The 71,271-nt window shown below is 45.3% G+C and overlaps 6 protein-coding genes across 6 annotated transcripts in view; 3 read left to right on the top strand and 3 right to left on the bottom strand.

Annotated features, from left to right (window-relative positions):
- Positions 1-8,267, bottom strand: part of smim10l3 (small integral membrane protein 10 like 3) — a 14,866-nt gene extending 6,599 nt beyond the window's left edge. The window contains exon 1 of the mRNA XM_080522592.1: positions 8,074-8,267. Coding sequence (XP_080378718.1) covers positions 8,074-8,253 — 180 coding nt within the window. The 5' untranslated portion in view covers positions 8,254-8,267. The remainder of the gene's footprint in view (positions 1-8,073) is intronic.
- A 1,312-nt stretch (positions 8,268-9,579) lies between these two features.
- On the top strand, positions 9,580-24,593 carry LOC308151271 (ras-related C3 botulinum toxin substrate 1-like). The gene is made up of 6 exons (XM_080524109.1): positions 9,580-9,890; positions 14,710-14,781; positions 16,917-17,034; positions 20,033-20,095; positions 23,193-23,352; positions 23,843-24,593. The coding sequence occupies exons 1-6, from the start codon at positions 9,856-9,858 to the stop codon at positions 23,971-23,973; spliced, it is 579 nt and encodes a 192-aa protein (XP_080380235.1). The 5' UTR covers positions 9,580-9,855; the 3' UTR covers positions 23,974-24,593.
- A 3,247-nt stretch (positions 24,594-27,840) lies between these two features.
- LOC308151181 (inactive serine/threonine-protein kinase 19-like) lies at positions 27,841-32,223 on the bottom strand. The gene is made up of 7 exons (XM_080524006.1): positions 32,114-32,223; positions 31,683-31,781; positions 31,297-31,442; positions 30,055-30,290; positions 29,512-29,609; positions 28,806-28,953; positions 27,841-28,607 (listed from the first exon to the last, which is right to left on the bottom strand). The coding sequence occupies exons 2-7, from the start codon at positions 31,777-31,779 to the stop codon at positions 28,562-28,564; spliced, it is 771 nt and encodes a 256-aa protein (XP_080380132.1). The 5' UTR covers positions 31,780-31,781; positions 32,114-32,223; the 3' UTR covers positions 27,841-28,561.
- A 1,920-nt stretch (positions 32,224-34,143) lies between these two features.
- On the top strand, positions 34,144-42,369 carry dxo (decapping exoribonuclease; the record flags this gene model as incomplete). Its single annotated transcript, XM_080523598.1, has 6 exons — positions 34,144-34,531; positions 39,028-39,254; positions 39,786-40,005; positions 40,612-40,747; positions 41,380-41,474; positions 42,207-42,369. The coding sequence occupies exons 1-6, from the start codon at positions 34,272-34,274 to the stop codon at positions 42,367-42,369; spliced, it is 1,101 nt and encodes a 366-aa protein (XP_080379724.1). The 5' UTR covers positions 34,144-34,271.
- A 5,723-nt stretch (positions 42,370-48,092) lies between these two features.
- slc25a17l (solute carrier family 25 member 17-like) lies at positions 48,093-58,151 on the bottom strand. Its single transcript, XM_080524826.1, has 9 exons — positions 57,901-58,151; positions 57,287-57,347; positions 55,656-55,722; positions 55,119-55,267; positions 54,251-54,367; positions 52,009-52,154; positions 51,559-51,654; positions 50,629-50,711; positions 48,093-50,035 (listed from the first exon to the last, which is right to left on the bottom strand). Exons 1-9 carry the CDS (start codon positions 57,973-57,975, stop codon positions 49,888-49,890), a joined length of 942 nt encoding a protein of 313 aa, XP_080380952.1. The 5' UTR covers positions 57,976-58,151; the 3' UTR covers positions 48,093-49,887.
- A 1,848-nt stretch (positions 58,152-59,999) lies between these two features.
- On the top strand, positions 60,000-66,490 carry anks4b (ankyrin repeat and sterile alpha motif domain containing 4B; the record flags this gene model as incomplete). The annotated part of the gene is made up of 2 exons (XM_080523853.1): positions 60,000-60,160; positions 65,263-66,490. 2 exons carry the CDS (start codon positions 60,000-60,002, stop codon positions 66,488-66,490), a joined length of 1,389 nt encoding a protein of 462 aa, XP_080379979.1.
- Positions 66,491-71,271: the final 4,781 nt, after the last annotated feature.

Below are 71,271 nucleotides of genomic sequence, written 5' to 3'. Positions count from 1 at the left end.
TAGACATACTGTATGGAGAGGTTAGAAGCATCTATAGACATACTGTATGGGGAGGTTAGAAGCATCTATAGACATACTGTATGGGGAGGTTAGAAGCATCTATAGACATACTGTATGGGGAGGTTAGAAGCATCTATAGACATACTGTATGGGGAGGTTAGAAGCACCTATAGACATACTGTATGGAGAGGTTAGAAGCATCTATAGACATACTGTATGGAGAGGTTAGAAGCATCTATAGACATACTGTATGGAGAGGTTAGGAAGGTAACAGGAGGTTAGGAGCACCTATAGACTATCACCTGAAAAACATAACAAGAATGAGAGGTTTCATGTCCAAGCAAGACCTTGAAAAACTCATCCATGCATTTGTTTCGAGTAGACTTGATTATTGTAATGGTCTACTAACAGGCCTATCTAAAGGAGCTGTTCGTAAATTGCAGCTCATCCAAAACGCCGCTGCTAGGGTCCTAACAAAAACAAAGAAATTTGAACACATTACACCAATCCTGAGATCCCTGCACTGGCTACCAGTCTCTCAGAGAATTGAATTCAAAATCCTCCTAATTACATACAAATCACAAAATGGTCTTGGACCAAAATACATATCAGATCTCCTCCCACCCTATATTCCCGCAAGGTCCCTAAGGTCAGCTGAGACAAATCAGCTAATAATTCCAAGAGTAAAAACAAAACACGGTGCAGCAGCTTTCAGTCACGCTGCTGCATGCTCCTGGAACAAACTCCCTGAAGAAATCAAACAGGCCCAAACCCTTAAAATATTTAAATCTAAGCTAAAAACCTTCATGTTTTGCACCAGTTATGATTAAACACAAACACTTCTATCAATGTCTTTTTTCCATTAACTATTGTCTTTTTAAATGTTTTATCTATTTACTTCTTATATTTGCTTTTATTCATTGTAATTTTTATTTTCTTATGCTCCTCTTACTGTATTTTTAAATAATGTATGTAAAGCACTTTGAATTGCCCCTGTTGTATGAAATGTGCTATACAAATAAACTTGCCTTGCCTTGCCATACTGTATAGGGAGGTTAGGAAGGTAACAGGAGGTTAGGAGCACCTATCCAGTGTTTCCTCCAGGATTTTTAACATTAGTGGCGGAGTGGTCGTCTTTCGCTCGCGCATCTATAGACATACTGTATGGAGAGGTTAGAAGCATCTATAGACATACTGTATGGAGAGGTTAGAAGCACCTATAGACATACTGTATGGGGAGGTTAGAAGCACCTATAGACATACTGTATGGAGAGGTTAGAAGCATCTATAGACATACTGTATGAGAGGTTAGAAGCATCTATAGACATAATGTATGGAGAGGTTAGGAGCATCTATAGACATACTGTATGGGGAGGTTAGAAGCACCTATAGACATACTGTATGGGGAGGTTAGAAGCATCTATAGACATACTGTATGGAGAGGTTAGAAGCATCTATAGACATACTGTATGGAGAGGTTAGAAGCATCTATAGACATACTGTATGGAGAGGTTAGAAGCATCTATAGACATACTGTATGGAGAGGTTAGGAGCACCTATAGACATACTGTATGGAGAGGTTAGAAGCACCTATAGACATACTGTATGGAGAGGTTAGAAGCATCTATAGACATACTGTATGGAGAGGTTAGAAGCATCTATAGACATACTGTATGAGAGGTTAGAAGCACCTATAGACATACTGTATGGAGAGGTTAGAAGCATCTATAGACATACTGTATGGAGAGGTTAGAAGCATCTATAGACATACTGTATGGAGAGGTTAGAAGCATCTATAGACATACTGTATGGGGAGGTTAGAAGCACCTATAGACATACTGTATGGAGAGGTTAGAAGCATCTATAGACATACTGTATGGAGAGTAGGGATGTTACGCTCGACGCAGTAGTCACGACACGGCGTCTATCTTCCGACGCAATGTGCGTCGATACAAATGTAACGATGCTTGTGTCAAATTGGCAAAAACCACGTGACTACTCGAAGAAAGATTCGTACGTCACACAAGCACATCTGACGCGTGTGTCAATCATTCCGCAGACGAGGCAGTGTTCCAAGTTTGGTGCTGCATAAAATGACCATGACCATGACCTGACCAGCAGATGGCAGTATAGAACTGCTGTACCACGACCTGACCAGCAGATGGCAGTATAGGCAGTACCATGACCTGACCAGCAGATGGCAGTATGGAGTTGCTGTATCGACTGCATCGATAGATCGACACTTTTTCCGACACAATTGTGTCGAACGTGTCAATTGCGTCGAAAGCTTCGTTTCCCCCATCACTAATGGAGAGGTTAGAAGCACCTATAGACATACTGTATGGAGAGGTTAGAAGCATCTATAGACATACTGTATGGAGAGGTTAGAAGCACCTATAGACATACTGTATGGAGAGGTTAGAAGCATCTATAGACATACTGTATGGGGAGGTTAGAAGCACCTATAGACATACTGTATGGAGAGGTTAGAAGCACCTATAGACATACTGTATGGAGAGGTTAGAAGCATCTATAGACATACTGTATCATGGAGAGGTTAGAAGCATCTATAGACATACTGTATGAGAGGTTAGAAGCACCTATAGACATACTGTATGGAGAGGTTAGAAGCATCTATAGACATACTGTATGGGGAGGTTAGAAGCACCTATAGACATACTGTATGGAGAGGTTAGAAGCATCTATAGACATACTGTATGGAGAGGTTAGAAGCACCTATAGACATACTGTATGGAGAGGTTAGAAGCATCTATAGACATACTGTATGGAGAGGTTAGAAGCATCTATAGACATACTGTATGGAGAGGTTAGAAGCACCTATAGACATACTGTATGGAGAGGTTAGAAGCATCTATAGACATACTGTATGGAGAGGTTAGAAGCATCTATAGACATACTGTATGAGAGGTTAGAAGCATCTATAGACATACTGTATGGGGAGGTTAGAAGCACCTATAGACATACTGTATGGAGAGGTTAGAAGCACCTATAGACATACTGTATGGGGAGGTTAGAAGCACCTATAGACATACTGTATGGGGAGGTTAGAAGCATCTATAGACATACTGTATGGGGAGGTTAGAAGCATCTATAGACATACTGTATGGGGAGGTTAGAAGCATCTATAGACATACTGTATGGAGAGGTTAGAAGCATCTATAGACATACTGTATGGGGAGGTTAGAAGCATCTATAGACATACTGTATGGGGAGGTTAGAATCATCTATAGACATACTGTATGGGGAGGTTAGAAGCACCTATAGACATACTGTATGGAGAGGTTAGAAGCATCTATAGACATACTGTATGGAGAGGTTAGAAGCATCTATAGACATACTGTATGGAGAGGTTAGGAAGGTAACAGGAGGTTAGGAGCACCTATAGACTATCACCTGAAAAACATAACAAGAATGAGAGGTTTCATGTCCAAGCAAGACCTTGAAAAACTCATCCATGCATTTGTTTCGAGTAGACTTGATTATTGTAATGGTCTACTAACAGGCCTATCTAAACTAGCTGTTCGTAAATTGCAGCTCATCCAAAACGCCGCTGCTAGGGTCCTAACAAAAACAAAGAAATTTGAACACATTACACCAATCCTGAGATCCCTGCACTGGCTACCAGTCTCTCAGAGAATTGAATTCAAAATCCTCCTAATTACATACAAATCACAAAATGGTCTTGGACCAAAATACATATCAGATCTCCTCCCACCCTATATTCCCGCAAGGTCCCTAAGGTCAGCTGAGACAAATCAGCTAATAATTCCAAGAGTAAAAACAAAACACGGTGCAGCAGCTTTCAGTCACGCTGCTGCATGCTCCTGGAACAAACTCCCTGAAGAAATCAAACAGGCCCAAACCCTTAAAATATTTAAATCTAAGCTAAAAACCTTCATGTTTTGCACCAGTTATGATTAAACACAAACACTTCTATCAATGTCTTTTTTCAATTAACTATTGTCTTTTTAAATGTTTTATCTATTTACTTCTTATATTTGCTTTTATTCATTGTAATTTTTATTTTCTTATGCTCCTCTTACTGTATTTTTAAATAATGTATGTAAAGCACTTTGAATTGCCCCTGTTGTATGAAATGTGCTATACAAATAAACTTGCCTTGCCTTGCCATACTGTATGGGGAGGTTAGGAAGGTAACAGGAGGTTAGGAGCACCTATCCAGTGTTTCCTCCAGGATTTTTAACATTAGTGGCGGAGTGGTCGTCTTTCGCTCGCGCATCTATAGACATACTGTATGGAGAGGTTAGAAGCATCTATAGACATACTGTATGGAGAGGTTAGAAGCACCTATAGACATACTGTATGGGGAGGTTAGAAGCACCTATAGACATACTGTATGGAGAGGTTAGAAGCATCTATAGACATACTGTATGGAGAGGTTAGAAGCACCTATAGACATACTGTATGGAGAGGTTAGAAGCATCTATAGACATACTGTATCATGGAGAGGTTAGAAGCATCTATAGACATACTGTATGAGAGGTTAGAAGCACCTATAGACATACTGTATGGAGAGGTTAGAAGCATCTATAGACATACTGTATGGAGAGGTTAGAAGCATCTATAGACATACTGTATGGAGAGGTTAGAAGCACCTATAGACATACTGTATGGAGAGGTTAGAAGCATCTATAGACATACTGTATGGGGAGGTTAGAAGCACCTATAGACATACTGTATGGAGAGGTTAGAAGCACCTATAGACATACTGTATGGAGAGGTTAGAAGCATCTATAGACATACTGTATCATGGAGAGGTTAGAAGCATCTATAGACATACTGTATGAGAGGTTAGAAGCACCTATAGACATACTGTATGGAGAGGTTAGAAGCATCTATAGACATACTGTATGGGGAGGTTAGAAGCACCTATAGACATACTGTATGGAGAGGTTAGAAGCATCTATAGACATACTGTATGGAGAGGTTAGAAGCACCTATAGACATACTGTATGGAGAGGTTAGAAGCATCTATAGACATACTGTATGGAGAGGTTAGAAGCATCTATAGACATACTGTATGGAGAGGTTAGAAGCACCTATAGACATACTGTATGGAGAGGTTAGAAGCATCTATAGACATACTGTATGGGGAGGTTAGAAGCACCTATAGACATACTGTATGGAGAGGTTAGAAGCACCTATAGACATACTGTATGGAGAGGTTAGAAGCATCTATAGACATACTGTATCATGGAGAGGTTAGAAGCATCTATAGACATACTGTATGAGAGGTTAGAAGCACCTATAGACATACTGTATGGAGAGGTTAGAAGCATCTATAGACATACTGTATGGAGAGGTTAGAAGCATCTATAGACATACTGTATGGAGAGGTTAGAAGCACCTATAGACATACTGTATGGAGAGGTTAGAAGCATCTATAGACATACTGTATGGGGAGGTTAGAAGCACCTATAGACATACTGTATGGAGAGGTTAGAAGCACCTATAGACATACTGTATGGAGAGGTTAGAAGCATCTATAGACATACTGTATCATGGAGAGGTTAGAAGCATCTATAGACATACTGTATGAGAGGTTAGAAGCACCTATAGACATACTGTATGGAGAGGTTAGAAGCATCTATAGACATACTGTATGGGGAGGTTAGAAGCACCTATAGACATACTGTATGGAGAGGTTAGAAGCATCTATAGACATACTGTATGGAGAGGTTAGAAGCACCTATAGACATACTGTATGGAGAGGTTAGAAGCATCTATAGACATACTGTATGGAGAGGTTAGAAGCATCTATAGACATACTGTATGGAGAGGTTAGAAGCACCTATAGACATACTGTATGGAGAGGTTAGAAGCATCTATAGACATACTGTATGGGGAGGTTAGAAGCACCTATAGACATACTGTATGGAGAGGTTAGAAGCACCTATAGACATACTGTATGGAGAGGTTAGAAGCATCTATAGACATACTGTATGGAGAGGTTAGAAGCATCTATAGACATACTGTATGAGAGGTTAGAAGCATCTATAGACATACTGTATGGGGAGGTTAGAAGCACCTATAGACATACTGTATGGAGAGGTTAGAAGCACCTATAGACATACTGTATGGAGAGGTTAGAAGCACCTATAGACATACTGTATGGAGAGGTTAGAAGCACCTATAGACATACTGTATGGGGAGGTTAGAAGCACCTATAGACATACTGTATGGGGAGGTTAGAAGCATCTATAGACATACTGTATGGGGAGGTTAGAAGCATCTATAGACATACTGTATGGAGAGGTTAGAAGCATCTATAGACATACTGTATGGGGAGGTTAGAAGCATCTATAGACATACTGTATGGGGAGGTTAGAAGCATCTATAGACATACTGTATGGGGAGGTTAGAAGCATCTATAGACATACTGTATGGGGAGGTTAGAAGCACCTATAGACATACTGTATGGAGAGGTTAGAAGCATCTATAGACATACTGTATGGAGAGGTTAGAAGCATCTATAGACATACTGTATGGAGAGGTTAGGAAGGTAACAGGAGGTTAGGAGCACCTATAGACTATCACCTGAAAAACATAACAAGAATGAGAGGTTTCATGTCCAAGCAAGACCTTGAAAAACTCATCCATGCATTTGTTTCGAGTAGACTTGATTATTGTAATGGTCTACTAACAGGCCTATCTAAAGGAGCTGTTCGTAAATTGCAGCTCATCCAAAACGCCGCTGCTAGGGTCCTAACAAAAACAAAGAAATTTGAACACATTACACCAATCCTGAGATCCCTGCACTGGCTACCAGTCTCTCAGAGAATTGAATTCAAAATCCTCCTAATTACATACAAATCACAAAATGGTCTTGGACCAAAATACATATCAGATCTCCTCCCACCCTATATTCCCGCAAGGTCCCTAAGGTCAGCTGAGACAAATCAGCTAATAATTCCAAGAGTAAAAACAAAACACGGTGCAGCAGCTTTCAGTCACGCTGCTGCATGCTCCTGGAACAAACTCCCTGAAGAAATCAAACAGGCCCAAACCCTTAAAATATTTAAATCTAAGCTAAAAACCTTCATGTTTTGCACCAGTTATGATTAAACACAAACACTTCTATCAATGTCTTTTTTCCATTAACTATTGTCTTTTTAAATGTTTTATCTATTTACTTCTTATATTTGCTTTTATTCATTGTAATTTTTATTTTCTTATGCTCCTCTTACTGTATTTTTAAATAATGTATGTAAAGCACTTTGAATTGCCCCTGTTGTATGAAATGTGCTATACAAATAAACTTGCCTTGCCTTGCCATACTGTATAGGGAGGTTAGGAAGGTAACAGGAGGTTAGGAGCACCTATCCAGTGTTTCCTCCAGGATTTTTAACATTAGTGGCGGAGTGGTCGTCTTTCGCTCGCGCATCTATAGACATACTGTATGGAGAGGTTAGAAGCATCTATAGACATACTGTATGGAGAGGTTAGAAGCACCTATAGACATACTGTATGGGGAGGTTAGAAGCACCTATAGACATACTGTATGGAGAGGTTAGAAGCATCTATAGACATACTGTATGAGAGGTTAGAAGCATCTATAGACATAATGTATGGGGAGGTTAGAAGCACCTATAGACATACTGTATGGAGAGGTTAGGAGCATCTATAGACATACTGTATGGAGAGGTTAGGAGCATCTATAGACATACTGTATGGGGAGGTTAGAAGCATCTATAGACATACTGTATGGGGAGGTTAGGAAGGTAACAGGAGGTTAGGAAGGTAACAAACATGTGGCCAGTGGGCGGTGGCTGTTTAATGACCCAGCAGGTAGCTGTATGCCATTACAACAGACTTAAATTTCCGCGTTTATCCCAATGAAAAACAACTGCTCGATCGCTCAGATGTCATGGAGATGATGTGTCCTACTGTCTCCGCCTCATCTTCGCCAGAGGAAACGTCTGCTTCCTCCAGACTAGACGAGTGTGTGACTGAGCATCTTAACCCAGCTGGATTAAACGGCTGAGATATTAACGGTCTTTAAAAAACATGTTATTATTTCAATAGATTTACCTGTAATCGCACATTGAACATCATCGAAGCGATGAGGTAGAGATAAGGGAATCGGATTCGCAGTCGCCACGCCAGATCAAAGAAGATCAACAGAGTCCTGGTCAAGCCTTTGGAGAACACCCCGTAGGTCCGGCCAGCAGACCCCGAGAAACGGAACACGAGATACGACAGACCCGCCATGATTACACGTCAGCTTTAGAAACCAGCTGGACGGCTAGTGACCAACATGTAACCGTGGGGACTTCCATGGTCTGCCACCGCAGGCATTTACACTCGTGTTTTCATCTCGATCAGTCAGATCTGCTCCGCCCAGGCCAACGGGGATCTTCTTCTCCCGTTTTGGTCGCAGTACGGAGCATTAACAGTGTGACACACGGATGTTGCAAATATATGCGCTGACGTCATCAACAACTATATCGATTTCCTCCTTTTACATTTTTATTAATGTATTATTTATTAATTACATGTATTTATTACATTTGTTTATAATTATTTATTTATGTATTTTGTTATTTCTGATCTTTAGAGAATCCCTTAGATCAGAATCACAATTACTTTTATTACATCAATGTACGGGTCAATTGTATGGGTACGAGTAAACTTCTTCACAGATATAGTCATAGATATATTTGATCAGTCCAACAAATGAATGATGTAGTTCATAACTGTGTTGTTGGTTTATTTTAGTGCATTCCTCCGCCCTTACAGCCAAAGAGGGATATAACTGGGCCCCAAAATATAAAAGAAGACACAATTTAAGACACCTCTTTTTGTTCCAGCTCAAACTTCTGTTTATTGTTATACACGACCAGACCACAACTAATTCGTTCCTTGTGAAAACCTACTTGGCAATACATCTGTTTCTGATTCTTAACTTTTATACCACAGATTTGTTGGTGATTTGTTCAATCAGGCCACTCGGTCAGACCCTGGCCCTGCCATGTAGTCAACGTAATTTAATATCTGCGTTTTGAAACAAGATTCAAGACTCATATTTGATAGTTTGACTGATGTGAAATGTGTTGATTTTTAGTCCAGCTAATTGTAGCACATTCGTTTCTGCATTATTTTTTGCGTGCGTGGGCGTCTGGGGCGACCGGAAGTGACTGTCGGGACTAGATCAGAAGGGCACACACACACCGTGGTGTTCTATCGAGAAATCCAACTAGCTCCATTAAGACTTCCGGTTTGGTTTTTCGCCGTTTTCGTGGCTTCAAAATAAAAGAACGAGTTTTGAATGGAAAGTGATCCCAATATTTTTATTTTTGTAATACTTTTTTTCTGAAATAAGGGCAAATTTACCCAACAATTATATGTACGTATATATATATTATATTATATATATTATGTGTATACAATTGACATACATTTACATTGACCAGAAGTAGGTGGGCGGCACTATCGGAGCTCAGAGAACACAGATTTTTTTTTTTTCTTCTCAGGGGTGGTGGCTGCTCTGCTGTCTGTCTGTCTGTCTGTCTGCCTGCTCCTCAACCTCGAGCCGGAGAAAGCGTGGGAATGTAGTTAGACAAAGTTGAGAGTTGAAGTAACATCCCTGGACCAGGACACTGTGACAACCAGTCACATCTAAACCAGCCACAACTTGACCGAATCATTTGAGGACTTTCTTCAGCAGACATTTCAAGTGTGATCAAGTTCGGACAAAGAGAGTGAAAGAGAGAGAGAGAGAGAGAGAGAGAGAGAGAGACAGAGAGATAGAGATAGATAGAGAGAGACAGAGAGAGAGAGAGTGAAAGAGAGAGAGACAGAGAGAGAGGAGCCATGCAGGCCATAAAGTGTGTCGTTGTTGGAGACGGGTAAGTTGGACAAAAGTTTGACTCAAATGCTTTTCAAGACACCCACTCACACTGAGCTGTGTTCGAGAGATGTGATAATCAGCTAAGTTTAGATCAAACCACAACAGTTGAAAGTCAAAGATGTGTGATCAGTGTGTGAAAGTTAGCTTAGCTCACTGCTGGCATGTCCGATGGGCTAGGCTAGGGCAGCTAGCTGGTTGAGACATCCAGCTGAGTCTCTGTATCTGACCCAGCAGCTGTGCCACAGGACGCCTTGACCAACCTTTGATGTGTTTTAAATGTCACCTTTTATTTAAACCAGGAATACAAAACTCATTGAGATTATTATTTTTTTAAATCTCGTTTTTCAAGAGCGTCCTGCCTGGCCAAGACAGGCAACAACAGCACAGCCAGGGGGTTTACATCCATCCATACGACAAACACAGTACAAATCGTGAGCTTAGAATTACAAGGTTCTATCTCAATTTTTGGTCAAAATTGAGTTTTTTTACATAATCTGATCCATTAGGTGTTTATCAATGCCTGTGTGGTGTTATTTTTTAAATGTTTACATTTTTGAGTTAGTAATTCATAAAATACAAAGGTTCCATCTCACAAAACATAATGGAATGTAAAAACTTTGACGCTCAATATCTCTGAACTGCCCTAAACGGAGATAGAACCGTATCATTCTAAGCTCACAATATGCCTATGAGATCAGATCACTGGCCGGGCAGTCAAGTGCCAAACAGAGACATATAAGTCCACGGTACTGAAGTGGGGAAAGGGGCTTTCAGGTGTGCCTGGACAGGACCCTAACCCTAACGCTGGACAGGCACACCTGAAAGCCCCTTTCCCCACTTCAGTACCGTGGACTCACTGGACCAGAGGCACGATCAGAAGGAATAGGTCCTGTGAGCGAAGTCCATAGTTGCCCACACTTTTTTTTATTTTTTTACAGGATGTAGGCTAGTTCCTCAGATAAGTTGAAATCTATTTGATCAGCTTTAAAAAACAAAAACAAAAACTATAGGTTCATCCTAATACTGAACACATCTCAATAGCTCCCATGTGTTGTTGTTGGTGTGGCCGGTTAGTTATGACAGTCCAGGAGTGAAGAGTAGTGTGATAGTTTAGTAAGTATACCAGTAATTTTACATTTCAGGACACAGTATTCGGCAATGTTTATTGTTCAAATCAGCTGGTCCCTCAATCTTGTGTTTGCATCACTGGCTGTGAATGGGTCTCCACTGACTGACCCAGTTTCAGTTTTCTTTCTTTCTTTCTTTTTTTAAATACACGGGTCGGTGGGCTCGGAGGAGATCGGCCCATTAAATCACTGCTAAGCCATAGTTGTGTGTAGTTGAAATGCCCTATTTGACTAATTTCTGCCTAAAATCCAGACCCAAACTAAACTGCTTATAACATTAGAAATATGACGATCGGACGCAAAAGAAGAATGCCATTTGATAGGTAACAACTTGAAGTTGTGTATGGGTATGCTCAGGTCATAGTTCAGAATAACATACTAGTACTACACACAGTAAAGGAAACAATAAGCAGATTAATAAACAAATTAAAGCCGAATTTGGGCCCAAATATGGGCCCGTCTGATTTAAGGGGTATTGTTTATTATTACCATCCCAATTCAATAAGTTAGGTCTAAAGAAAGTGAAAGTTTTGTCATTATTGGAGGGACAAGTTTATTCAGTCATTCTTTCCCGGTTAAATAACCTACGGGGAAAAAACCTTTCTTCAAATAGCCTTAGAAACAGGAACAAAAAAATGTTCCAGGTGTTTACTGGTGTACCCAGAGCCGTATGACAGGAAGTCTGTCATACCACAAACAGGACACACCACAAAGCCAAACCAAGCTGGCCTGGCCTAGTCACCTATCCAGCACAGTTACCGAAACAGTGCCGGGAATAATATATAACCTTTATTTAACCAGGAAAAGTCTCATTGAGATTAAACATCATCTCTTTTTACAAGACCGCCCATCCTGGAGTCACAATGTAAAAGGGACATAATCTGAGCCAGTAATCTGGGCTGGGGGACTCCTGTCTTATAGTAAGACAATGCCGTACACATTTAAATCCTTCCTGCTCACGGCCTGTCTAGCTTCAGGGGTGAGAGGGAGTGCAGCAACAAGATGACTCATCACACTCAACCTGCCTTAGTGTGGCAATAACCTGGTACTTAAGCACCGCCGGTCTAGATGACTGATTCAGCTGCTGATAAGGATTTCGGTGACTGCCTCTACCACTATTGCAATTATGCTGTGTGTGTGTGTGTGTGTGTGTGACGAGGTAGTTTTACATTTTACTGGTCATTTACACAGTATATAGCTACTCCTCAACAACGCAACAATCAGACAACATCAGTATCAGTTAGCTGCCCACTGAAACAGGCCAGTAGGTGTTAAGTCTGTTGAAGGCGATGACACATGCTGGCACGGGGTGTGGTGTGCCTGAACTAGAGGGCAGCCCAGCGGTCGGACCCTGGTTCCACTGGCAGTACCCTACGTTTACATTTTAGCCATTTAGGCAAGACGCCTTTAATCCAAAGCGACTTTACAACAAACAACATCTGTCTTAAGTCAGTGAGTCCTCTGTCCATCAGTCATCATAAGAAAGCGTAGTCTATGCCGAAACCAGGGGCCATTGGCTGTTACAATGCTAGAGGAAGGAGGAATTGCCGTTTATTTTTATTTTTTAATATATATATATATATATATACTGTGTATATATATATATGTTACGGACGGTACATGTGGGAATACGGTACATGTGGGAAAACTAGGGTTAGGAGCTAGGGTGCTAGGTTAGGATTACGGTTGGGGTTATGGGTAGGGGTAGGGTTAGACATGCCAGCATGTACCAAGTCGACGTTTTATGCTGCCATGTCCCCGGAAATGCCGACATAAACCGTTTTCCCACATGTACCGTAACATATGTATATTATAGGGATAAATTCTAGTAGAGCAACAGTAATGTCCGTGTCACTGTGGCGTTACTAATGGATGTAGAGTGGAACAGCGGCTGTCTGGGAGGAGGTCTCGTCCTGACACCCTGGGTGTGGTGGACTCTCTCCACCACAGCAGCAACCATATAAAACCTGGCCTGACGTCATAGACGGACGCAGCGCAGCCCAACGCCGCATAGTTGTCTGATTTATCACATGGGGTAATGCCTCTGTGACTGGGATGTGGACACGCCTAGTTATCAACAGGCCAGCAAGGAAAGAACCCTGAACACTGAACACAGGCTACTGAACACAGACCAGTAAGGCTAGCCCTAACCCTTCTACTGAACAGGCTACTGAACACAGACCAGTAAGGCTAGCTCTAACCCTTCAACAGGCTAGTAAGGCCAGCCCTAACCCTTCAACAGGTTAGTAAGGACAGCCCTAACCCTTCAACAGGCTAGTAAGGACAGCCCTAACCCTTCAACAGGCTAGTAAGGACAGCCTTAACCCTTCAACAGGCTAGTAAGGACAGCCTTAACCCTTCAACAGGCTAGTAAGGACAGCCTTAACCCTTCAACAGGCTAGTAAGGACAGCCTTAACCCTTCAACAGGCTAGTAAGGACAGCCTTAACCCTTCAACAGGCTAGTAAGGACAGCCTTAACCCTTCAACAGGCTAGTAAGGACAGCCCTAACCCTTCAACAGGCTAGTAAGGACAGCCTTAACCCTTCAACAGGCTAGTAAGGACAGCCCTAACCCTTCAACAGGCTAGTAAGGACAGCCTTAACCCTTCAACAGGCTAGTAAGGACAGCCCTAACCCTTCAACAGGCTAGTAAGGCCAGCCCTAACCCTTCAACAGGCTAGTAAGGACAGCCTTAACCCTTCAACAGGCTAGTAAGGACAGCCCTAACCCTTCAACAGGCTAGTAAGGCCAGCCCTAACCCTTCAACAGGCCAGTAAGGCCAGCCCTAACCCTTCAACAGGCTAGTAAGGCCAGCCCTAACCCTTCAACAGGCTAGTAAGGCCAGCCCTAACCCTTCAACAGGCTAGTAAGGCCAGCCCTAACCCTTCAACAGGCTAGTAAGAACAGCCCTAACCCTTCAACAGGCTAGTAAGGACAGCCCTAACCCTTCAACAGGCTAGTAAGGACAGCCCTAACCCTTCAACAGGCTAGTAAGGACAGCCCTAACCCTTCAACAGGCTAGTAAGGACAGCCTTAACCCTTCAACAGGCTAGTAAGGACAGCCTTAACCCTTCAACAGGCTAGTAAGGACAGCCCTAACCCTTCAACAGGCTAGTAAGGACAGCCCTAACCCTTCAACAGGCTAGTAAGGACAGCCTTAACCCTTCAACAGGCTAGTAAGGACAGCCCTAACCCTTCAACAGGCTAGTAAGGACAGCCTTAACCCTTCAACAGGCTAGTAAGGCCAGCCCTAACCCTTCAACAGGCTAGTAAGGACAGCCCTAACCCTTCAACAGGCTAGTAAGGCCAGCCCTAACCCTTCAACAGGCTAGTAAGGCCAGCCCTAACCCTTCAACAGGCTAGTAAGGACAGCCCTAACCCTTCAACAGGCTAGTAAGGCCAGCCCTAACCCTTCAACAGGCCAGTAAGGAAACCCGTTCCTCCACCATTAACATTCTGTAGTCTGCTGTTGTCAACATGCTAATGATGCTGAGGTTGTCCATGCCGCTTCTGGAACGTGTTTCTCAACCTGAACCCCCCAGGCGAAACCACCCCCCCCTCCCCCAGGCCCTTCCTTTACAGGCCTACAAGTGTGACCGACCGTGGCTGTTTGATGATGGGGTCAAAGAAGTGTATGTGTGATGATTTTACCATTGACATAATCTCTCTCTTCTCCTCCCGTGTCTGCAGAGCCGTGGGTAAAACATGTCTGCTGATCAGCTACACCACCAACGCCTTCCCCGGGGAGTACATCCCCACCGTGTGAGTACCACCACCAGCCTGGGGGGGGGGGGGGAGTGTGTGTGTATCACTAGTACTGGGGGGGGGGAGTACCACCACAGCCTGGGGTTGGGGGGGCATGTGAATACCAGGACAGCCCGGGACAGGGACGGGGACATAGGAGTACCTCCACAGCCTGGGGGTTGGGGGGCATAGGAATACCAGGACAGCCCGGGGGTGGGGGTGGACAGGGGGACAACCCGGGACAGGGACAGGGACATAGGAGTACCACTACAGCCTGGGGGTGGGGGGGCATGGGGATGCCAGGACAGCCCGGGGGTGGGGGTGGGGGTGGGGGGGGACAGGGGGACAACCCGGGACAGGGACAGGGACATAGGAGTACCACTACAGCGTGGGGGTGGGGGGGCATGGGGATGCCAGGACAGCCCGGGGGTGGGGGTGGGGGTGGACAGGGGGACAACCCGGGACAGGGACAGGGACATAGGAGTACCACTACAGCCCGGGGGTTGGGGGGGCATGGGGATGCCAGGACAGCCCGGGGGTGGTGGGGGGGGGACAGCGGGACAACCCGGGACAGGGACAGGGACATAGGAGTACCAGGACAGTGGGGGGGGGGGGGGGGGGGGGCAGGGGAGAACCTGACAGGAACCACCTAGGGCTAAACAGGTGCACAACTGCCCACACCTGTCCTGTCTGCCCTCCCCCCCCTCCCCTCCCCTCCTATCATTATGCAGCCTGGGCAGGGCAGGCAGCTCCACATGCTTGGCTTTAATTGAATTTGAAAGGGCCGAACAACGGCGGGCCTTGTCTGCCTGCAGATGTCGTTGTCGTGGTGACGGGTGTCCACTGACCCTGTGGTGTGAACTGGTTTCACTGACCCTGTGGTGTGAACTGGTTTCAGGGCAGGAACCGGTTTGAGAAACAAGCCACAAGCTTCCTGGCTGGTGATAAGCGAGAGGGACTGGACCCTCGGTCACTGAAGGATGTAGATTTACACTTTAGTGACCAAGTGCACGCCCTCCTCACCCAGAATCACATACAACATTCAAGTACATTCACAATAACATTCACCCAAAGTAAGCAAGACACCTCATAATCATCATAAGACTTTCTATAACAGAAAGTGTAATATAAATTATTATTATTAGTAGTAGTAGTAGTATTATAGTTGCCCCGTGGCAAAGATTGCACCTATTATTTATTCATTATAGTTATGACACAAAAACACAATACAAGGAGAAACAAAAGGTTAGCTAATGGATGATGGGCTGCACTTATATAGCGCCTTATTCCAAAGCGCTTTACAACGGCCTCTCATTCACCCATACACACACACATTCACACACCAGTGGCGGCAAGCTACCATGCAAGCCGCCCGCTCATTGGGAGCAATCGGGGTTCACGGACACCTCGACACGTGGCCAGCCAGGGATCGAACCGTGCGATCATTAGAGAAGTATCAAAACGTAGAATATGGATGTTGGAATGTCAATAAAGACATTTCTTTGTTATTTGTATTCTCTCGTGAGAGTAGCAGTGGTAGAGATGGTTCTTCTCCAGCCCTTCAGGGGGCGGGTTCCCAGACCTTCAGCCTAGTCCAGGATCAGGTCACACTCACCATGGAAGATCTCCATTGAGGATGCTATTTAGTCTAGGACTAAACGAGGACTCAAGCCTTGTCTGTGGAACCGGCCCGATATCTAGCCGAACGGACTGCGTTTGTCTGCTCTACTCTGCGTTTTAGATTTTACATTTTAACCATTTAGCAGACGCTTTTATCCAAGGTGACTTACAATTAGAGATTACATTACAGATTACAGGGACAGTCTCCCTGGAGTAACTGAGGGCTATGTGCCTTACTCAAAGGGCACTTGTGGTGTTCCCAGGTGGGACTTGAGCCCATGACCTTCTGATCACCAGTCCAACTCACTATGCCATAGGCCACCACTACCCTACTCTCTACAGTTGAGCATCATGCCTATACACACACGCACATACACAGACACACACAGACATACACAGACACACACAGACATACACAGACACACACTCACTCACTCACTCACTCACTCACACACATACACACACACACATGGACACAGACACACAAGGACTCACTCACTCATTGCTCTCTCTCTCTCTCTCTCCCCTCGCAGGTTCGACAACTACTCTGCCAACGTGATGGTGGATGGTAAGCCAGTGAACTTGGGGCTCTGGGACACAGCAGGCCAGGAGGACTACGACAGGCTCCGCCCCCTCTCCTACCCCCAGACGGTGAGGCTGCCCACGGCCGTCTTATTCCTTCTTTTACACGGTCCTCTGTGGCGCTAACAACGCTTAGGTTGTGGGTTCGATTCCCGCCCGGGACCATGTATACTGAAAAATGTATGCACTCAACTGCAATGTAATGTAGTTACTATGGGTGGGACGATTAGAAAATGTCATGTCACGATTATCGTGGGCAAAATAATCGCGATCCACGATATTATCGCGAGAATTAAAAGATTTTTTTATTTTTTATTTTTTTAATGCCAATAAAACACACTGTAATCACTTTAACTTAGATTTTGTTGTATTTTTAGGACATTTTAAATCAGTAATTCAAATTCAGATTCTAGTGGCACATAATGTGGTATATGAGGTCAAAATCCTAAGTATGACAAAAATGGCTCAAATAGCCCCAGCCCTCTAAGGGTTAAGAAAGAGCAATTCCTTTTCGGCCAATCAGCACCTTTCATTAACGTACACAAGGAAGTTTAAAGAACGCACTCCCAGTGTTTCCAGAGCCCCTTGGCGACTTAATTAGTCAAAAGCGACCAGCGACAAATCTAACTTCCTTTTCTGGTCATTTGGGGAATTATTGTAAAGCATCTAACATATCCCGTATTCCACGGTTCACGTTACAACCGAGCTCAGGAGAGACGAGTAGGGATACAGTCTAGGGCTGCCACGATTAGTCGACTAGTCGCGACGACGTCGATTACCAAAATCGGCGCCGACATATTTGGTAATCGACGTCGTCGCATGTTTTTTTGGAGCTGAAATAAAATATATATATTTTTTTTTTTTCAAATCAATGACAATAAAGACCATTCATTTCATTCGATAAGCATTCGTTTTTCTTCCCTGAAGCTGCCACTGGCTAGCGTCTCCCAGTGTCTTTGATGTACATGCGCAGTGTCGGTCATCCGGGGCACACGTGACTTCCCCGGAAAAACAAACAGAGAAATGTCTTCCTGTCCTCGTACCTCTAAAGTGTGGGAGCATTTCAACCACAACGTTGAAAAAAAGTTGCAAAGTTGAACTCGCTTATCATGGCAGCACGTCTATGATGCGCGAGCATCTAAAAAGGAAGCACGTTGTGGCAGATGACGAGGAAGACGATGGCTCGTCTCGGTAAGCTAGTTAGCTTGTTATTGGCTAACGATATCGTTACGTTAAAAGCCTTCTTACATTATTTTACGTTATGTGCTGTAACGTTGTCATCAAAGCGATACGATCAAATAGCAAAAAAAATTGTCTTAACGTTACAGTGCTAAGAAGGCGCGTTCTACTATGAGATGAGTGAAGCAAAGCAAAACTTTTGTACTCTGTACAAGTATTTATTTTTGTTTTTGTATTCTTTTGGTTGCCTAGTGCCTAGCCTACCTCATTTTACTCAGCAGTTTGCACTCTCTACTACTCTTTACATTACATTACATGCAAGTGATGCCAGAAATAAATCTGCAAAGTTCATTAAAATATCTATTTTTGAGTGAACAATCATTTTAATTGTCTTTATTTTTAGTTAGCACATGCCTACAACAACAACTAACAACTTCAAGCTAAATTTAGAAGCTGATTTAGAAGATGATAGCTAAATAAGAGCGATTGAGTAATTGTGCGATAAGCTGTAATTTATGATCCGATTAGTCGACTAATCGTTAAAATAATCGGTGACTAGTCGACTGAAAATAATCGTTTGTGGCAGCCCTAATACAGTCTATGGCGAGCGAGGGTTGCCGTCTCCTCTCTCCCTCAACACTCACTCCCGCGGCCAGTCTGATAGCAGCCGCGGGGAGCGTGCCGTTGTGCGCGCGGCTCATGTGAGGAATTGCAATTATATTACAGTAACAGTCGCTAACTTAGTCTAAAGTAATGTAGACTAGGCTGAAAAATAGCGCCAGACATTTGTTAAACACAGTTTATTCATAACATACGATTATGACGATTATTCAAATAATTAAAATTCTCCACGATTAAGTTATCGCGGGTGTTTTTATCGCGATTAACGATAAAAACGATAATCGTCCCATCCCTAGTAGTTACATCCAAATGGAAATCCAAAATGCAGCAGCGAGAGCTTTAACCAAAACAAGCAGAAGAGCTCATATAACTCCTATTTTAGAGACTCTACACTGGCTTCCTGTTAAGTTCAGAATAGATTTCAAGATCCTTCTGCTTCTTTATAAAGCTCTCACTGGCACAGCACCAGAATATCTGAAAGACCTTTTGCTAGCATATCAGCCCAATAGAGCTCTCAGGTCTTTTGCTAGCATATCAGCCCAATAGAGCTCTCAGGTCTTCTGACGCTGGTTTTCTCTGTGTACCACATGTACAAAAGAAGAGATCTGGTGAGGCCGCATTCTCATTTTATGCACCCAGATTGTGGAATGCACTGCCAGTTTACATTAGGGATGCAACCTCAGCAAATATGTTCAAGTCAAGACTAAAAACCCATCTTTTTAATATTGCCTTTAAATGACAAAATAATTAAATTATGATTTATATAATGATTAAAGCACTGAGCTGCAACGTTTGCAGGAAAAGCGCTATACAAATAAAGGTTATTATTATTATTGCTATTTTAGTCATTTAGCCTAGCAGGCTTTTATGGAGAGTACGTTAAAGGAGAATTACCCTAATCTTCTAGAAGGTTAAAGTGCCTGAAGCATCACAGTGATAGAGAGGGAAGGAAGCTATTGTTTGTTTTTGTCTGCAAAAGTACAGTTTATAAATATTACACGTCATCAGTGCTTTTTTTTTCTGTTCTTTTTTCATATTTTACACATATAGAGTGCTTTGAGTCCTTGAAAGGGCTATACAAATTACATGTATTATTATTATTATTATTATTATTATTATGCTGCATTGATGTTTGAATGGAGATGTCTGAGATGTGATGCCTTGTCTTAGAATGAGGAAGCTGAAGAGACAGACCGTGTGTTCCAAGAAGGAAGTGACTTTCACAGACTGAGTGTAATATTCTCTCTCTCCCTCCTTTCTTCTCCAGGATGTGTTCCTGATTTGCTTCTCCCTTGTGAGTCCCGCCTCGTTTGAAAACGTCCGTGCCAAGGTGAGTGTTCCAGAGGCCACAATGACCGTCAGAAATCACTGCATTTAAGTGATTTAGCAGAAGCTTTCTCCCCCCAAAGCGACTTAGGATGAGTACACGTGTCTGAGGAGGGGAGTCAGCTGTACAGTCATCATGTATAAAACCTGGGAGGAGTGCCATTGGCAGTCACAGTGCTAGAGGTTTTATTTTATTTATTGATTTTTTGTGATTATGTAGGGTGTTAGGGGGTGGTATAATGTAGGGTGTTAGGTGGTAATGTAGGGTGTTAGGTGGTGGTTGTGATGGCTATCATGTCTATCAAATTAGCCATCGTCCTGGCATGAGTGGGTGTTGGTTCCAACGCACCTTTTTGTTTGTAGTTCCTCCGTTTGCAACAAAGACTCTGGACCTTTCCATGAATTGAAGTGGTCTTAAAATCCAAAGTCCAAATAAAAGTAACAAACGAAAGTAATATATGTTGGTGTGGTGTGGTATGCGTGTGTAAATGTTTGTTTGTATGTGTGTCACTTCTGGGTGGGGCCTATCCCCGATCGGAATTCAAAAGCAAAGTTATCAAACAAAACTTGTATCAAACAAAACAATAAATATTTTCTAATGTGGTGGTTTATCGTGATGGTTGAAAAACTGTGTCGCACCCTCACGTGTCAGGACTCATCAAGCCCAAGCAAGGAGAGATCACTTCCTTATATCAATTATGTCCTTAGATTGGGCGACACCCATTTTCAAAATAAAAGTCTTTATGGGCCAAAGTACCACTTTCAAAATACCATTCAAGTGGCTTTTCATAAATAATAATATAAAGCTTTTTTGGCTCCAACAGTGGTATTGTAGGGTGTTAGGTGGTGGTAATGTAGGGTGTTAGGTGGTGGTAATGTAGGGTGTTGGTTAATGTGTGACAGTTGGTAATGTGTGACAGTGGGTAATGTGTGACAGTTGGTAATGTGTGACAGTTGGTAATGTGTGACAGTTGGTAATGTGTGACAGTTGGTAATATGTGACAGTGGGTAATGTGTGACGGTAATGTGACAGTTGGTAATGTGTGACAGTTGGTAATGTGTGACAGTTGGTAATGTGTGACAGTTGGTAATGTGTGACAGTGGGTAATGTGTGACAGTTGGTAATGTGTGACAGTGGGTAATGTGTGACAGTTATGTGTGACAGTTGTTAATGTGTGACAGTTGGTAATGTGTGACAGCTGGTAATGTGTGACAGTGGGTAATATGTGACAGTGGGTAATATGTGACAGTGGGTAATGTGTGACAGTTGGTCATGTGTGACAGTTGGTAATGTGACAGTTGGTAATGTGTGACAGTTGGTAATGTGAGACAGTTGGTAATGTGTGACAGTTGGTAATGTGTGACAGTGGGTAATGTGAGACAGTTGGTAATGTGTGACAGTTATGTGTGACAGTTGGTAATGTGTGACAGTTGGTAATGTGTGACAGTTGGTAATGTGTGACAGTTGGTAATGTGACAGTTGGTAATGTGTGACAGTTGGTCATGTGAGACAGTTGGTCATGTGTGACAGTTGGCCATGTGACAGTTGGTCATGTGACAGTTATGTGTGACAGTTGGTCATGTGTGACAGTTGGTAATGTGTGACAGTGGGTAATATGTGACAGTGGGTAATATGTGACAGTGGGTAATGTGTGACAGTTGGTAATGTGTGACAGTGGGTAATGTGTGACAGTTGGTCATGTGTGACAGTTGGTAATGTGACAGTTGGTAATGTGTGACAGTTGGTAATGTGTGACAGTTGGTAATGTGTGACAGCTGGTAATGTGTGACAGTTGGTAATGTGACAGTGGGTAATGTGAGACAGTTGGTAATATGTGACAGTGGGTAATATGTGACAGTGGGTAATGTGTGACAGTTGGTAATGTGTGACAGTGGGTAATGTGTGACAGTTGGTAATGTGTGACAGTTGGTAATGTGACAGTTGGTAATGTGTGACAGTTGGTAATGTGTGACAGTTGGTAATGTGTGACAGTTGGTAATGTGTGACAGTGGGTAATGTGTGACAGTTGGTAATGTGTGACAGTTGGTAATGTGTGACAGTTGGTAATGTGTGACAGTTGGTAATGTGTGACAGTTGGTAATGTGTGACAGTTATATGTGACAGTTGGTAATGTGTGACGGTAATGTGTGACAGTTGGTAATGTGTGACAGTTGGTAATGTGTGACAGTTGGTAATGTGTGACAGTTGGTAATGTGTGACAGTGGGTAATATGTGACAGTTGGTAATGTGTGACAGTTGGTAATGTGTGACAGTTATATGTGACAGTTGGTAATGTGAGACAGTGGGTAATGTGTGACAGTGGGTAATGTGTGACAGTGGGTAATGTGTGACAGTGGGTAATATGTGACAGTTGGTAATGTGTGACAGTTGGTAATGTGTGACAGTTGGTAATGTGACAGTTGGTAATGTGTGACAGTTGGTAATGTGTGACAGTTGGTAATGTGTGACAGTTGGTAATGTGTGACAGTTGGTAATGTGTGACAGTTGGTAATGTGTGACAGTGGGTAATGTGTGACAGTGGGTAATGTGTGACAGTTGGTAATGTGTGACAGTTGGTAATGTGACAGTTGGTAATGTGACAGTTGGTAATGTGAGACAGTTGGTAATGTGTGACAGTTGGTAATGTGTGACAGTTGGTAATGTGTGACAGTTGGTAATGTGAGACAGTTGGTAATGTGTGACAGCTGGTAATGTGTGACAGTTGGTAATGTGACAGTTGGTAATGTGTGACAGTTGGTAATGTGTGACAGTGGGTAATGTGTGACAGTTGGTAATGTGTGACAGTTGGTAATGTGTGACAGTTGGTAATGTGACAGTTGGTCATGTGAGACAGTTGGTCATGTGTGACAGTTGGCCATGTGACAGTTGGTCATGTGACAGTTATGTGTGACAGTTGGTCATGTGTGACAGTTGGTAATGTGTGACAGTTGGTAATGTGACAGTTGGTCATGTGTGACAGTTGGCCATGTGACAGTTGGTCATGTGACAGTTATGTGTGACAGTTGGTCATGTGTGACAGTAACGTGGTTTGAGTGAGTGTGGTGTCACCGGTGGGCTGATGAGAACCCTGTCTCTGCAGTGGTACCCCGAGGTCCGGCACCACTGTCCCAACACCCCCATCATCCTGGTGGGCACCAAGCTGGACCTGAGGGACGACAAGGACACCATCGAGAAGCTGAAGGAGAAGAAGCTCACGCCCATCACCTACCCCCAGGGCCTGGCCATGGCCAAGGAGATCGGTACGTCTGTCAGCCACGTACACTCATTATCAGACGAGATTAGATTCAAGAGACAATTACACATTGCACAACGAAATGTATTTTCGTTTTTGTTTGCTCTAGGCACAGGGGTCAACACATTCACAAAATTGTAGCACAATACAATGTTTAGTACTAACAGGCCTCTCTCTCCTGTCCTCTCCCACCCCCTCCCTCCCTCCCTCCTCCTCCCCTCCTCCCTCCCTCCCTCCTCCTCCCCCCCTCCCTCCCTCCCCTCCCTCCCTCACCTCCCTCCCTTCCCTCCCCTCCCTCCCCTCCCCTCCCCTCCCTCCCTCCCCTCCTCCCTCCCTCCTCCTCCCCTCCTCCCTCCCTCCCCTCCCTCCCTCCCTCCCTCCTCCCCTCCTCCTTCCCTCCTCCTTCCCTCCTCTCCTCCCTCCCTCCCTCCTCCTCCCCTCCCCTCCCCTCCCCCCCTCCCCTCCCCTCCCCCCCTCCCCTCCCCTCCCCTCCTCAGGTGCGGTGAAGTACCTGGAGTGTTCGGCCCTGACCCAGCGCGGTCTCAAGACGGTGTTTGACGAGGCCATCCGGGCGGTCCTCTGCCCCCCTCCCGTCAAGAAGAGGAGGAGGAAGTGCTCCCTGCTCTAAGACTCCACAGACAGGAAGTGCCAGGACGTGGGTGCCGACAGAGGGGGCGGAGTTTGTTGGGGGGAGGGGGGAGAGATACACAGGAAACACTAGACACAAAAACATTTGACTTCAGAATTCTTTCCTTCCTTTTGCAGTAGCGACAGTTCCACTTACAAACTGTTCCCGTGTAAAAGAAAAATGCAGTTTAGGAATCTTATCCATAGGTGGTGTAGGAATGGGTTGAGATGATGATGATGATGATGATGATGATGATGATGATAATAATCATGATATCCCCAGTCCTTTCCTCTTACACACACACACAGAGAGAGAGAGAGAGAGAGAGAGAGAGAGAGAGAGAGAGAGAGAGGACATAACAAATTCCTGAGGCCTTCAAAAAAAAAAAATGCATTAGAAATTCTGTGAAAAGGATCATCGTGGAATGTTGTTGTTTTTTATTATTGTTTGTCCACTGGCAGTCCATACGGTTTGTTTACAAGTCACAGAGTTGTTTGGAGTGGAGAGCAGAGACGTTGCCAAAAACGCAGACCGCAGATATTAGCGGTCGTACAGCTACAACACTACAAACCCTCTGCCGTCGTCTGAGGTTTACATCTTTTTAAACGTACAGCTAATAACTCCGCGGACGCTCGCTAGTCGTTCGCAGTTAGCGTGCGGGGGGGGGGGGGGGGGGGGGGGCGGGGCGGGGCGGTGTCTGTGTGTAACCACACTTTGAAATGAAGAAGAACTCACCAAGTCAACTGAGATGATGTCAGCCGAGGTTTTTATTGTCGCCTCAGAATACTCAATGTACCATAATCTTATTTTTTTTCCTTTTTCTTTTTCTTTTGTTTACTAACAACGTCGACATCTTCGGCTCAATTCCTGGTTTTAGTGACCCGCAAGCGTCTGTCCGCGGAGGCTGGCGTGGTCGTCGTGGTCGTCGTATGGTTGCAGATAGAGAACGGGTGTGGCTGACAGACCGTTGGTCCTTTCCATGAGAGGGGGAGAGGTCCACGTCTGCTCGCTACGTTTCTTAACTATCCATGTTTAACTACCAATGGTGCTTTTTATCGATTGGGAGGGTAAAAAACATCTGCTTTGCTCCTTCAGTATTCCACAGGAGAGCTTCCCGCTCGCCGCCTCGCACCCCCCCGGTGTTTGTTGGACCTGTCAGTCAAAGATGTCATCATGTCCCGCCTCCTTTCATATCCCCATACACCCCCCCCCCACACACACACACACACACAAACCCCCCCCTTACTACAATACCTTGCCAGTACTGTAAGAATTGTCAGAACTGAGTTGTTGCTTGAGATTTTTTGCAACTTTGGATGATGAAGAGATTGGGGTGTTGGGAGTGTCTGGGGAGGAGGGGGAGGGGGAGGAGGAGGAGGAGAGGAGGAGAGGAGGAGAGGAGGAGAGGAGTCCCTGGGCGTTCACCAACACCTTCATACAGATGTTTATTTCTATGTTCTACTTTTTTTTTTTTTTTTGTGAATAGCACATTCGATATCACGGTAGAACCACTACTGGGGAAAGCAATGTCACTAAGGAGTTATGTCAGAGAAATAATTATATAACGGTAACAGAAGCTACTGTCAGTAACGTTGTAGTATATATATATATATATATATATATATATATATATATATATACACACTCATCCTTTGTTATAATCCTATGAATTGGCTATTTTGTATCATTCTTTTTTTTCTTTTCTTTTCTTTTTTTCACTTAAGTTGCATCACTCACTGTATTTTACGACTAACACTATGAATGATATCTTGTTTATTACCTCCTACTACAAATCATTGTTAACTCTACTACCGTAATCTCCCTAAAAGTCTAGCTTTTTGTAATTAATGCTGCCATAGCGGCATGGAAATGTGCAACATATACTGAAGAGTCAGACTTAGGATCGCTACATTTATATATTTTTTGCGTATTTACTTTTATGTATTTGAACTACTAGATCAGGAGTTACGTACATGATTATGACATCACTGTTGTGTTCAAGCATCAAGCTTGCGCTCCAACTCTAAGCCAATGTTGTGACCCTTTGGTTTCATGGATATAAAGCTATTGTCACTTTTTGTTTTTGAGAAAGCCAATAAATTTGAATTAAATGAATACTGTGCGTGTATAGTGTGTGACTGTGGCCTTTCTCACTGCGTACGTGTAGCTCTCCAGGCCTGTGTTTACACAAGAGACCTGTGTTCCATCCCTCCTTTAACTCCTTCAGTGCCCAGGGAGAATAAAGTCGCTAGGGTTAGGGCTGGAGCTCGGGTTAAGGCTGGAGCTAGGGTTAGGGCTGGAGCTAGGGTTAGGCCTGGAGCTAGGGTTAGGCCTGGAGCTAGGGTTAAGGCTGGAGCTAGGGTTAGGGCTGGAGCTAGGGTTAAGGCTGGAGCTAGGGTTAGGGCTGGAGCTAGGGTTAAGGCTGGAGCTAGGGTTAGTGCTGGAGCTAGGGTTAGGCCTGGAGCTAGGGTTAGGTCTGGAGCTAGGGTTAGCCCTGGAGCTAGGGTTAGGACTGGAGCTAGGGTTAGGCCTGGAGCTAGGGTTAGCCCTGGAGCTAGGGTTAGGACTGGAGCTAGGGTTAGGACTGGAGCTAGGGTTAGGCCTGGAGCTAGGGTTAGGTCTGGAGCTAGGGTTAGGACTGGAGCTAGGATTAGGCCTGGAGCTAGGGTTAGGACTGGAGCTAGGGTTAGGCCTGGAGCTAGGGTTAGGACTGGAGCTAGGGTTAGGACTGGAGCTAGGGTTAGGCCTGGAGCTAGGGTTAGGACTGGAGCTAGGGTTAGTGCTGGAGCTAGAGTTAGGACTGGAGCTAGGGTTAGGCCTGGAGCTAGGGTTAGGACTGGAGCTAGGGTTAGGCCTGGAGCTAGGGTTAGGCCTGGAGCTAGGGTTAGCCCTGGAGCTAGGGTTAGCCCTGGAGCTAGGGTTAGGTCTGGAGCTAGGGTTAGGTCTGGAGCTAGGGTTAGGACTGGAGCTAGGGTTAGGCCTGGAGCTAGGGTTAGCCCTGGAGCTAGGGTTAGGTCTGGAGCTAGGGTTAGGACTGGAGCTAGGATTAGGCCTGGAGCTAGGGTTAGGACTGGAGCTAGGGTTAGGCCTGGAGCTAGGGTTAGGACTGGAGCTAGGGTTAGGACTGGAGCTAGGGTTAGGCCTGGAGCTAGGGTTAGGACTGGAGCTAGGGTTAGTGCTGGAGCTAGAGTTAGGACTGGAGCTAGGGTTAGGCCTGGAGCTAGGGTTAGGACTGGAGCTAGGGTTAGGTCTGGAGCTTGGGTTAGTGCTGGAGCTAGGGTTAGGTCTGGAGCTAGGGTTAGGGCTAGGGCTGGAGCTCCCAGTTTCTGCACCATCTCTCTTGTGAAGAATAGTGGTAGCTGTATCAAGTTATGGGTATATTTGTCACTGGCAGGGACTGAGGAGTTTGTCAGGATCAAGAGAAAATTATTCAATTTGAGAGTTGGTAGTGACATCCTAATCTACACAGCGTGTAATTGATTCCTATGCAAATCAGAGGCCCGATAAAAACAAAGTTATTGATTCCAAAATGACATTAACTATTATCCTTGCATTAATGTTTATTTTGGTCCCTTATACAATTCATAATACAGATATTAAAAATGTACACAGTCACAATGTGTAACACCAGGACCAAAAAGGTGTAGGCTGAAGCCATGGCTTATTGCGCCTACCCTTGTTACATGTATGGTTTTTTTTTTTTTTCCAACTTACTGAGTGATTTGTTGATGTCATTTTTGGCCCTTTTTTTTTGCAAATGTTATGCACATGGTGTATATCTGACATGCATGCTGTATTCTGTCTGTTGGGGTGACTATCACTGACTGCTGACATTTGATACTAACACATAATTAAAAGTAGGATACCTTCAGTGTTTGTGGCAAAAACGTGGTCATAAATCCAGAAAAACTATTATTTGACAGTCATTTGTTTTATTTGAAGAGGTGGCACTGTAGTTCACATAAATCAGCAGGTATTTTTGTAGTTGCATTATGCAATGGTAACTACACAATAAGAACAGACATTATCACAAATAGTAGAAAGTGCTTCAAAATTAAGTACTAACAATATACGTACAGTATGTGTGTATATGTATATGCCATAAAAAGAGACACTGGACATGAATTTCAACTAGTTACCTTTATTAAAGATAAGTAAACCTGATTCACGGTCTTATTTTACACAATTGGCATTTCCTCAACCCACAAGGTTTTACTTTGTACAATTGTCAAAAAGAAAACTCTTTTTAAATCATAACCTCTTTCAAATGGAAGGCAATAAATTACATTTATCACAAGTTCATTTAGGCACCCATGAGCACATCTCTGAGAGGTTCCTCTGTGGCCATGTTCCAATAGTCAGTCAGCCAGCCAGTCAGTCAGTCAGCCAGTCAGTCAGCCAGTCAGTTAGTCAGTCAGCCAGTCAGTCAGCCAGTCAGTTAGTCAGTCAGCCAGTCAGCCAGTCAGCCAGTCAGCCAGTCAGCCAGTCAGCCAGTCAGCCAGTCAGCCAGCCAGCCAGTCAGCCAGCCAGCCAGCCAGCCAGTCAGCCAGCCAGTCAGCCAGTCAGCCAGCCAGCCAGTCCAGGACAATCAGGTTTCAACACATCGTAATAACGTTCCAGAAGTCGTGGGTATACTAGAAAGAGAGAGAATTCTTTTTTAGTAACCACACAATTACCCAGCATGCATTAAATCAACTTATTCAAGAGTGTTCGGCTGTCTTCTAAAAAGTGCTCTTGCACTCTCTCTAGAGCGTATACCAAGTACAGAGATGCTCTAAATAGAGCGCAAGAACGCACGATGAAACACAGCTTCGGTTTATAACCAGTCTTACCATTCTACGAGCTCTGCGCCAACGATGTCGTGGACGTGGTACTTCATTTCAAATTTAACCTGCGCCGTCGTGCGTCTGCCCTCCAGCTCGGTCTTTAAGACTTCGTTATATTTGGACTTCTTGACCATGCCGAGCACTGCTTTACGACCTGAGGCGGGAGGAAGGAGGGAGGGAGGGAGGAAAAACAAACAACAAGTCAATTACCAGAGCCGTGCTAATTAGCCACTTTCCTGAGGAAAATCAAGAGTTGTTTAAGTCATTTGGACAGCAGACCGCCTCCAGTAGTTTGTCAGTTTGTCAACTCACCAACTGTCATTTGAAGAATTTCCGGAACACTCACCACCTAGAGTGCTCTATGTGTTCTATGTGGTGTTTACCTAGCAACAACACTCTGATTGGCTTCTACACAATTAAGCACCATCATTTAAGCATTTTTTTGTGAAAAACGTCACCTGTGGTCTGTGGTCACTCTATAACGTTGACGACTTTATTCACCCTCGGTACTGAATGAGTTAAGGGCTAAGTAAATAATAATAATAATACATTAGACTTATATAGCACTTTTCTAGACACTCAAAGACGCTTCAGTGTTAGTGTGTGAGAGGCTCCTACCCTGTATGATGTACTGGGTTCAGTGTGAGTGTGTGAGAGGCTCCTACCCTGTATGACGTACTGGGTTCAGTGTGAGTGTGTGAGAGGCTCCTACCCTGTATGAGGTATTTGGTAAATTTGCCAGAGTTGGGGATGGAGAGCCACCAACTGCCAGCGTCTCTCACGGTCAGAACCCCCGACTTCACAAGCTGCCTGGGGGGGAGAGAGGGAGGAGTCCACATTAGCAACGGTAGAAAACAGTGGGTGGGGAGGGAGAGGGAAAGATAGAGAGACAGGCAGGCAGGCAGACAGACAGACAGGCAGATAGATACATAGATAGATAGATAGATAGATAGACAGATAGACAGACAGGTACTTGATTGATCCCCAGGGGGAATGACAGAGGAGTCATTATTAGCAGTGATAGAAAAATGGTAGAAAATAGGAATGCATATAAACAAATCTTACATTCAAAGGATACAACACAGGGCATTATTTGCCACCTCTGTCCAACACAATAATGTAGTTTGTAAAAAAACAAACAAAACAAAAAAGACACAGTCACAATGTATCTATTCACACAAGGGCTCTGACACACAGAGAAGCAAACGCTGCATGCACAAAGCGGAGAGGCCTTCACTGGTTCACTGCTCCATACGTTATCTCTGAGTCTGTGAAGCGGAAGTCCTTCAGCATCAGGTCTTTGTTGAAGCTCAGGGCGGTGCGCGAGGGCAGCGCTTTCTCCAGGAACTTCTCCACGGCGGCCAGGGTCTCCCTGCCCTCCTCCCCGGCCAGGACCTTGGCCTTGTAGTCCGCAGCGAACACCAGGCCGAAGGCGTCCGAGTCGAAGCCTAGCTGGAACATCAGGAGCTCGCCCCGTTCTCTCAGTTCATTCTGAAAGAAACGCGTTCAAAAAACAACGACATCTCGTGAGCTTAGAATTACAAGGTTCTATCTCCGTTTAGGGTAGTTCAGAGATATTGAGTGTCAAAGTTTTTACATTCCATTATGTTTTGTGAGATGGAACCTTTGTATTTTATTACCGTAATTACTAACTGAAACATTTCAACATTTTAAAAATAACACCACACAGGCATTAATAAACACTTAATGGATCAGATTATGTAAAAAAACTCAATTTTGACAAAAATGGAGATAGAACCTTATAATTCTAACGTCACAATCTGAGGTCCGCTTAGTGGTGTATCGTTATCACAGAGACTGCCAATGGCCCCGGGCCTGAGCTGGATTATTCTTCCTGCTACGACTGGTGGATTGATGATTCACTTGCTTAGTCAAATGTATTGAGTGTAAGTCGCTTTGGACTAAGGAGTCTGCTAAATGCCAAAAATTTGAAAAATGTAAAATGCAAAATGCCAAAAATGTAATGTAAATGCGTAGCGCACTAACGCGCATACCGCACAATCGCAAGGTCCCTGGTTTGATTCCGGCCACCGACATATCCTGCATGTCACCCCTCCTCTCTCTCACCCATCCTTCCTGTCAGTCTCTACTGTCTCTATCTTCCTCTCTCACCCATCCTTCCTGTCAATCTCTGTCTCTATCCTCCTCTCTCTCACCCATCCTTCCTGTCAATCTCTACTGTCTCTATCCTCCTCTCTCTCACCCATCCTTCCTGTCAATCTCTACTGTATCTATCCTCCTCTCTCTCACCCATCCTTCCTGTCAATCTCTACTGTCTCTATCCTCCTCTCTCTCTCACCCATCCTTCCCGTCAATCTCTACTGTCTCTATCCTCCTCTCTCTCACCCATCCTTCCTGTCAATCTCTACTGTCTCTATCCCAATAACATTTAAAAAATGCCCAAAAAACATATTTAAACAAAATAATAATAATAATTTGAACCATTCTCAGGGTGGAATGTTTCCCTGTGGCATACCAGCTGTCTGTCCACCATGGTCCTGTCGCTGTGCACACTGTAGAGCTGGTGTTTCAGGACTATCTGAGGCATGGTGTCGTTGAAGAGCTTCCGAGGGAAGAGAGTCATCAGCTGCTGCAGGGTGGTTTTCACGTCGACGGGTCCCTCTGGAAGAACACATGGACACAGGAGTCAACAGACACCGTAAACGTTCATGTTTAGTTTGAGTTGTTGTTGTTGTTGTTTTTAAAGAAGTCCACTTTAGCAACAACAATAACCAGGAAGCTGAGAATGTAATTCTATAATTCAATAATTAATGAGTTATTGAGATATTAAGCATCTGAACGTGGCACATGAGAGTATCTCTTAGCTAGTAATAATAACCTAATAGTTATTGATATCCATACCATCTCCATCATTGACAGCTCCGAATTGCTTTGTAGTTCCAATTCTTCGTTTCTTCACTTTGAAAGTGTCAGAAATCAGTGCCCTTTTCCTGTTCATAACTTACAGAGATGTTGGGGGAACAACAACAGTCAAACATGTGTTGATCTTATAAAACAGTCAAACATGTGTTGATCTTATAAAACAGTCAAACATGTGTTGATCTTATAAAAACAACAGTCAAACATGTGTTGATCTTATAAAAACAACAGTCAAACATGTGTTGATCTTATAAAAACAACAGTCAAACATTGTTGATCTTATAAAACCTTCCAGTACAGAGCTAGCATGAGACTAACGACGTAGCTAGCTACGTTACAATTAAACTAGCCTAGGGTTGGTTTTCTGCGTCTGCACAGTTGCTTTACTAGCCAATAGAACATGTTAAACATACCTGACGTTGTGTTAACATCTCTTTCTAAACCATTCAGTAGTAGATCAATGACTTGGTGTGACTCCGAACAACTTGAACAACTGAACCACAGCAGAATGTGTTGTTCTTCTTCTGCGGAGTCTAACCGAACGGCGACGGGATAAGGCCGCGTTTACATCCTCACCGCCCCCTGCTGGTCGAGGTGAAACAACGCACATTCCCGCAGACCAGGGTTGCCAGATTGGGGCGGGTTACCGTCGAATGGGCTACTTTCGATCACACTGTAGTGAGGCTGGAAATTGTCAATACCACCTGGCAACCCTGGACGGGGAAAGTAGTCATACGCTTGCAAGCTGCTTAGCTCGAGGTGAGTCAATATTGTGCAGCGCGTTCCGTCTCTTTTTACCCGAATGCAAAAGTCACTACCCTAAGCAAACATACCGTAACATGCATTGCTCCATGTTTTGCAAGCCTTTTAACTAACCGAGCATGCATAGCGAGTCGTTAGTCTTTAGTTCAGTATGCACTGAAGCAGCTAGCGGTAGCAGCCCAGAGGCTAGCTCTGCAGACATGCTCAGCCTGATAAGACCTCTGCTGGGATGAAGATCAGCTGCCTCCCACTGATCAGATGTCACGTTGTGGTCGTGGTTGTGTTGTGGTTGTGGTTGCGGTCGTGGTCGTGGTTGCATTCTCCTCCTGTAGACAGAGACAGAGAGAGAGAGAGAGAGAGAGAGAGAGAGGGGGGGGGTCTTAGTGAGTGTGAGCATGGCAAAAGGACAACTACTTCTTCTACGATTTTAGTACTACTAGGCCTAAATCCCGAAACTTACTTGTTGTCCTAATTTCTAGAAAGACTGGATATTCGAAAAACAGCATTTTCCTGTTCTTCCAGATCGGCGTCGGTCAGGAGTTTGTACTGAGAAAGGAGTGCCTCCAGTTTAGCGCACAAAACTCCACGTTAACTCTTTCAATATGTTGCACCTAAGCAGCGCTGTAGGAGATCTTCCCCACCTCCCACAGTAACACTGTACCACCCCTCCTCTGGCTCCTTCAATCGGGGTGATCAGAGTCAGGCTGGGGGATGTTGAATCACACTGCACTGTTCATACTGTATAGAATGTTTATGTTATTTAAATAATATAATAAATGTCTATTTCATTGTATTATTCTGTTCTGTCACTTTATTTTGTTGTTTTCTGTGATGTGAGCTGCTGTAACGCCTTCATTTCATCTCAGGGATCAATACAGTACCTATCTATCTGCATCTGTTTGTCTACCTGTCTGTCTGTCTGTCTATCTATCTACATATCTATCTATCTATCTATCTATGCATCCGTCTATCTATCTGTTTGTCTGTCTGTCTATATATCTACATATCTATCTGTCTATCTATCTACATATATATCTGTCTGTCTATCTATCTACATATATATCTGTCTGTCTATCTATCTACATGTCTGTCTGTCTATCTATCTACATATATATCTGTCTGTCTATCTATCTACATGTCTGTCTATCTATCTACATGTCTGTCTGTCTATCTATCTACATATATATCTGTCTGTCTATCTATCTATCTATCTATCTAGGCTATCTATCTATCTGTCTACATATCTATCTGTCTGTCTATCTATCTATCTATCTACATGTCTGTCTGTCTGTCTGTCTGTCTGTCTGTCTGTCTGTCTGTCTTTTCTTTTTTAAAGTAATTTTTCTGAGTGGGGCAGTCCCACTCATATTTTTCATTGTATTGGACAGATACAGTGAAGACAGACAGGAAAGTAAGGAGAAGAAGGGAGAGAGAGTGGGCATGTCAGCAGGGCATGGGCCGGATTCGACATGGGCATATGTGTGCACTGTAGACTGCGGTGCTAGACCACTGGACCGCCCGTCTATACACATATCAATGATATTATATCTAAGTGTTTGCGTCCCTCCACAGGTAGCCATGGACCAACGTCACCGTCACAGACCCCAGCATCAGGACACCAGAGAGAGGGATGACGGCGGCGGTGGTGGAGGAGGAGGAGGAGGAGGAGGAGGAGGAGGAGGAGGTCACTTCCAGCACAAACGCTTCCGGTCGAGTCACCACCACGCGGGTGGCCCTTCCCTCACGCCGCCGCCCACGGCCTCCCAGACGCTGAGCACGCAGAAGCAGCTGTACGAGAGGGACTTCCCCATGTACAAGCAGCCCGTGGAGGTGGGCAGCTTCTCCCTGGACGCTGAGCGCAGGTTCTTCAACGACGCGCGGCAGCTGCGCTACTACGTGGAGCCCGAGAAGGCGTGTCCGAACTTTGACCTGCGGGACGGCTACCGGGACCGCTTCGTCAAGCGGGACGACGGGGTCAAGGAGAAGCTGGACCACGTCCTGAGGTGGATCCTGGCCAACAAGGCCAAGCTGCAGTCCCGGGAGGCGGCGGCGGCCTCGTCGTCGGCATGGTAACGGCATAATAATAACTGAACCGAGGAGATTGAGTAGTAATAATAAAAAGAAACAAAAAATAAATAAAAGAAAGTATAGGGGACTAATTGAGGTAGTGCTGGGGACACGTGGGAAGGGGAGAGGGGGAGAGGGTTAACTGGTGAAGGCGAGCTTGAAGAGGTGGGTTTTGAGGGCCTGTTTGAATGTTGGGAGGGTGTTGGCCTGTCTGATGTGGTCGGGGAGGGCGTTCCAGAGGGACGGGGCTGCGGCTGAAAAGGCCCTATCACCCCCAGGTCCGGAGCTTGGTCCCGGTGGTCTTGAGGGTGGTTTGGTCGTCAGACGTCACCTGAGGCAACGGGAGGGGGTGTGGAGGGGGACGAGGTCGGCAAGGTAGGAGGGGGCCAGATTGTTGATGGCTTTGTCAGTGGTGAGTAGGATTTTGAATTGGATCGGTGTATTTGACCGGTAGTTTCAGCTCGAAGCAGTTGGGCCTGTCTTGTTCAATTCCCCTCTGCCCTCTGCCCTCATTCTAACCTATTAACTTATCACACACACTGTATGTATGTATGTACAGTGGGGCAAAAAAGTATTTAGTCAGCCACCAATTGTGCAAGTTCTCCCACTTAAAAAGATGAGAGAGGCGTGTAATTTTCATCATAGGTACACTTCAACTATGAGAGACAAAATGAGGAAAAAAAATCCAGAAAATCACATCGTCTGATTTCTAAAGAATTTATTTGCAAATTATGGTGGAAAATAAGTATTTGGTCAATAACAAAAGTTCATCTCAATACTTTGTTATATACCCTTTGTTGGCAATGACAGGGGTCAAACGTTTTCTGTAAGTCTTCACAAGGTTTTCACACACTGTTGCTGGTATTTTGGCCCATTCCTCCATGCAGATCTCCTCTAGAGCAGTGATGTTTTGGGGCTGTCGCTGGGCAACACAGACTTTCAACTCCCTCCAAAGATTTTCTATGGGGTTGAGATCTGGAGACTGGCCAGGCCACTCCAGGACCTTGAAATGCTTCTTATGAAGACACTCCTTCGTTGCCCATGTGGTGTGTTTGGGATCATTGTCATGCTGAAAGACCCAGCCACGTTTCATCTTCTTATATCTTCTTAAATATCACGATACATGGCCCCATTCATTCTTTCCTTTACACGGATCAGTCGTCCTGGTCCCTTTGCAGAAAAACAGCCCCAAAGCATGATGTGTCCACCCCCATGCTTCACAGTAGGTATGGTGTTCTTTGGATGCAACTCAGCATTCTTTCTCCTCCAAACACGACGAGTTGAGTTTTTACCAAAAAGTTCTATTTTGGTTTCATCTGACCATATGACATTCTCCCAATCCTCTTCTGGATCATCCAAATGCTCTCTAGCAAACTTCAGACGGGCCTGGACCAGGGTTTCCGTTAGAAAAAATTGCCGCCGGACATCGTGTCCGGGAAGATTTCGATTTACCGGACAAACGTGATATATTCCGGTCATCATATTAAAATATAATATAGCTGTTTGTCGCAGTGATTACTGTTGTGTAGCGGCCTATATATGCCATTTAATGTCTATTTCTCATCCGATACGATTAGATGCGAGCTATATAATATATAATAATATAACATGATTCGCATGCGCGCTATGCCATTATGTCCAGCGCTGAACGGGCGCCTCACTGGGAACTGAACAGACAGCATCGATCAATGAACGGACTCCACATTACGTTAACTGAAGTTTGTTAAATTGTTTGGGATTAATGTGAGTTTTCTATTTTCTCTTTCCAGTTTTACCCTTTTTTTTAATCAATAAAACAACGTCATTTCTATAACCAGGGGGGTGTTCCATCAACGTCGCTAAAGGAAAATCTAGGCTTATTTCGTTAAGTCTCGCGAGACTCTTAAAAAGATCCAGGCATATCTTGATAGATCTTGCGAGACTTGTCAAAATAAGCCTAGATTTTCCTTTAGCGACGTTGATGGAATACCCCCCAGGTCTCGCTGGTTGGGAAGGCATTTCGTTTAGCTGCCTGTCAAATCATACTTAATCGGACTCGGGAGTATGACAATGAGGAGAACATAACTGTTTATTGAGAAACAATTGATAGGCAGGCTGGGATATGTATATAAAGAAATACCACAATGTCTAGATGTATAACATTTTATTGAACAGTGCAAGCATGTAGGCTTCTGGCGTGACACGGCTAGCCTAATTTCCGTTCATATGCCTTTTATCAGATAAAATAAAATAGAATAAAACTCTTTGAAAATAAATAGGCTTTAAATTAACTTGCAATGCGTATAGGCTAATTTCCGTTCGATGTTACAGCCGGCCTATGCCTTTTCTCAGATAGATAGGGGATAGCCCTGTAAGCTCATACGGGTCTGTATGTCGTCCTGAAGACCGGCTGTTAGATCATATCGCTGAAGTTTGTCTCCATCTTAGTGTAAATGTTGTCCGTTTCGTTTGTTATCCTTGTTATTGTGCGATAAAGTTAAGGCGCTCCGCTTCGGGCCACCATTTTCAGCTGAGCACCAAACACACACACACTCATACACACACAACACTGCCCGAGAGAGAAGGACCCGCCCCCTTTAGTTAGCCTATAGGCTAACTAAAGGGGGCGGGTCCTTCTCTCTCGGGCAGTGTTGTGTGTGTATGAGTGAGTGTGTGTGTGTTTGGTGCTCAGCTGAAAATGGTGGCCCGAAGCCAATTTGAATACAAAATGTGAACTTTAGCGAATTGTATTCAAATTGTGCTTAGAGGGAATTATTTTCACCGGACATTATGTCCGACGAGTTTTCAATTTGTCGGACTTCAACAAATGTTACCGGACAAAGACCGGTAATTACCGGTTAACGGAAACCCTGGCCTGGACATGTACTGGCTTAAGCAGGGGGACACGTCTGGCACTGCAGGATTTGAGTCCCTGGCGGCGTAGTGTGTTACTGATGGTAGCCTTTGTTACTTTGGTCCCAGCTCTCTGCAGGTCATTCACTAGGTCCCCCTGTGTGGTTCTGGGATTTTTGCTCACCGTTCTTGTGATCATTTTGACCCCACGGGGTGAGATCTTGCGTGGAGTGGAGCCCCATATCGAGGGAGATTATCAGTGGTCTTGTATGTCTTCCATTTGCTAATAATTGCTCCCACAGTTGATTTCTTCACACCAAGCTGCTTACCTATTGCAGATTCAGTCTTCCCAGCCTGGTGCAGGTCTACAATTTTGTTTCTGGTGTCCTTTGACAGCTCTTTGGTCTTGGCCATAGTGGAGTTTGGAGTGTGACTGTTTGAGGTTGTGGACAGGTGTCTTTTATACTGATAACGAGTTCAAACAGATGCCATTAGTACAGGTAACGAGTGGAGGACAGAGGTTTGACGTTTGACCCCTGTCATTGCCAACAAAGGGTATATAACAAAGTATTGAGATGAACTTTTGTTATTGACCAAATACTTATTTTCCACCATAATTTGCAAATAAATTCTTTAGAAATCAGACAATGTGATTTTCTGGATATTTTTTCTCATTTTGTCTCTCATAGTTGAAGTGTACCTATGATGAAAATTACAGGCCTCTCTCATCTTTTTAAGTGGGAGAACATGCACGATTGGTGGCTGACTAAATACTTTTTTGCCCCACTGTATGTATGTATGTGCATGCGTGCGTGCGTGCGTGCATGTATGTATGTAGATCACTTTTTCATCCACTGCACAGTGCACACAGCCTGTCATACTTTCATACTGTGTGTTTGTGTACTTTGTATCTTTGTCCTGTGCGATTATGTGTCGCTCGTGGCGGAAACACACTCATTTCACCCCTGGGATCAATAAGTATCTGTCTGTCTGTTTGTCTGTCTGTCTGTCTGTCTGTCTGTCTGTTGGAATGCCTTTCATCTTTCATGTGGGTGCAACACCAGAGGGCTGTTCTCTGGTCAGTGCTGTGTGAGCTGTTGGCCCCGAATCTCGCTACAGTTCACCTCCTGTTACCTCATCTCGTCTGTCCAACGCGTGTTAGTCTTAGATCCCCCTCTCCTCCTCCTCCTCTCAGTCCGTTAGGTGCTCGGCTAGTTGGGTCTGGACCAAGGAAAAGCCCTTTTGTGTCCTGTCTTTAACGGCCCTCTCCTCCTCCTCCTCCTCCTCCTCCTCCTCCTCCTCCCCCTCCTCCTCCTCCACCTCCTCCTCCCCCTCCTCCTCCCCCTCCTCCTCCTCCTCTTCCTCCTCCTCCTCCTCCTCCCCCTCCTCCTCCTCCTCCTCTTCCTCCTCCTCCTCCCCCTCCTCTTCCTCCTCCTCCTTCTCCACCTCCTCCCCCTCCTCTTCCTCCTCCTCCTCCTCCTCCCCTCCTCCTCCCCCTCCTCCTCCTCCTTCTCCTCTTCCTCCTCCTCCTCCTCTTCCTCCTCCTCCCTCCTCCTCCTTCTCCTCTTCCTCCTCCTCCCCCCCCTCCTCCTCCTCCTCCCCCTCCTCCTCCTCCTCCTCCCCATCCTCCTCCTTCTCCTCTTCCTCCTCCTCCTCCTCCTCTCAGTCCGTTAGGTGTGGACGTGGTGACGTGGCGGGGTCACCTGACCAAGCTGCTGACCACGCCCTACGAGACGCGGGAGGGCTGGATGCTGGCCGTGACCCGGCTGGGCGGCACGCTGTACGTCAGCGAGGTGGAGACGGAGGCGGCGCGGCGGGACCGGGAGGACCGCACCGAGAGGCACGCGGAGATGATGTACTGGGGATACAAGTTCGAGCAGTACACCTGCGCAGGTGGGTGGAGGAGGAGAGGAGGATGATACAGGGCTCCCACGGGTCCTTGAAATCCTTGAAAGTTTGTGAACTTGAGAAAAAAAAATCAAGGTCTCAAAGGTTTTTGAAAGTAGACATCATGGGTCATTGAAAGTGCTTGAATTCCCCTCTCTCTCTCTCTCTCTCTCAATTTTTAAAAATATATATATTAAAAAAAATACTTAGCTCGTCAACTAGTAAATAAGTCTCTGTATTGCTTAACTTCACACAAATTTCACAATATATTGTTTTGCTGTGCTGTGGTAGAGAAGGCAAGAGACCATCTAGTGTTCACACATTCAAGCCTCTCTTTTTAATTGTTGTCTGTGAGCGGATAGTTCCTATTATATAAATTCTCATTGATGGGTCCTTGAATTTGAGGGAATTGAGTCTTGAAAGTCCTTGAAAGGTGCTTGAATCTGATGTTTCAGAAGGTGTGGGAACCCTGATTACTTCCCAGTTCCAGACACGTTGATCACCTTCCCAGTAACACGCTTGTTTTGTTTTGTTCAGACGACGTGCGAAGTCTCCCCGACCCCGGCGGCGTGGTGAACACCAACGAGGCCTTCTGCACCGTGGTCCAGACCCGACTAGCCGAGCACAGACTGCTCTTCTCCGGCGAGGTGGACTGCCGGGATAAAGACCCCAAGGCCGCAAGCCCTCCGGCCTGCTACATCGAGCTGAAGACCTCCGCCGAGATCTGCAACCCCAAACAACGCAGCAACTTCCACAGGTAACGGCTCAGCTAACCTACAGCACGTACAGAAGTGCTGCTGCCCCCTCCCCCATGTCATTCAGACATGTGCTTTATTCAGACATGCGGCTGTGGGGCAGGAGGGAGAGCCGCCGTCTAATGATCGCAAGGTTGGCAGATCGGCGGTTCGAGCCCCCGCTGGCCACATGTCGAAGTGTCCTTGGGCAAGACACTGAACCCCAAATTGCTCCCAGTGAGCGGGCCGGCGCCTTGCATGGTAGCTTGGCCGCCATTGGTGTGTGAATGTGTGTGCGAATGGGTGAATGAGAGAACGTTGTAAAGCGCTTTGGATAAAGGCGCTATATAAGTGCAGTCCGTTCACCATTTACATGTCATGTCAAGTCAACTTTATTTATATAGCACATTTACATGCAGCAGCAGCTGAACCAAAGTGCTTCACAGGCGGGGAGCAAATAAAGGAGCACAAATATAAAACAGGTTAAGTGCAGGAATACTAGATAAAATGCAACACAATACAAGATATGAAAACAATTTAAAAAGAGAGAAGATAAAAGGACTAAAAACTATAAAAGCCAGGGACCTATCGATGGCCAACGTGTGACATGTGACATGTGCTTCCTCCAGGTTCAAGTTGCTGAAGTGGTGGGCCCAGTCCTTCCTCCCCGGGGTGCCCAGGATCGTGGCTGGCTTCCGGGACCATGACGGGGTGGTGGTGTCCGTCGAGACCTTCCACATCTCCAAGATGTCTCAGCTCATCAAGGTAAGTGAGCAGGGTTCCACAGGAAACCCTTGAAATCCTTGGAAGTTTGTGAATTTGAGGGGGGGGGAAAAAAAATCATTTTTTTTATTTTTGAAAATAGAGTCTTGAAAGTCCTTGAAAAGTGCTTGAATCTGATGTTCCAGAAGGTGTGGGAACCCTGTAAGTAAGGTCCAGGTTTTCTCTGATTTTCTTTCTCCAACTTGTCAGTCAGTTGTTGGATTGTGGTATTTTCTGCTCTAGGCGCAGGGTCAGCCCTAGTCCCCTTCCCACGTGTCCCCAGCACTACCTTCATTATACTTTTTTATTTTGTATTTCTTTTGTTTATTTTTTATTACTACTCTGATCTTTTCAGTTTGTCAAGCGTCTTCGAGTGTCTAGAAAAGCTCTATTTAGGTCTAATGTATTATTATTATTATTGTTATTATTATTATTATTATTATTATAGTCGGCGACCCTGGAGCAATTAGGGGTTAAGTGCCTTGCTCAAGGGCACATGCAGCTCCCTCTTGAGGCGGGGATCATGCAGCTCCCTCTTGTTAGCCGGCCTCTCTAACCTCTGAAGGTTATATACAAATAAAAGAAGGATTCCTAATCCCTTTGTGTTCTCTCTCTCTCGTCTCTCTCCCCGGCAGAATGAATTCAACTGCTGGAAGCCGACCGTGTGTATGAACTTCTGCAGTGACTTCCTGTCCTTCGTGAAGAGCGTGGTCAGAGAGGACGACCCCAGGTGAGGGTTCAGATCACTGAAGTCTTGGTCATTTGTCGTTACGTTGAATACAATTCAGGGTTCGACAGTAACACTGTTTTACTTGCCCGGAGCAAGTAAAACATTCGCGGGGTTTGTTGGCGCGAGCCCGACGACGCTGCTGGATCCTGGATATTTTTACCGGTGTGCAGGAAGAACAACAGACAGCGCAGGCGCCAGACCAGACTAGATGATCGTGAGTGAAGATATTATCAAAGCGTACGCGCCTGTCGATCGCCCGTACACTTTGATAATATCTTCACTCACGATCATCTAGTCTAGTCTGGTCTGTTGTTCTTCCTGCACAGAGGTAAAAATATCCAGGATCTAGCAGCGTCGTCGGGCTCGCGCCAACAAACCCCGCGAATGTTTTACTTGCTCCGGGCAAGTAAAACAGTGTTACTGTCGAACCCTGCAATTAAACAACGCAACGAAAGGCAGACCAGTTCTACAGCAATCATCATCAACATTAGGATGTAGCAAGGATAATGAATGAAGTAGCATTACTCTCTGACACTTGTGTAATGTGACGTAACGATACAACTTGAAATATGAACCCTCGGTTTACGAGCACTGAAGAGTTTCCTCGGTAAACTCCCCTCTCTCTGACTAACAGGTGTGTGTGTGTGTCTCTCTCTCTCTCTCTCTCTCTCTCTCTCTGTCTCCCCCTCTCTCTCTCTCTCTCCCCCTCTCCCTCTCCCTCCCTCCCTCCAGGGTGGTGTACCTGTTCTCCTGGGAGCCCCACAGAGAGGTGACGTACTCCGTCCACAGGGACTCTCAGTACAGCTTCCTGCCAGACTGGTACGTCAGGGACATCACCTCCAGCAGCAGCAGCTCCAGCAGCCACGACACACCCCCCCCCCCTGCTCAGACCTGACCTAGAACACCCCCCCCCCCAGACCTGATGCAGTAGACAACCCCTGACACACACCCCCTCCTCAGACCTGATATAGAGCACCCCCATCCCCCCCTCAGACCTGATATAGAGCACCCCCCCCCCTCAGACCTGATATAGAGCACCCCCATCCTCCCCTCAGACCTGATATAAAGCACCCCCATCCTCCCCTCAGACCTGATATAGAGCACCCCCATCCTCCCCCCTCAGACCTGATATAGAGCACCCCCATCCCCCCCCCTCAGACCTGATGTAGAGCACCCCCATCCCCCCCCCTCAGACCTGATGTAGAGCACCCCCATCCTCCCCCCTTAGACCTGATGTAGAGCACCCCCATCCCCCCCTCAGACCTGATATAGAGCACCCCCATCCCCCCCTCAGACCTGATGTAGAGCACCCCCATCCCCCCCCTCAGACCTGATATAGAGCACCCCCATCCCCCCCCTCAGACCTGATATAGAGCACCCCCATCCCCCCCCCTCAGACCTGATGTAGAGCACCCCCATCCTCCCCCCTCAGACCTGATATAGAGCACCCCCATCCCCCCCTCAGACCTGATGTAGAGCACCCCCACCCCCCCCCTCAGACCTGACCTAGAGCACCCCCATCCCCCCCCCCTCAGACCTGATATAGAGCACCCCCATCCCCCCCCCCTCAGACCTGATATAGAGCACCCCCATCCCCCCCCTCAGACCTGACCTAGAGCACCCCCATCCCCCCCCTCAGACCTGATGTAGAGCACCCCCATCCTCCCCCCTCAGACCTGATATAGAGCACCCCCATCCCCCCCTCAGACCTGATGTAGAGCACCCCCATCCCCCCCTCAGACCTGATATAGAGCACCCCCATCCCCCCCCTCAGACCTGATATAGAGCACCCCCATCCCCCCCCTCAGACCTGATATAGAGCACCCCCACCCCCCCCTCAGACCTGATATAGAGCACCCCCATCCCCCCCTCAGACCTGATATAGAGCACCCCCATCCCCTCTCAGACCTGATGTAGAGCACCCCCATCCCCCCCTCAGACCTGACCTAGAGCACCCCCATCCCCCCCCTCAGACCTGATATAGAGCACCCCCATCCTCCCTCAGACCTGATATAGAGCACCCCCACCCCCCCCCTCAGACCTGATATAGAGCACCCCCACCCCCCCCCTCAGACCTGATATAGAGCACCCCCATCCCCCCCCCCTCAGACCTGACCTAGAGCACCCCCATCCCCCCCCTCAGACCTGATGTAGAGCACCCCCACCACCACCACCATGCCACGCCCCAAGATGAAGAGAACGGTCCTCTGTGACTCAGTTGGTAGAGCATGGCGCTAACAACGCTTAGGTTGTGGGTTCGGGATTCCCGCCCGCCGGGACAGTATGTACTGACAAATGTATGCACTCACTGTAAGTCGGCTTTGGACAGAAGGTGTCAGCTAAATGGCGTATTATAATGAATGAGAAACACCCACCATTTACCCCCCCTGTTGAATCAAGGACATGCAGATCAGGTCGTAGATCAGTTTGGACTTCAGCAAGACACACACACACACACACACACACACACGGACACACAGACACATGTACACACAGGTCTGGATCAACAGAGTGTGTGTACAGCCGCTGAGCCGAAACCTGAACTGAAACTGAAACCTTTTTTCTAATCGAAAAGATGCATAGCCTTTTTTTTTAAACGATTGTTTGTCTGTCTTTTTATTTGTGTACAAGAATGGGAATGATGTCACAATGTGATTGTGTGTATGTTTGTCCGAAATAATTGTCAGGTCTGAAATTGTTGAGCAATAAAAACACCATGACGACTTTCTTTTTGTAATTTTCCCTCAAACAAACTCTTTATTAAATCCCCAGGCTTTTATCAATAAGAAGTTACCATGCCCAGGACGAATTAATCAGTACATTCATTAAATTGTTGTCATTAAACAAACTTTGTTACATACAAAAAAAAAAAAAAAAACACATACAGTATCCACTGCACTGTAAGTCATAAGGAGGGGAGGGCTTCAAGTAAGAATATCACTGTTGCATCAGAAGTTTTAACCAGAGTATTTCTGTAATTATGTAAACCGCTCATTCAGTGAACAGACTGCGAACGTGCCATGACGATTTGATCCCCCCCCCCCCCTCCCTCCCTCCATTGTACAAGGTACTGAAATTGAGGTAAACGATAAAAGAATAAACGAATGTTGATCTTAACAAAATGGAGCCGACTCAACACGGTGCAAACCTTTCAGATCGGTTGCGTGGGAAACCCAGACACAGGACACAGTAGCGTAATCCACCGTGGATTATTCTGTTTTGTTCCATTTCAATCTCGGTGCTCTCTGAGTGGGTGAGCGATCGCACCCTAGTGAGTCAGCCCGTTCACAGGACAAGACCAGACCAGTTTCAACCAGTCTGTGGCCACGGAAAAATGGAATTAAATGAACCCTGAGGGGGTTAATTCCCAAGGAAACTCTGGTCTTATTTTTGATAGAGATTTATCAAAAATAAGCCTGGATCTTCCTTTAGCGTTGTTGATGGAATACCCCCCTCCCCCCCTGATGTCTGAGAAGCAGGACATTAGTTAAGTGAGGATGACGAAGCACCAGGGATGAAGGTACATACAGTCTACAAAACTGCTTCTGAAAACAGTCCTCCCCGCCACAGAACGCCATGGCACCGCTCATCATCACACCATACGTCACAGGCTTGAGTCAGGCCGCCATCCAAAACGCTTTCTTGCTGCTCTATCTAGAGCACATCTGCACTTGGTGTAGGCTCTAGACAGAACACATCATCTGCACTTGGTGGAGGCTCTAGGTAGAGCACATCTGCACTTGGTGGAGGCTCTAGGTAGAGCACATCTGCACTTGGTGGAGGCTCTAGACAGAACACATCTGCACTTGGTGGAGGCTCTAGGTAGAGCGCATCTGCACTTGGTGTAGGCTCTAGGTAGAGCGCATCTGCACTTGGTGGAGGCTCTAGGTAGAGCGCATCTGCACTTGGTGTAGGCTCTAGGTAGAGCACATCTGCACTTGGTGTAGGCTCTAGGTAGAGCGCATCTGCACTTGGTGGAGGCTCTAGGTAGAGCGCATCTGCACTTGGTGTAGGCTCTAGGTAGAGCACATCTGCACTTGGTGTAGGCTCTAGGTAGAGCGCAAGAAAGCGGTTTGGAACACAGCCGTACTCCACCTCGAACAGGAAGAGGAAGTCGACCGTCGTTACTATAGAGGCAACTCACCGACCCCTCCCTGTTTCACAACGTAACGTCATAAACTCAGACGGCATAACGACCAGACGTCATGCTGCGCTTGATGTGTGTCACCTGTCTTTAGAAGAGTGTCAGAAGAAGTTAAGACGTCTTATCGGAGTCTGTAGTTCTTAGTTAAGGAGGCACTTGGCACAAGGCAGGTAGCTAGGCATCTTTATCTGGATGGTTACTGAGTCTAGATGACTAGGGATTAGGGAAGGATAGGAAGATGTGGGGGAGAGTTATGGCTACGCAGGATGTTGGTCCTCTGGGCTCAGTTGGTAGAGCGTGGCGCTAACAACGCTTCGGTTGGGGGTTCGATTCCCACTGGGACCGTATATGCAGAAAAATGTATGCCCTCACTGCAATGTTAGTCGCTTTGGATAAAAGCGTCAGCTAAATGGCGTATATTATTATTATTAGGCAGATTATTCGAATTACTAACAATGACAATGTCTTGATGCTGTTGTTCAATTCGCCCCCAAAACACGCTACATTTATTGAGTTCTCTAGCCTGTTCATTTTTCATCAACAGCATCAACCCTATTGGTGGTCTGTGTCGTAAAGACCAAATCTATTTCATGAACTGGGGGGTATTCCATCAACGTCGCTAAAGGAAAACCCAAGCTTATTTTTCTTTTTTTTGTCTTGCGAGAGAGCTGGATTTTTTTCTTCTAAATCTCACGAGATTTATAAAAAATAAGCCTGGATTGTCCTTTAGCGACATTGATGGAATACCCCCCAGGTCTTTTCTGTTTATCATGGGAAAAAATACATGTTTGTGTTTTAGATTGTTTTAAATGCCACTATGCCAGGCACTACATATACTGTATTTACCTGATGAGCATATTTTTCTATTCTGTATTAAACATAGTAATGTTTTGATCCGACCCACTGTCTATTTCTCCATCTACCAAGCAGCAAAGAGGTAAAAACCAACATTGATTTTACTCGTTGTGTAAAACATATTTAAGGTTTAATACTGACACACTCAGCAAACGGAATTAGTTGTTTGTCTCGCTGACATCTCTCAAAGTTAAGACCTCGTGGTAAACTGACATCTCTCAAAGTTAAGACCTCGTGGTAAACTGACATCTCTCAAAGTTAAGACCTCGTGGTAAACTGACATCTCTCAAAGTTAAGACCTTGTGGTAAACCATCAACATATGCTCTTAAAAACGTACACTTCTAAGAGTAACTCTTGGTTATATTCAGAATTAAAAATGTTAAGACATAATAACCAAGAGTTACAGTAAATGGAATTAGTTTTTTGTCTCGCTGACATCTCTCAAAGTTAAGACCTCGTGGTAAACCATCAACATATGCTCTTAAAAACTTACACTTCACAGAGTAACTCTTGGTTATGTTCAGAATTAAAACGTTAAGACATACATGAGGAATGGTTCACTGGCTTAATTAAGTCAAAGGCAATACAAGATACTATTAACACACAGGCATAGAAACATGATACGCTTGTGTTGTTTCATTTCAGGTGAAGATGTGTTTATCATACTGTACACAGCCTATCTTATCTTAACTGTACATGTCATATTGATATTCATCTCATGTATATTCACTTTATAGTAATTCATTTAGATTCACTGTAATACCTCATACTGTAATACCTTGCACTGTTTACATTATCATGTTTTTTACACTATGCCACTATTTGCTCTGGTTAGATGCCAAACTACATTTCATTGTCTCAGTGCTTGTACTCTGTGCAATGACAATAAAGTTGACTCTAATCTAATCTAATACTGGTAATGTACCGGATGTAGAGAGAGTTTTTTTTTTCCTGACCACCAGGTTGTAACCAGGAAAACCTCCGGGCCCTAGTTACAGCCTTGAGTTCTTGGTCAGAACCACTTCTGACCCGTGTATGAATAACGCAGGCATACTGCATGAAACACTCAAAGCATCTTGTGTTTTTGTGTCGCCTGTGCCAATAGTAAACAAATAGCTTTTGTCTGGCAGGGGTGGGGTGGGGGGGTATTACATCAATGTCGCTAAAGGAAAATCTAGGCTAATAAAAAAAATAAGCCTGGATTTTTCTTTAGCGATTGATGGAATACCCCCCTGATCAGTTTGGCCATCCCGCACTCAGGCACCGAACTTAGCCACAGCCAGGCATCCAACCGAGGTCTCACTGGAGGGACGTCTCTCTGGGAACGGCCAGGCATCCAACCGAGGTCTCACTGGAGGGACGTCTCTCTGGGAACGGTTGCCAGTGGTCCTCTACGGTTGTGGCCAAAATCAAAAGAGAGAGACGGTTTCACAGACAAGGCCTGAGCCTAACCCTAGACTAAAAAAGCATCTTCAATGTAGATTTTACACACAAGTGTGTTTTAGTCCCGGGGGGGGGGGGGGGGGGGGGTATTCCATCAATGTCACTAAAGGAAAATCCAGGCTTATTTTGATATAAAATATATAAGATAAAATATATATAAAATATATAGGCTGGATTTGTTTTGTAAATCTTGCGGGATTTATCCAAATAAGCCTGGATTGACCTTTACGATGTTGATGGGATATATCCCCCAGGCCTAGGCTTAAGCCTTGTCTGTGAAACCGGCCCAAACAGGCCCATTACGCCTTGATGCGTCACTCAAACTCCTTGAAGGTCCTTCTGGAGAGGGTGCTTATCTAGCCTAGCCTAGCCTAGCCTAGGCGCCAGACTGACTCTGCGTGCCAAAACATAAAGATATCTTGTCGAACAGCAGTTGTTTGACGACAACACCAAAGCATAAACACGGTACAATCTAGAAGATTCTCATGCCTTGTCGGACATGTTTTTGGAGGGCTTATAAGTGTCAGCAGAAAAAAGAAGAAAAATATAAATAAAAGGTTAAAATATGTATTAGAATTCACAGTTATTACAACAACGTCTTTAGTCATTGAACAAAATTCATATTCCAGTTTTGGAGGCCCCGCCCACCCAACCTCTTAACCCACCTCCTATCCGCTTGTTAAGTCGTGACGTGTTTCCGGGTCCCAACGTTGGCTGAGGCGCTGTCTTCGAAATGGAGAAATAATAATAATAATAATTAATTATATTTATATAGCGCTTTTCCGAGGCTCAAATACCCTGACAATATGGAGAAAACGGGAAAGTGCTGTGTCCCTTGTTGAATGAGTAGATCCGAGTCTAAAAAACGATTAAACTGTCATTCTACCGCTGTAGTTCAGAGGTACTCTGGTGCGGAGAATTTCTGGTTTAGACCCGGAAATAGTTAAACGTCACTTTTGACGTCAGACTTAACAGTAGGGGGGGTAGTAGAGTAGGGAAGACAAATGCGAATACAGGGGCGGACCCCCATGAGTATGAGAGGAGTGAGAGCAGAGGAACAGAACAGATGAAGCAGCCTATCCCTAGTGAACAGGTGCATGCTGGGAAGTGGAGTTTTTGGGTGATTCTCAACCCTGGTCCTGGAAAGCTCGGCTCAGCAGTGATACGGCTAAGCTTGAGACTAGTCCTGGACTACATCACACTTTCAATGTAAAATCTCCATTGAAGATGCTTTCTAGTCTAGGGTTAGCCTAGCCTAGCCTAGCCTTGTCTGTGAAACCGACCCCATGGTGTGTGTGTGTGTGTGTGTGTGTGTGTGTGTGTGTGTGTGTGTGTGTGTGTGTGTGTGTGTGTGTGTGAGACACAGACAAGGCTTAAACCTAATCCTAGACTTAAAAAGCATCTTCAATGTATTGTATTTGATGACTTATTATTATTGCATTTGATGACTTATTATTATTGCATTTGATGACTTATTCATTTCCTGTACAGTATTAAGCTATGTATGCTTTTACTGTGTGATGCCGTTGTATCTTTTTAGGAAGCCTTTTTATAACTTGGCGAGGGACTACGGATGAAAATTAGCCTTCTGGCTAAATCTGGCGTATTTACATTTCGAACGTTCATTAATATGCATTGTCCCTTTACGATTAAAATAAACATAAATAAACATTTTTACAGAGATTTTTTACATTCAAAGTGTGATTTCGTCCAGGAACTAGGCTGAACCCTCGTCTGTGTGGTGGGTGTGAGCGGCCGCCCGAGCTAGCAGCTAGTCGAGGGGTTTTGAAGACCAGTCGTTACCATGACTACAACCAGGTTGTAAGACACTGTAGTAGTAGCAACACCCGAACACCCCGGGACCCAACTGCGGCTCTCCAGGACCAAGGTGGAGTATCACTGCGTTGGCTAGCGGCTAAAGGCTAACAGCCGTTAGCAGAGGCCCCGGGGGGGGTGTTGGAGGACCTCCCTCAGCGGGTCAGTTTCTTGTTCATGCCCATGACCTTGAAGGTGGCGGCGGTGATCTTCTCGTACACCACGAACATGAGGGCGGCCGTGAGGACGGTCTGCAGCAGCTTGGCCTCCAGGCCTTTGTACAGACCCAGGACACCGTGTCTCCTAGAGGGGGGGGGGGGGGGGCACAGGGAGGGAGTCAAACACAAGTCTCCTAGAGGGGGGGGGGGGCACAGGGAGGGAGTCAAACACAAGTCTCCTAGAGGGGGGGGGGGGCACAGGGAGGGAGTCAAACACAAGTCTCCTAGAGGGGGGGGGGGGGGCACAGGGAGGGAGTCAAACACAAGTCTCCTAGAGGGGGGCGGCACAGGGAGGGAGTCAAACACAAGTCGCCTAGAGGGGGGCGGCACAGGGAGGTAGACTACAGTCACACATAGTCTCACACACACACACAGTCACTCACAGACACAGTCACACACAAATAAGCATTATTTGAATAATGACCAGCATTATTTCAAATCATGCCCTTTCAAAAAATAAACATTTAATGTGCCTCAGCAGTCACTGTGGACGCTTTCTGGTTTCAACCACGCTTGTGGTGATTGTTCCCATGGTGATTGTTACCATAGCTACAGCTGAACCAACCTGCTCCGTTCCCCTACAGTCAGACACACTGTTTGGGGGGTTGGGGGGTCACTAGTGTGTCTGACACACTGTTGGGGGGTTGGGGGGTCACTAGTGTGTCTGCGTCAACTTACTTGATTCTGTCCAGAAGGAGGTAGACGACATTCCGGAGACTTCCCAGTACGCCGCCCTTGCCCTCGGCTTTATGCTGCCCGAACTGTAGGGGGAGACAGAGAGCGTCAGAGAGAACAGTGCTCTTCTTCTATGGTATCAGACAGTAATAGTCCATGGCTATGAGCTTGGCAGCGGCTGTCTTGGGCTCTATATTTACATAAATGTGCGTACATTTGTGAAATGTAATAAATGTACGTCACATTATGTCGTCCCAAAGCTTAAATCCCAGAGATATTCATACTGCAAGTAAATAATGAGCATAAGGATGACCGCTACCAGCTCATAGCCATAAAAGTGCCTTTTCTAAAGCCTTTAGGAGAGGGTGGCCTTTGGACTGTAAGGTGTCATGTGGAACCGAAGAGAAGTTGTAAGAAGCAGCTCCGAGATTTGTGTGTGTGTGAGTGAGTGAGTGAGTGAGTGAGTGTGTGAGTGAGTGAGTGAGTGAGTGAGTGAGTGACTGACTGAGTGAGTGAGTGAGTGAGTGAGTGAGCGTGCGAGCGAGCGTGTGAGTGAGTGAGTGAGTGTGTGAGTGAGTGAGTGTGTGAGTGAGTGAGTGAGTGAGTGAGTGAGTGAGTGTGTGAGTGAGTGAGTGTGTGAGTGAGTGAGTGAGTGTGTGAGTGAGTGAGTGAGTGAGTGTGTGAGTGAGTGAGTGAGTGTGTGAGTGTGTGAGTGAGTGAGTGAGTGAGTGAGTGTGTGAGTGAGTGAGTGAGTTTGTGAGTGAGTGAGTGAGTGAGTGAGTGTGTGAGTGTGTGAGTGAGTGAGTGAGTGAGTGAGTCAGTGAGTGAGTGAGTGAGTGAGTGAGTGAGTGTGAGTGTGAGTGTGTGTGTGTGAGTGTGTGAGTGTGTGAGTGAGTGCGTGCGTACGTGCGTGCGTGCGTGTTTACAGTTTACCCTTAAAATGGCCTGGACTGTCTGCAGGGGATACGTTGCCGTGGTAGCAATCGCCTTGGCGACAGCTCCGATGAGAAAGATCTCAGCTGATGAGATCTGTCAGCAGACAGAAACACACAGGCCATCAGAATGAATGACACCCCAAAACACAGGGGGGCAGAGACCCACAGTAGCACTGTACTGAGGGGAGAGAGAGAGAGAGAGAGAGAAAGAAAAAGAGGGAAAGGGAGAGGGAGAAAGAAAGAAAGAGAGAGAGAAAGAGAAAGAATGAAAGAGGGAGAAAGAGAGAGAGAAAGAAAGAAAGAGAGCGAGAGAGAAAGAGAGATGCCAAGAAGTCAGAATGAAAGATTTTTCTCCCTCGCTCCCTCTAGCCACCTCCCTCCCTCCCTCCCTCCAGCCCCCTCCCTCCCTCTCTCTCCCTCTCTCTCCCCCCCTCTCCCTCCCTCTCACCTTCCTCCCTCCTCGTCCTGCCTTCCTCTTCATGGTCTCGTAGAACATAAACTGCATGGCGGGGTTGAACACCAGGACCAATGAGGGCAGAGTGCCGTTCCAGAGCGCCCCCACCCCCTCGCTGGCTATGATCTGAGAGAACGCATCTACAACACACACACACACAGACACAGACACAGACACAGACACAGACACAGACACAGACACACAGACACAGACACAGACACAGACACAGACACAGACACAGACACAGACACAGACACAGACACACACACACACACACACACACACACACAGACACAGGCACACACGATTGTTATCACTGTTGTGCTGAAAAAAGACGATAGTGATTTTATCTTGTGACACACACACACACAAGGTCAGACAGGGTGTCTCTTCTCTCTCTCTCTCACACACACACACACATACATACACACACACAGGATCAGACAAGGTCACACACACACACACACACACACACACACAGGATGAGACAGGGTCAGACAGGGTCACACACACACACACACACACACACACAGGGTCAGACAGGGTGTCACACACACACACACACACACACACACACACACACACACACAGGAATAGACAGGGTCACACACACACAGACATACACACATACACACACACACACACACCAGGGTTTCCGTTAGAAAAAATTGCCGCCGGACATCGTGTCCGGGAAGATTTCGATTTACCGGACAAACGTGATATATTCCGGACATATTAAAATATAATAAAAATAACAGTTATATATATTTTTTTCCAAATCTAATATAGCTGTTTGTCGCGGTGATTACTGTTGTGTAGCGGCCTATATATGCCATTTAATGTCTATTTCTCATCCGATACGATTAGATGCGAGCTATATAATATATAATAATATAACATGATTCGCATGCGCGCTATATGTCCAGCGCTGAACGGGCGCCTCTGGGAACTGAACAGACAGCATCGATCAATGAACGGACTCCACATTACGTTAACTGAAGTTTGTTAAATTGTTTGGGATTAATGTGAGTTTTCTATTTTCTCTTTCCAGTTTGACCCTTTTTTAATCAATAAAACAACGTCATTTCTATAACCAGGTCTCGCTGGTTGGGAACGCATTTCGTTTAGCTGATATGTTACGCAACCGAACAGCTTCGGGAAAACGAGTAGCAGCGCACATAGTAGTGAGCAAATACTGACTTCCACTTTTAGTCCTAGGCAAAGGTCCAACACAATCAATTATTACACGTTCAAATGGCTCCCCTATAGCAGGAATGGGATGCAATGGTGCGGGTGGAATGGATTGATTAGGCTTACCCGCCATCTGACAAGTATGGCAACAGCGGCAGTGCTTGGCAACATCGGCCTTCAGTCCGGGCCAAAAGAAATGTTTCAATATCAGCTGATAAGTTTTAGTTATACCTAAATGTCCTGACCACTGGCTCTCATGTGCTACAGATAACACCTGTTGTCTATAACCCACAGGCACAACCACTTGTTTTACAGTATTCCACTCACAACCATTTGCATTAGGAGGAGACCATTTACGCATTAATATCCCATCGTTAAGGAAATAAACTACGTTGCCCCCTATTTCAGATTCCTCACTAGCTGCATGTAAAAAACATTTGTTTAATGACTGATCAGCTACTTGAGCGACACGCAATCGCTCGCCGGTTACAGGCAGAGATAGGCTGTCAGCGGATGGTATGGTAGGACTCGGGGAGGATGGTAACTCTACCACTTTCTCCCTGGGAGAAGCTGAAACAATCGGGTTCTCATCCCTTTCAGAAAAGGCTTGCATAATCACACTATCACAGAGAGAAACATCGCTATCCTCCTCTCTGCCTCGACTCGATTGTGCACGAGTTATAGCGCACACCGGAAACAACCGCTGTTTCGCATAGGCAGCCTACACATTAGGAGACATCATCATGCCGGTGTCAAATCATATCATAATAAAAGAAATACATAGCCTATATATTCGTCTTTTTTTAAAATAGAAGGAATCAGAATGTGAACTTTAGCGAATTGTATTCAAATTGTGCTTAGAGGGAATTATTTTCACCGGACATAAATGTCCGACGAGTTTTCATTTTGTCGGACTTCAATAAATTTTACCGGACAAAGACCGGGAATTACCGGTTAACGGAAACCCTGACACACACACAGGATCAGACATGGTCTCACACACACACACACACACACACACACACACACACACACACACACACACCAAAGATGCCCTTGTAGTGGGTCTGGTGGAGGTCTTCGTTCCTGAACTTTGCCCCCTGCAGCTTCAGTCGTGTGTTGACCACCCACATGGGCGTGGTCAGGAGCACGTTCACCGCCCCTGCAGAGGAACACACACACACACATACACACACACACACACACACACACACACACACACACACACACACACACGTGGTCAGGAGCACTGTTCACTGGCCCTGGACAGGAACACACAACACAGAGAGCAGAGGTCAACTCTGAGGAAACGTCTGGTTGTCTCTGTTTCTCTCCTTAAAGGGGCGATCTGGGATTCAAACAACAAACACTCTGCCACTTTTTATTTGTGAACAGCTGAGAGACGAGACTGGAGAAATGTTACCCCTCTCAGATCTCACAGAGACCCACAAGAACTGACCTTCTACAACATAAACATGCTAGTTTTAACCATGTCCTGAAGCTATGCGATGTCTGTTTACAATGACCTTGTTTACAAGCAACAGAGTAAACAAGCTCACATATTCTTCAAGAACCAGTGGCTACAGAGCTCTGGGCAGTGGGTCAGCCATCTTCTGCGCCCCATGGAATGGTTGGGGGTTAGGTGCCTTGCTCAAGGGCACAACGGCAGTGGTAGGACACCTTAGATATACAGTAACTCACAGCTCACATCCGGCTCCCTCCTGAGGCGGGGATCGACCGGCCTCTCTAACCTCTAGGCTACCGGCCTCCCCGTGAGATGCTGATTAACTAACTAACTAACTAACTAACTGACTAACTAACTAACTAACTGACTAACTGACTAACTGACTAACTGACCAACTAACTAACTGACCAGCTAACTGACTAACTGACTGACTAACTGACTAACTCACCGGATATGAAGCCCATGAGCAGGTCTTTGCTGGGTCTGGAGCGGCCGTCCACCATCACCCTCTTCAGCGTGTTGAAGGTGTAGAAGTACACGAAGTTGGAGCAGCACAGACTGGAGATGACAGGGAACCAACCCCTGTACAGGGATAGCCTGGGGGGGGAGGGACCAAAACCAGAGGGCCAATCAGAGGAGGGAGAGGGGTTTAAATTCTTTCACAGACAGTAAAATGGTTTCCGTTTAGAATAGGAATAAAACATTTGTGAACACAAATAAACGGACACGCACGCACGCACGCACGCACACACACACACGCGTTCAGCATCCCTACTGAGTGCATATGATACATTGGCATGGCACAAGTAGCTTCATAATTCTCTCATCATCCATCATTAGACACTTATGAAGCTACTTGTGCCAATGTGCCACCACCACCACTCACAGTAGACTGTTAGGATGAGGGCACTCAGCTTGACAGATGACTACCTACTACAGCGGAGGTGAGCGGAAGTACCACAAGAAGTACCACAAGAGCACTTACAAGCCTTCCTCCTTTGCTATCTCTGCCAGGATAACAGGGGTGGATTTAGCCTTCCGGCTCTCGTCCACTGAAATGAATAACAGGGACACAAAGGGTTACTTTTTCACGTAAGGACGTCACATAACACAGGTGCAAACTGGTGATGGCCCAAAAAGATGACTATTTTTTTGCACTAAGACAAATTACTCACATATTATTCACATATCTCGGTGCAACAATGAAAACGTCAGGTGGTGCTTCTGAAGACATGAAGATTCGTATAGGAAAAGCAAGGAACGCCTACCATCGTTTAAAGAAGTTGTGGAACAGCAGTCAGTATCGGAGGAAGACCAAGATGAAAATCTTTCAGTCAAATGTAATCTCAGTGTTGTTATATGGTTGTGAGACATGGAAGATGACAGCGGCTGACGAACAGTGCCTAGACACATTTGTCCACAAATGCCTAAGAAGGATGCTGAGAATATTCTGGCCTACACGGGTGTCAAACGAAGAAGTGAGAAAACTTGCTGGTATAGAGATGGTAAGCACGCAGATCAGAAAGAGAAGATGGAAGTACATCGGCCACGTGTTGAGGAAAAGCCCGGATGACCATCAACGCATAGCCCTCAGATGGACCCCTGATGGACGAAGAAAAAGGGGACGCCCCAAAGAAACCTGGAGAAGAACCGTCGAGAAGGAGCGTGACATGCTGGGTCTAAGATCCTGGGAGGCGGCGGCTGCTGTGGCGAGGGACAGAGACCGGTGGCGTAAACTCGTTGGAGGCCCTACTCTTCACACCCGAAGAAAAAGGACCTAAGTCAAAAGTAAGTCAAGACAAATTATCAGTGCACGGATAACATTTTTGTTGATGGGGTGGGGGGTGGGGGGGTGGAAAGCGTTAGCACTAACGGTGCTAAATGGATAGCGCTAGCACTAATGGTGGCCTCAGCAGCGGTCCTAACCGTAACACCCGCATAATTATGTTGAAAACCGGTTGCTTACTGTGACTGTCCTCCACACTGTCTAGAATTGTACCTAGCTGCATGAAGCTAAACGTTATTTCAACAGCAGCAGAGTTTAGCAGACAGGAAGATTAGTTCGAAGAATAGCCATCATGTGACTTGGATGAGACGTAGACCCCCCCCCTCCCAAAATATTTTTGGGCCAGATCTACATGATTCGCGTGGATGACCTATTTTGAAGTAACCCTAACCCTAATTTAGCAGGAAGGTGACAAGTTTTCACCCCTGGACATTACGACCCTGTGAGTGAGTTTACCCGGGGTCAAAGCATCCAGTTCTTTCATACCCGTCCCCTTTTTATGCAAACGAGACACTGGCCTTCACAACACGCTCCTTCAAGGCTACACACAGTGTGCTTTGAACCCACTGGCCCTGGAGGACAGAGTCCAACCAGCAAGGCGCGCGTGTGTGTCCACCTTGACAACCAACGTCCATAGTGTCTTTTTCGACTTTTTCGTTATTTATTTGACAAATGACATTGTTTACAAAACGTTCTGTCATCACTTTCGTGGCATCTTCAGCCACACAGACGGGGGTGCTGGACAGACACTCTTAAGGCGTTTATTATCAGATTAGGACAGTTTTATGACGGTATTGACAAAGTAAACCGTGGTATACAGTAATACTCACCCTGCAGCCTGATTCTGGCCGTGTCCAGAGGAAAGAAGACCGACATGGCGGTCATACTGCCCTGCAAACACAAGCATTGTGCAATATGAACAGACACGCGGTGCCTTGACACATCTGATATGGCTTAGTAGTGTCTCCGCTGAATCAACATGAGAGCTTCTGGCTCCTGGTCATGTGTAGTAGTATTGTTATTCTGAACTCTGATATGAGCGTATCCACACAACACCTCAAGGTGTCACCTCTCAAATGACATCCTCTGCTTTTGCATGTGATCATCATGTTTCTAAGGTTGTAAGTAAGCAGTTTAGTTTGGGTCTTAGTTTTTAGGGAAGTTGTCAGATAGGGCATTCATGTATGTATCTAGATATAAATGTAGATGTGCATTATGTGTATAGCCTACCTTATCCCTATGCAGTGTTATTTAAGGTATATGTACATTGTATTGTGGAATGAAGCCCGATCACAAGATGATTTTGTTGCTTATGGCAATAAAGTAAAAGAAATGACATTTTAAAAAAGAAACAGTAACAAGAAGAATATGTGTTTTGTTGGCAGAAACAACTAATCCTTCCTTTGCTAAAACATGTTTTTCCCACCGAGTCTGTCTGACTTACCACTGCACCTGCCACGGCATGGACCAGCGTGTCGTATGACAGGAGGCCGATCGCGGAGCCACCGTGGTGGGACATCTCTCCGTTCCTCTCCTAGGGGGGTCGTGGTGGACCACCGTCAAGTCACTGTCCGATGAAACACCGACCGGGCCAGAGACCACAGAGCGCACCGGGACACTGACAGTCGGTTGCTGGGTTCCTCCTGCCGTGGGGATGGATGGGGCCTTATGTGACTGGACGGATCTAGCTGTCAGTCCATGTTCTGAGTGGTGTTGGTGTTGTCTGACAGTGCCTTAATACACAAGAGAGAGAGAGATGTGGAGGAGACCTCTGTTTCCTGATCTCCTTCTTCGTCTGGCATTGAGATGGTATTACGGAGATACGCCACGCGGGTGCTAGTAGTGCCATCTGCTGTGATGGAGGGTGTGTGCGTCTGGTGGGAGTGCGCGCCTTCGGGACCACCGCACCTGTTCCGATGGATTTGACGCGCCTGTAGAAAGTTGAATATACAGTACAGGCCAAAAGTTTGGACACACCTTCTCATTCAATGCGTTTCCTTTATTTTCATGACTATTTACATTGTAGATTCTCACTGAAGGCATCAAAACTATGAATGAACACATGTGGAATGATGTACTTAACAAAAAAGTGTGAAATAACTCTAAATATGTATTATATTTTCGATTCCTCAAAGTAGCCACCCTTTGCTTTTTTGTTGTTAATAAAATAAAAAATATTTGTTGTTAATAAAATATATAATAATAATACTATATATATATATATAATAACATATTATTATTAACACATATTATATTTAATATTATTATTATATATTTTATTAACAGCAAAAAAGCAAAGGGTGGCTACTTTGAGGAATCTAAAATATAAGACATATTTAGAGTTATTTCACACTTTATTGTTAAATACATAATTCCTATGTGTTCATTCATAGTTTTGATGCCTTCAGTGAGAATCTACAATGTACCAAATAGTCATGAAAATAAAGGAAACACATTGAATGAGAAGGTGTGTCCAAACCTTTGGCCTGTACTGTATAAATACAGTAGCAGTCAAAAGTGTGTCCAAACTGAATGGTACTGTTAGGCTATGTGACTGGGAAAGCCACTGAAGAGCACTGAGCTCATTGTCTTGTTCATGAAACCAATTTGAGACGACTTTTGCTTTGTGACATGGTGCATTATCTTATTATTAATTATTATTAATGATTACTTATGATCTTATTATATATGGAAGTATAGCCATTAGAAGATGGGTACATTGTGGCCATGAAGGGATGCACATGGTCAGAAACAATACTCAAATAGACTGTGGCATTCGAGCGATGATTGATTGGTATCAAAGTGTGCCAAGAAAACATTACACCCCACACCATGACACCACCTCCACCAGCTTGGACTGTTGACAGGTCGTGACGTTAGAATTATAAGGTTCTATCTAAATGTTTGACCAATTTACATAATCTGATCCATTAGGTGTTTATTAATGCCTATGTGGTGTTATTTTTTAAAATGTTGACATTTTTGAGTTAGTAATTCATAAAATACAAAGGTTCCATCTCACAAAACATAATGGAATGTAAAAACGTTGACGCTCAATATCTCTGAACTGCCCTAAACGGAGATAGAACCTTATCATTCTAAGCTCACGAGGTGTACAGGTGTTCCTAATAAAGTGTCCGGTGAGTGTGAGTGTGAGTACAAGAAATAGAATGGATGGTCAGTAAGGCTTTGATGACGGCCAACGTTTTGGTAGTGAATACACACTATATATATATATATATTTTTTAATAGTGTTTTAGCAAAGGTACGCCTACTCCACATATCCATCTAGTTAATGTTTCTTGGCCTGTACGTGATCCAGGATGAACTTTGCTTTGGTTTATGGCTGTGTGACACTCCTGTGATGACGCCCCGAGGACTGGCCAACCTCACTCACATCTCTCCACCGTGCGTAACGGACCGTGGGGATGCCAGACTGCTTGCGCTAAACAAGCGACTTGCCTTGGCTTTATGCGTTTTATTTATGTATTATTATTATTATTATTTCAATTGCATGTATAGTTTTCCGTAGACAGATTGACTATGTCGAGGTACCACAAAGCGGCGATCGACGGCTATCTGGACCTGTTGAAGGAGGCCACTAGGAAAGATCTGAACCACCCGGACGAGGACGGAATGACGCCGACGCTATGGGCCGCTTTCCACGGACACGTCGAAGCCCTCCAGCTCATGTGCAGTAGAGGGTAAGCGCAGATGATCTTCATGATGTGTTATCCATGGTTCAAAGCTCCGTATCAAAAACATTTGTATCTCCAAACCTACATCTAAATGAGACACCTGCTTCCCCTCTTGTACTGTTTCTCCTGAGACATCTACTACCCCCCTGTACTGTTTCTCCTGAGACATCTACTACCCCCCCTGTACTGTTTCTCCTGAGACATCTACTACCCCCCTGTACTGTTTCTCCTGAGACATCTACTACCCCCCTGCACTGTTTCTCCTGAGACATCTACTACCCCCCAGCACTGTGTCTCCTGAGACATCTACTACCCCCCTGCACTGTGTCTCCTGAGACATCTACTACCCCCCAGCACTGTGTCTCCTGAGACATCTACTACCCCCCAGCACTGTGTCTCCTGAGACATCTACTACCCTCCTGTACTGTTTCTCCTGAGACATCTACTACCCCCTTGTACTGTTTCTCCTGAGACATCTACTACCCCCCAGCACTGTGTCTCCTGAGACATCTACTACCCTCCTGTACTGTTTCTCCTGAGACGTCTACTACCCCCCTGTACTGTTTCTCCTGAGACATCTACTACCCCCTGTACTGTTTCTCCTGAGACATCTACTACCCCCCTGCACTGTGTCTCCTGAGACATCTACTACCCCCCCCTGTACTGTTTCTCCTGAGACATCTACTACCCCTTGTACTGTCCCTCCTGAGACATCTACTACCCCCTGTACTGTTTCTCCTGAGACATCTACTACCCCCCTGCACTGTGTCTCCTGAGACATACTACCCCCCCTTGTACTGTTTCTCCTGAGACATCTACTACCCCCCCCTTGTACTGTTTCTCCAGTGTCTATTAATTTAAATACATTTAAAAAACGACCGGTGGATAGATGATTCACTTGCTTAGTCAAATGTATTGATTGTAAGTCGCTTTGGAATAAGGCGTCTGGCTGCTATATGGCAAACATGTAAATGTAAATGTATGTTATTGCTAATGATATTGTAGTGGTAATTATAAGTTATGAGTTATGACGACTGGAGACGATTTCTCCCCCATGCCCCAAGTCAAACATTTAAGAAAGAGAAATGCTAAATACCAGCGTGTATATTCAGTTATAACAGAAGTTGAAATCGGTCCCACTCACAGTGACATTTCAGGAGTGAAGACATAGCCTCTCTGTTTTCCTTGTCCTCCGCAATTCTTTTCATATTCTGTACATACTCTGACTGCCTCCATCCATGACATAAAGCCTAGTATAGTAAACCTATATTCCAATACTAATAATACATTGAGTAATAGGCTACTGCTGCAACTCTCCCTCTCTCTTTTCTTCATGGTCATTGATTGTTGAAAATGTACTATATATATATATATATATTTATTTTAAGTCTACTGTATAGTTACTAAGTAGTTACTACTTATAAGTCTTTTCAGATCAGTGATCACAAGGAATCTACACTTCCGTTTGAGTGTACCCACAGTACTGAAGTTGTAAAATAAAATCAGGGTGGATGATTTTAGCATCCCCACAGCGTCAGTGACTTCAGTGTCAGTGACTTGGTAAAAATGTCATTGCATGTGTGCGTGCCCCCTCCCTCGCCCAAAGAATTTTACTCAATATGCGCAAAACTAAATGTTGAAATAGCAGTAATACCACGTTCATTGATAAAAATGACATAAGGGATGGAAAGGGGGGATGGCAGTTTTAGAAGGGGGATGATTTTGACTGTTTTTATTTCAGGGGGGATGCCATCCCCCCTCACCCCCCCTCAACTCGAGTGCTGAGTGTACCACATAGTTTCTCTGATGTGGAACACACATGAAATGTTTCTTCAGGAACGGTGGTCTCCACGTGGTTGTGGTGTGTAAGTACTGCAATAGCGGTACAGAGGATGTTCTTTATATGATGATATTCTCTATTTAATCCTGTGATTGGAGACCTGAGGTTTTGGCTCAGGACCAGAATTTACACTGTCAGATATGACTCTCATTCCCGGCATTGTTGGTAACCAAAATAAAGACTTGGTCAAAGAGCAAAGGTTGACTTTATTATCCCACTCCAAGACATGTGCTACTCTTTACACACCCATAAACCTATCAGAGATGATTCTGACGTTTGATACTCGAAGAAAAAGAGGTCAGAAGAGAGACACTGCAGTGACAGTAGCTCAACTCAGGGAGGGATGTAAGTTGCATAATGTCCAAGGGTTAGGGTTAGGGTTAGGGTTAGGGTTAGGGTTAGGGTCAGGGTTAGGGTTAGGGTCAGGGTTAGGGTTAGGGTTAGGGTTAGGGTAAGGGTTAGGGTTAGGGTTAGGGTTAGGGTCAGGGTCAGGGTCAGGGTTAGGGTTAGGGTTAGGGTAAGGGTTAGGGTTAGGGTTAGGGTCAGGGTCAGGGTCAGGGTCAGGGTTAGGGTTAGGGTTAGGGTTAGGGTTAGGGTAAGGGTTAGGGTTAGGGTTAGGGTTAGGGTCAGGGTTAGTGTTAGGGTTAGGGCCCATGCTGTGTGCTGAAACATGCTGTTCGGAAATATTCCTCAATGGCTTTTTGGACCACATGTTCCCATGAGTAGAGCCAGAATATGTAACCAGGCGAACATATTATGTAAACAAGAAACAATAGACCCCCTCTTCTTCTTCTTCTATACAGCATCCTCTCCTTCCTTCTCTCCTTTCATTTGTTTTTAACTGCAAGGAAAAAACAAATGGATGCAATGATTTGCATCTCTCTTACACATGGAAATAAATCGACTTTCGACTGTCAATTTACAACATGGCCACTGTTTAGTCATCCAACTGAAGCCAGACTATAAGGGGATACAAACATTACAGCACACTGAACATCGAGCTCAGTGTGTATTTTGGATTAGATTATGATATTCTTTCAAAAACGTTTTCAGGCCGAAACCCTTCACCTAAACCTCACCTCTGTGATCTAGAGATAGCCTGCCAGTTTCTATCTTGGGCGTTAGCAACAAAGCAACGGAATATGCTGCAACAGACTTGGTTTTATGGCTACCTGTTGCTACGCTACTGCCATCAAGAGTTTTATGGCTATGGGACATAAAGAAGGTATTTCATTCTTAATGGTTTACCTATTAGTCCCAGCAATGGGTTGGTTTGGACTTACAGTGTTAGTGACAAGGTGTTTTGGGAATGAAGTTGTTATTGTGAATGAAATTATGTAACGTACCATAGTTACACCATTAATAATAATCATCATCATTATTCATAAGTTATAACCCAACCAAGTGTAGTTTAATAATTTATCATGTACTGTACATTTTCTTTTCATTTCAACATTAAATATGCTACACGGAAAGGAGGGATAAAACTGTAACCATGGCAACCGTATTCAACAGTGAGAGTAATCTTGCATATTGATCACAGCTTATCACATGATTGTACATGATCTAAAAACCTTATGCTCATATTGAACTTACTTTGTCTTTTTTTCTTCTTTTTTTATCAGTTATCAAATGATAAATGCAATAGTATGATGTAGGCCTAATGTGGTATACTGTTTACTGGTGAATGATGCCCCTAATCAACCATGAAATGTGTGGATTGTGTCAGTTTTTGATCAGTACTTAAAGGGATATTCACACTCCAGAATCAACATTTGTCAGATGCTTTCTGATCTTAAAGGGAGTTGAATATCAATCTAAGTTAATTCCCACACCTTGTTTGTGTAACTCCAGCAATAATGCCTCAAGCTCAACTAAATGGAAAAGTTGCGCACCACACAAAATCAGGAAATTATTCCCCTATTATTTGGGGGCCGAGGCATAGAGCTGTATCTCCACAACTGTGGGACTTGGATTCATATCGACCTATTATATATTACCGTAATTATGGAGTGTAATGTCTCTTTAAAAAAACATGGCACATCGATTCGATTCTGACCCTTGACCTATCTAAAAGAGCGTGGAGATAGTCTCAAACCTCCGATTCCTGGGACACAACATGGGGGATGACCTGGCCTGGAAGGACAACACTAAAGGCACCATCAAGAGGGCACAACAGCGGCTATACACCCTGAGATGCCTCAAGAAACAACACAGCAAGCAGGAGATGCTGGTGGCCTTCTACCACGGCGCAGTGGAGAGTATCCTCACCTTCGGCATCTCCAACTGGTACCACAGCTGCACGGCAGTGGAGAGAAGCGATCTACAGAGAGTCGTGAGAACAGCACAGAGGATCACCGGCGCCCCCCTCCCCTCTCTGGAGGAGCTGTACAAAACACGCTGTCTCAGGAGGGCCTCCAAGATCTCCAAGGACCCGACCCACCCTGGGCACGAACACTTTGTCAAGCTGCCCTCGAACAGGAGGTACAGGACCCCGGCCGCTAAGACAAACAGACTGAAGGACAGCTTCTACCACAGGGCCGTCAAGGCCCTGAACACAGAAAAGGCCTAAGTTCTGGGCCCAGGACAGTCCGGACGGATTGTATGGCAGCTAGTGCTGAGGCACAAACATGTACATTTTCAAGCCTGCAAACTGTGACACTTTAAAATAATGTGAAAAAATACTTTCTGTGAAATATGACAACCCTAGTTGACTATCTGTGCAGTATAGTACAGTGGATTGTGTACATAGCCTCTATTGATGTAAACCAGCTCCTTACCTTCTTGTGATTTTTATGCATCTATGCTTTTCCCAAAATGTGTTTCTTTTTCCTTTCCTAAACACCAGGGGAGCCTCCCCTCCTAAATCTCGTTGTTTGGTACCTGTACTGTAGCAATGACAAATAAAGTCTATCATCATCTTGCATGTCATCCCTCCTCTCTCTCACCCATCCTTCCTGTCATCCCTCCTCTCTCTCACCCATCCTGCATGTCATCCCTCCTCTCTCTCACCCATCCTTCCTGTCAGTCTCTTTTCTTCTTCTTTTTTAGCAGCAGAGATTGACAGGAAGGATGGGTGAGAGAGAGGAGGGATGACATGCAGGATATGTTTCCTGTTAAATAAAGCCGAAATACCCTAAAACAAAAAATCCCTTTCTTGGATGATTAGGTATTGTGAAAAGGGACGGATGACAAAAAAAGATCAATTGATTGATTGGTAAATTGATTGATGGGTTGATGATGATGCTGTCGTCCTGTGTCTCCACAGAGGGGACCCCAACAAGAGCGACATCTGGGGCAACACGCCCCTCCACCACGCCGCCACCAACGGCCACATGCAGATCCTCAGCTTCCTGGTGAACTTCGGCGCCAACCTCTTCTCCCAGGACAACGACCTCCACACGGCCATGGACGTGGCGGCCTCGCGCGACCGCATGGACTGCGTGCGCTTCCTGGACAACGCCGCCTCGCAGCAGACCGTCCAGAACCCCAAGAAGGTGGCCCGCCTGAAGCAGGAGGCCACCAAGGAGGCGGAGCGGCGGGTGAAACTCTGCGAGAAGGTGAAGAAGAGGCACCAGGACAAGATGGACAAGATGTACCGAGGCGACGGGGGTCCGGGGTCAGAGTTCAGCACGGGGGGGGGGGGGTCGTCTTCTTCGCCGTCCTTCTCCAAAAGCACCGGCACCGTCAACAGCGTCACCAGCGAGCAGTTCTCCAAGCTGATCGCCTCCGACACGGCCGGCGGGTCCCTCTCGGCCCGGGTCAAAGGGACCCTGCAGAGGAAGTTCGGCAAGAAGGACGGGAAGGGCACGGCGGAGAGGTCGCACGGCGGCAGCGGCGACGGCAACGTCATCTTCGTCAGGCAGGAGAACGGCGGCGTAGGAGGCGGTGGTGGTGTATCCGGGAAGCCGGAGTTCACGGACGTCTTCAGCGAGCAGGACGAGTACGAGATGGACGAGGACGGGGAGGACGGAGGAGGAGGATCGGCGGACGACGACGACGAAGCCAAGGAGTCCATCTTCAAACGCCCCGGCCTGGGGAACATGGTGTTCAGGAAGAACTTCACCATGGAGATGGGCATGGAGCCCGAGGACGACTTCCTCCCCGCCAAGACTGCCGCGGACGACCTGGGCTTCCTCGTCCGCAGGGAGATGTTCGAGAACAACGACCAGGAGGACGACGGCGGCGGCGGCGGCTTCGACGACGACGGCGCGGACATCGACCTCCCCTGGAACCAGGCGGACCTCGGCCTGGACGACGAGCCGGACAAGGAGACCTCGCCGCTGGACGCCTTCCTGTCCTCCATCTGCCTGCCCGACTTCGCCCCGGCGTTCACCCAGGAGCAGCTGGACCTGCCGGCACTGATGCTCTGCTCCGACGACGACCTCAAGAGCATCCGCATCCAGCTGGGGCCCCGGAAGAAGATCCTGGACGCCGTCGCTCGCCGGAAGAGCGCGATGGAGAAGCCCGGCGTCATGAGAGACTGCTTCCTGTGACAGCGAAGGGAGACAGGAAGAAGGGCGGGGGGTTTAGGAGTCGGGCAGTGAAGGTAGTAAAGTAGGGCAGTTTGAAGGTAAACAAACCAAAAGATTGTGTTTTTTTCTCTTCAGTTCTCTCTCCCCTCCTCTCGCGTACTCTCTCTCTCATACTTTCATGCATATAAAAGGGAAACACGACATGGCAAAGCTGTCGGATGGAGTGACAATACCGTCGAATGAAAAGAGAAATGCTGTCTAAAGTTGGACGCACCGATACACTTTTGAGAGTTTTATATTTTAAAGGGATAATTCACCTAAATGTCATAAGTAATGAATCGTTCTCGCGCGCTGTAGCTTTACGATTGAAAAGGGATAGTTCGGCCACATTTCATAACACACACAGACACACAGACACACAGACACACACACACACACACACACACACACACACACACACACACACACACACACACGCACACACTCCTACTGAAAGGAAGACACAACTGCCAGCAACCAAACATCACCTCATTGAGATCCACCGTGAAATTAAAGGGCCTTTTCAATGACTTTTCTTATCCTGATATGTTTTCTTGTCCAGGAACAATATTTTCAAACGAATGACTGAACACAGAGGAAAAAAGAAATTAGGGGAACCTGTATTGTGCCATTTCTAATGACTATGTGGATTCCAATTACTGTGATTTGTATTAGAAATATCATGACAACCAAAATAAATAAAGCCGATTTCTTTTTTTAAATCAACGGATGAAAGTGTATCTCTATTTCAGTAACAAGGTAACTTGTAAATAACATGATTTCCAGTAATGATGTCGCATAGCCATGCATAGCTGATTAAGTAGAATTGGTTTGATGTGTGTTTTACACAGTGAACTCCACAAGAGTCCATCTTTCTTAAGCCTTGTTCAGTTCTGACCATTGAGGAAGTGGATAACTCTCATGGCTGTTCGTAGTGTCAGGTATGCAGACAACCTTATTAGATTAGATTAGATTAGATTCAACTTTATTGTCATTGCAGAGTAATAATAATAATAATAATAATTATAACTTTTATTTGTATAGTGCTTTTCCTGCAAACGTTGCAGCTCAAAGTGCTCCAATCATTATATAATCATAATTTAATAATTATTTCATTAAGGCAATATTAAAAAGATGGGTTTTTAGTCTTGACTTGAACATAATGTGCTGAGGTTGCATCCCTAATGTAAACTGGCAGTGCATTCCACAATTTGGGTGCATAAAATGAGAATGCGGCCTCACCAGATCTCTTCTTTTGTACATGTGGTACACAGAGAAAACCAGCGTCAGAAGACCTGAGAGCTCTATCGGGCTGATATGCTAGCAAAAGACCTGAGAGCTCTGTTGGGCTGATATGCTAGCAAAAGACCTGAGAGCTCTATTGGGCTGATATGCTAGCAAAAGACCTGAGAGCTCTATTGGGCTGATATGCTAGCAAAAGACCTGAGAGCTCTATTGGGCTGATATGCTAGCAAAAGACCTGAGAGCTCTATTGGGCTGATATGCTAGCAAAAGACCTGAGAGCTCTATTGGGCTGATATGCTAGCAAAAGACCTGAGAGCTCTATTGGGCTGATATGCTAGCAAAAGGTCTTTCAGATATTCTGGTGCTGTGCCAGTGAGTGCGAGTACAAGTACCAGACAACGAAATGCAGTTCAGCATCTAACCAGAAGTGCAAATAATTATATAAAACATGATATAAAAACATGACAGTGATAGTACAGTATGGCAAGTACAGTAGTTTAGAGGTATATACAGTTATGAGCTGTGTACAGTTAAGGTAGCTATGTACAGTATGGTATGTACGGATGTATAAATAGAGGCTATATCAAAAAGAGGGATGTGCACATGTGCAAAAATATGGTATGTGCAAAGGTAGAACGTGTAAACAGCAGTAGTGCAACAGGTAATCGGGTATGACCACACAATACATTTCCTTCCATTATTTTATCAATCAAAATAGTGAAAATACCACCGCTCATCCGTTATTAACAGTCTTAGCTGAGGTGCTGGAGCTGAAGAGTATCAAATAGAGTGTAAAAAAGCAGCATCCGCACAGCGCACACTCAAATCTGTGCACAAACCATATATTTATGGCAAGCTTTCGGCCATAGACCTTCTTCTGACATTAGGTGAGCTTAGAATGATAAGGTTCTATCTCCGTTTAGGGCAGTTCAGAGACATTGAGCGTCAACGTTTTTACATTCCATTATGTTTTGTGAGATGGAACCTTTGCATTTTATTAATAAAAAAAAAAGTCAACATTTTAAAAATAACACCACACAGGCATTAATAAACACCTAATGGATCAGATTATGTAAAAAAACTCAATTTTGACAAAAATGGAGATAGAACCTTATAATTCTAACGTCACGATTATTGGATCAGAAACACTGCAGATATGATCCGGGGCGAACAGAACCAGAGCAGGCCGGAGCCCTGGGATCACCCTGGCCCCGGTCACCCTACAAATGCGGCTGTCGCTGGCTATCCAGGCGGAAAGCTTTTGATTCTGGGTACAATGGAGAGAACTCAGAGAGGACAGTGTGGATTGTGTGTGTGAGAAAACAGTCCATGGCCGTTTGTAGGGAGGGAGGGGGTGGAGGGAGGGAGGGAGGGGGTGGAGGGAAGGAGGGAGGGGGTGGAGGGAGGGAGGGAGGGGGTGGAGGGAGGGAGGGAGGGGGTGGAGGGAGGGAGGGGGTGGAGGGAGGGAGGGAGGGGGTGGAGGGAGGGAGGGAGGGAGGGAGGGGGTGGAGGGAGGGAGGGAGGGAGGGAGGGAGGCAGTGGCGAAGCTACCACGGTGGCAAAGGGTGGCAGCGGCCACCCTTGAAAAAGTCCTGCCACCCTACTTGCCACCCCAGTTACACAGACCAACTGATATCATTTGTTGTATTATTATTATTATTGGATCTTTATTTTTATTTTTAATCAGAATTCAGTGTAAAATCCTCAAATTCTCAAGTTTGAAAAATAAACTCAGTGTTCCACCCCTCCGTCCTGAATGGTTGCACCCTGGGTCACGTGACAGATTTGAGTTTGACCTCTCATTCTTATTATGGGGGGGTGGGCGGGATGAAGGTAGGGAGAGGAAAAGAGGGATCTTGACACTAAGTTTGTCATGATGACGCATTAGTAGCCTGATAGTAGCCTCAACTTTTGTTTTGCTATGAATCTGACCCCGTCCAAAACACAGGTTCACATCCTGCCCCGTGCCAATGTCAATGTCACACAGTCTTCCATGTACAAACTGCTGCAGTCTATAAAACAACTAGTTCATTAGGAAGATATGGAACAAAACAACATGATACACTTCTACGTTTTTGTGATATTGTCTGTGCAATCATGCAACGAAGAATCATCTTCTTGTGTGTCGAATGCCACCTTTTCCTTTTAGGTAGAGTGTTAATAGGCCTATAGATAACGCAATCGGTCTGATTCAGGCCGATAGAAGGTGTTGATCCCACGGTAGACAGGTGCTGAACTATAACTCTGGTTATATGATTATATATGTATATAATATATGTATATAATATAATAATATATGAATAATAATAATAATAATAATTGTTAATAATATAATAATGTAAACTCCTCAAAAAAAGTTTGGAAACGTTATTTCGGTCGATTATTCCTCCCCTTTAATAATACCAATTGGTATTGTTTTTTTATATCGTTGGAAAGCCTGATTAGTCACCTTTACAACGAGGTACAACTTGTAAGGATCATGCATTTGTGGAAAGAGCAACACAGCTAAACGTGTGGGTAGAGGCCCCAAACAAATGTGCCAAAATCCCCGAAATAACGTTTCCGTTTCCGTTTGTTTTTTTAGGAGTTTATATTCTAATGGTTATCTGGTGATATGAGGGTGAGGCTTCCGGGGACCTTCGAGGGCCGAACCAGCAAGTGGCGGTAGAGAACTCTCGGTGTTCATGTGTTTGTCGCTACGAGTGAAGAGAGAGAAGAAGGCATAAACGGCGGTTGGTCACGACTCTTCTGACAGAAACAGTTTTTCCTCTGAACAGCTGCGGAGATTTGATTTGACATTTTCACTTCCACGGTCGATGCGACGATGTGTATCAGGTAAGGGATCTACAACACGAGATCGGTGTCAAACCTTTACTATCGCCTGTCTTTAAATTGCGATCGTCTGCGTTCCGCTGAATCAACTCGATGTGAAGACAGAAGCGGCTGTCACGGTTAGAAACATCACCAGCCATCACCGTGTCTCGAGACGTCTTAAGACACATTTGTCAGTTAATTAAGACATCTTGACAGACAAAATGTCTTATTTTGGTTAATTAAGACATCTTAAGACATCTCAAGACAAGGTGATGGCTGGGTATGAAGCCAGTGGTCAGCGTGGTAACAAGCCTTTCCCCATCATCGACCCAGTACTTCATCAGTGATCACACTGTCTGTCGCCTATTCATTTGTTGAAACACTTTCTGAATTTCCCCTTATGCTGATGTTGAGTTGCCCTGCCGCGATCCTGCTCGATGCAATGTTGCGGAATCGTCAGAAGATCCATCGAATCATATGTCATCAAATCTGTACATCTGTAATACATGTAGCCTACTACCCAGGGTATAGGAATCTTGAGGTTAATTTGAAAGTGACAGTTGGATCTAAGTGACAGTTGGATCTAAGTGACAGTTGGATCTAAGTGACAGTTGGATCTAAATCGATGCTTTTTTTTTTGTATCTAGCCTACAGCGTTAGGGACATTTGACGGGAGAACTGTTTCAACGGAACACCTTAAGGGT

Source organism: Nansenia antarctica, assembly GCF_963989245.1.
Source record: "Nansenia antarctica genome assembly, chromosome: 2".
Taxonomy (NCBI): domain Eukaryota; kingdom Metazoa; phylum Chordata; class Actinopteri; order Argentiniformes; family Microstomatidae; genus Nansenia; species Nansenia antarctica.
Note: the sequence above shows the minus strand (reverse complement) of the source record. Positions and strands in the feature narration are given on the sequence as shown.

Excerpts from the sequence above, each read along its gene's own strand:
- LOC308151271 (XM_080524109.1), top strand. The coding sequence starts at position 9,856 with ATGCAGGCCATAAAGTGTGTCGTTGTTGGAGACGG. Across the intron at positions 14,782-16,916 it reads GGGGAGTACATCCCCACCGT|GTTCGACAACTACTCTGCCA; the intron begins GTGAGTACCACC and ends CTCCCCTCGCAG. Across the intron at positions 20,096-23,192 it reads TTGAAAACGTCCGTGCCAAG|TGGTACCCCGAGGTCCGGCA; the intron begins GTGAGTGTTCCA and ends CTGTCTCTGCAG.
- LOC308151181 (XM_080524006.1), bottom strand. The coding sequence starts at position 31,779 with ATGAACAGGAAAAGGGCACTGATTTCTGACACTTTCAAAGTGAAGAAA. Across the intron at positions 31,443-31,682 it reads AGCTGTCAATGATGGAGATG|AGGGACCCGTCGACGTGAAA; the intron begins GTATGGATATCA and ends GTGTTCTTCCAG. Across the intron at positions 30,291-31,296 it reads CCATGGTGGACAGACAGCTG|AATGAACTGAGAGAACGGGG; the intron begins GTATGCCACAGG and ends CGTTTCTTTCAG.
- slc25a17l (XM_080524826.1), bottom strand. The coding sequence starts at position 57,975 with ATGTCCCACCACGGTGGCTCCGCGATCGGCCTCCTGTCATACGACACG. Across the intron at positions 55,723-57,286 it reads GGCCAGAATCAGGCTGCAGG|TGGACGAGAGCCGGAAGGCT; the intron begins GTGAGTATTACT and ends TATTCATTTCAG. Across the intron at positions 55,268-55,655 it reads ATAGCAAAGGAGGAAGGCTT|GCTATCCCTGTACAGGGGTT; the intron begins GTAAGTGCTCTT and ends CTCCCCCCCCAG.